Genomic DNA, 62942 nt, shown 5'->3' with positions numbered 1-62942 from the left:
CTCTTTATATATATATATATATATATATATATATATATATATTGATTTCTTTTTTATTATTAACCTTTATGAAATTATAAACATAAATTGTAAATACTACACTTTATCTACTAAAAAAACATTTATTTGAAGAAAAATGTAAATATAAAAAAAAATTATAAGAGGAAAAGGTAAATATAGATATATAAAAAATTAAATATTAATCTAAAATCTTTAAACGATTTAATTATTTTGAATTATGAAAAAAAGTAGAGTAGAGATATCAACATTTTAGTTAATTTTTTTATAGAGAAAAGACATAAAGTTACCACTGAAGTTGTCTCGAATTTTCAAAAAGACACCTTAACTTTGTGGGTGTTCTATTTCTCCATTGAACAATTTAAGAGTGTTATAAATATCCTATTTTTCACCCAACCCCAATTGCAAGAAAAAAGGTGCAATCACGCACCAATAGTTGTTTGACACGTATTAAGTTCTTTTAATTTTTAATTTCATTTTCATTTTCATTTTTTCCCTCTTTCTTCTTAAATCTTCATTACTCAAATCCTTTGTTCTTTGTTGTAAATCCTCCAAAAGTAGTAGCCATAGTCACCTCCAATGTAGCTTCTATGATGCTTCCATGTTACAACACTATTTTCGTTATCAAAACATCACTAAATAAAATCATTTCCAAACTCTCAAGTTACTAAAGCAAGGTAATGAGATCAAAGAAAAAGATGGAGTTTCATAGTATTCTTTAATCAATGGACTTCTAAAAATAAATAAATAATAGAAGAAAAAAAAAAAGAAAAACAAGAGACAAGAAAAAAAGTATTAAAAATGCATGATCTTCTAAGTTGAAAAAAATGAAGAAAAATGTAATTGAATTTTTAAATTTGTGTGAAGAAGATAATAAGGAACATGATGTAAATTAATTAAATAATTAATATTAAAAAAATATAGTTACACCTGACACTTTATAACTGGTTATGATAGTAAAAAGATTGGGTAACGCGCCCTACATACGTGATAACAACCGAGTAAATGGAAATGACCATTTACAAAAATATTAAATAATTTGATGGGTGATGTCTTTATGTAAAGAAGTAACGTTATAATTTATACATCGCCTTCATCAGATCTGGTCGTCTCTTTTTATGTATGTATCTCCTTCAGCTTTTTATCTGTTCAGTGCTTTTAGTTCTTCGTTTAGAGCCTGTTTGGCTCAGCTTAAAAGCTGGTCAAACTGACTTAAAAGCTGATTTTTGACTTATTTAGCTGTTTGGCAATACTCAAAATAGCTTATTTTAAGTTAAAAAAAACTTATTTTAAGCCAAAAGTTAAAAGCTGGGATAGGGGTGCTTTTTTTTTTTTAGCTTATAAGCTGTTTTAAGTTGACCACATTTTTATCTTTTTGCCCTTAATATTTTTATACAATCTCCAAATTACAACATATTCCTAACATCTCTTTCTTCCATTTTTCCCTTTTCACGTTTGACATAGCAACTTCAGCACTTTTATCCAAACACATAACTGCTTATTTTAAAAATAAGTTTCAGCACTTTCAAAAGTACTTTTTTAAAGCTGCTTTTATTAAGCCCATCCAAACGGGCCCTTAATCTTTCCTTGCCTGTTGGTCGAATTTATTTCTTTTTTGTGCATTTTGGGTATGTTTTCGTATTTGAGCTACCTTTTTCGAACTGAATGTGGGTTTTTTTTGTTCTTTGGAAGATTTGTAATAGTGAGCGCTTATTTTTTGGGCCTAAAGCCACTAGCCACCCTTGTTTCTTTGCTTGCCATGTTATAATGATGCTGAAATTTTTGATGGTGTAGTAAGCTGCCTTTGAGTGTTAGTAAGCAATGCTTTGAGAACTATTAGAAGTACAGATAAAAGAAGTATAATGCCATGAAAGAGGGAAATATTTATGATGCTTTTTGAGCTATGGAAGTGATAAATTTTAATAACCTGATAGTAATAAATAATCTTTAGGTTTGTCTTTGTTAAAAATTTTAATCCTTATTTTTGTTGATAATCGTGGTGTCTGGGACAACTCGTATGCATCGAAATCACCTAGTAGTTTTGGCCTTCGCTCGAAGTTGAACCCCCGTACCTCATGTTCTCAACCCACTTTATCGACCATTAAGCCACTTCATTAACATCTGATCCTTATATCCCAAACCTTCCTATTATCAGTAACCATTTTTGGTTTCTAACTATGAACTATCAGCATTTGATATCAATTGCTCGCGTTAATCCAACGGATGCTATATGGAATGTCTTGAATTAAGTTTAGTACGTTAGAAAGCTTTCATAGTTAGGTTCTCTCTTAATAATGAATCAATTTTTTTGTCTACCGCGATTGTTAAGTATTACAGAGTGAAATGCATTTGATTTATCAATTATTGTAGCTAAAGGTTGTAAATGATGAAGATCGATTTTAGCGGACTTGAACCAAGTGCCCCACTTCGACGGGAGTCTTCTGAGCTGTTTGATGGAATTTCAAATTCTCCATCATTCCATCTTCCTAATGCTGCTAATGTGAGTCTGACAATTTTTTTCTGTTGTTTCCAATTATATTAAATTAATAGGGGATCTATGAAGTCCTAATTCTCTAACTATGTTTACTATTTATCCTGTATGTTCTTTTAGTTTGATGGTTTTCAAAAAGAAGCAATCCAAATGGTGAAGCCCGCAAAGGGAACCACTACCATTGCTTTCATTTTTAAAGGAGGTGTCATGGTTGCTGCTGATTCTCGGGCTAGCATGGGAGGATATATATGTAAACCCTTTTGCTCATTATTGTCTTTATGTTAAACAATGTGAAGAAGTTCTTGAATTACTTATCAACTCTTCTTCTGTTATGACCATCCATTTGTCAATGGCTCTTGTGACCTTGCTGCCTACCCTGTAACCCTGTCAAATGACTTGATAAGGGACATGCAAGACCTCATTATTTTCATGATTGAGTTTTTTTCTTTGGGTGCAAGTGAAGCTATATTTACCCGGTTTAAGCATAAAATGTTTATTGGTTTTAAATTTCCACGTTCTACAAAATTTCTTCTGTGGCTTATTCAAGTTTATCTTTATGTCATATGCTATACCTTTTTAAGAGTATGGTTCTTTCGTCAATGTCACTATTGTTATTGGTACAATGACTAGAACTTGGAATTAGTGTCTTAAGCAGCAAGGTGTTTGGATAAAATAGAGACATAATCTGATTTCTGATTGATCAGAAAAAGAAAGTTTGATTTATTGCGTACCTGAAACGAAACTTAAATTAACTTCAACTTTTATAGGTTGTGTTATGGAGCTATGCTATACGAGACTTGGATATGTTTTAGTTTTGGGTGTGTCATATTTGACTGTCAAGTTCTTCATTAGAGGAATGTGAATTCTAAATTTAGGTAAAATACGCTTCTACTTTGTTTGGACGATACAAATTCTGTTTCAAGTGTTATTTCTTGATCTGTTGCAGTTCTTTTGATTTGACCTGACCTTTTAAGAAATATCTTCCTTTCCTTGTAATATTTTGCAGCATCTCAATCTGTGAAGAAAATCATTGAAATTAATCCTTATATGCTTGGCACAATGGCTGGTGGGGCTGCTGACTGCCAATTCTGGCATAGAAACCTGGGAATTAAGGTATTTGATTATAAAATACTTATGTTTCCTTTTCCGAGTTGCTGTATTGCCCATTTTTGCCAGGGGAGTACTTGATATAGATCAATTCTGGACCCCTCTAAATTACAGAGACCCTGAATTCTAGAGAATTTTAATGCTTCTGACTGCACATATTTATCTAGGATGGATGTGTCCTCCCTTCACTGAATAGTAAAAAAAGAGAAAGGAAAAAGGTACAGTATAAGCTAATAGTAAGAATGAAAATTTGACTACATTGAAGAGGTAAAAAAAAAAGAAATGACTAAATTTAACTGGTGTTAGGTTTGGTCAGGAAATGATGATTGGAAATTTTCTTCTCCGCGCCTGTTAGCAAACGGTTCTTTGGAAGTCTCTTTCTGGTTAGTTTCTTCAAGACTAAGCCCCCTTCTGTTGGCCATTTTTCACTATGCAGATTAAGGTCTCCTGACTTCTAACTCTAATTGTGCTTATTCCAAAAATAAAAAAAGGGTAGGGGATTGGCAATTGGATGGGTTGGGTTAAAATTAGATGGGTTAAAATGGGTCAAGACCCAACCCAACCCAAATTTACTTGAGTCCCGAAGGGGTTGGGTCAAAACAGGTCAAGTAACCAATCCGCCCAACTTGACCCAACTTACTATTTTAATTTTCTACATATTCACTTCCAGAGAAAGCAACAATCTTTCCCAACAGATTTACCCAACTTCCTCCTTTAATTTCGAGGAAAATAATGACTAAAATTTAAATACAAAGATGGAGATCTCAAAGATAAATTATGAAAAAAGAGCCAGCCAGAATACAAAACAAAGTCATTACAAACAATATAAACATATTGTATGAGAAAAATAGACTACACACAGACCAAAAAAAAAACAAAAAAAACTAAGCAATACTGCTTAAGCTCTGAAACTAGTTTATGATAATAAAAGTTTCAATCCCACAAAAAAAGAAGCTCTCCCAACACAAAATCAAATGAAGTATTCTAGCCTAAATATATCAGCTTTCGGGTACAACTTGATCATAATCTTCTTTCAATTTCTCTTGATTTTCCCGCCCAAGTCCCCCCTTAATAGGCTTTGTCAATACCAAAACACAAAAGTTGACCTCTTGGTGGCTCCAACATGTGCAAGATCCTGCAAACACAAAGTTTATCATATTGCGAATTATGTCTTAAAGCGATTGATATTCGATTTAACTCAAAAAATGACCTAATTACGAGACATCAAGAATAGATGCACTGTAGGTGGTATCAAGTTGTTGTCGAGCGTACTGAGCTCAAGTTAGTTGGAGAAAACTTTGAGTTGAAAGAGCTACTCTGCTCACCTGCATTAGGTACTAAACTAGAGCTATTGTATGCTGCTGTATTTGTGGAAGAATTGCATGAACTGAAGTTGCACACTAGCTGTGCCAACATGTTATGAGCAGTGAGGCAGTGACTACATAAATTCTTTTGATGCTTTGACCTTTGTATAATCAAGCACCAGTGGTAGAAACCCTGCCACGGTACCGACCTGAGGTCTTTTCTTGGCTGGCACATAACTCATCTCCATAAGGTAAAGGGTAAGGTCTACGTACATTCTACCCTCCCCAAATCTCACCTTGTGAGATTAAATTGGATTTGTTATTGTTGTTTTGACCTTTTTATCTTATAGTACAATCAAAATAAAAATGAATTTGTCATAATACACCTTTTAAAGCTAGAAAGAACTTGTCTTAATTCAATATCTTTGTAGAGTTAAGTGACTAATTTCTCTAGACTGTGTTAGATTCTTCAAGGAATGATCTCCTAGTTACACCAGATTGTACTCAAAAAGTTTTAAGCAAACAACCCAAAATCAATCTGTCCTTATCATGAATAGAGAGGCAGACCCCCATACAACTGGAAACCTGGAACTCTAGTAGTCAAAATTTCAGTTACAACCCCTCTGAACAGCACCCTCCCAATAAAATAGAGAAACACAAGGAATGCGACATGACAATTGATAGCTTCTGTGTTGTTCGTTATATGAAAATATGTCAATGTTTTAGTTAAGTGCAAAGGTGCATTTTCTAGAATCTACATTTTTCATAGCCTACTCTAGACAGTAAATCAAATCTAGGAGGATATACTAACGATTGCAATAACGATGATTAGCATTCAAAACCTAGCAGCTAGCTCTCCACATCAATTGCAACATCATCTTAATTGGAATCATCAGCCGTTACAAATAGACAAAACATAATTTATAACTACATCGAAAAAGTAACGAAAAGAAATGTCATAATACATACCAACATGAGTAAATTATACCTCCATGTCCATAGAGCCAATCTTGAGCACACAACTTGGCTTCTGCATGTTCCGCTAAGATTGAACTTTGATATCTTCCAATTACTCGTCCTCCTATGTTGAACGTTGATTCAGACACAAAGTACTAACAGGTATACTTTAAAATATTTTTTGCCATAAGTGATAGCTCAGGATATCTATTCATGTTATCTTTCCAAAATTTGAGTAGATCTAGATTAGTATTCCCCTTGCAGTCAAGTACAGTCTCTTGCTCTTCCAAATATAGTTGTAATTGTGTTTTTTCCGAATTAGATTCTGTCTGACTTGCAAACAAATGAAATTCATCCATTTTATCTCTCATCTCAGTATCACATTCATCAACAGTACTTCCCACCAATGCACTACCAGATGCTGGATATTTCATGTACTCAAACAATTGGTGCAAATTATCTTCGATAGCCTTCTCTTTTTCATTACAAGTCAAAAAGTCAAGTTTTGAGAAGCAAAATTTCATGAATTTTCACTTGTATCAAGGGTCAAGAACGACTGCCAAAGACAAAACTGGAGTATACTCTTGCCAATACTTTGTAAATTTCTTTTCCATTTCCTCCACCATTTCTTTAATATCATAATGTTGACTATTTTTCTCTCCATTATCAACAAGTGATTTTCCACACTTAATGGGAAAACAAGCTGGCCATTGGATATTGATTTCCTGAAAATAGAGTAGTGATTTCATCAAAAAGGCTTTAGGGTGACCCAGTGGTTTGAACTTGGGACTTCCATGTTGGAGGTCTCAAGTTCAAAACGTTTTGCCAGCGAAAGCAAGGGGTTTGCCTTCTGGGTCGAGCTGGTTTCACCAGGCTTGCTTAGTGCGGGTTACCTCTCCTATGTGGTTTGCGAGCTATTGTATAGGAGCGGAGTTTTACCCTGTGCTCACCCAAAGGGTAGCTGCTGCGGGTTTCCCTTGCCATAAAAAAAGCTTTAGGAATTGGCTATTGTTTCTGCCTTATTCCAATCCATTTCTGAAGGACAACGTTCAAAATCTGCATCAAGTAACTTGAAGTAAAAGAAGGCCAACGATATGGAATAGCACTCTCAAGCATAAGAAAAGTGTAGTTCCATCTCGTAGGCACGTCTTGACGCACTTTCCCAGTCAACTTCAATCCAAGATTCTTGATACAATCAATAAAGTTAAAATGGCGTTATGACGACCCTCTTGGGTGAAGTCGGGTCGTCACACTAGATCATAGAGGAGAATGACATTATCTGTAAAGAGTTGGAGGGGGTGTAAGGATGCAAATAATGAGAGAAGGAAATCATCACCTCCTTGGAGTGTTGGCTCGTGGATGCATTAAGCACAATTGAAACCATGAAGGCCGAGATGGAACTTGGAAGCGCTCGAGAAATTGAAGCTTCAGGATCTGTGATGTACAAGGGAGACAGGTTCACAGGGAGGCCAAGATTGAGGATCCCAAGCCATCGATGTTCAAAGGCGCTTGTGACACGCAATAGGGAGAATTTCCTTTGGCACTTGGAGAATTACTCAAGTGTAACAAAGTGAAGAGTGACAAGAACAAGAACAACACTGTCGTATTATACCTTTCAGAAATGACCATGCTATGATGGAAGCAAAAGGAGTCAGATATAGGGAAGGGCTTTGCATTATCAACACATGGGAGCAATTTCGAGTCAAATTCAGAAGGTCTTCTTTCCCAACGACGTCATCTATGCGGAAAATCGCTGATTTAGAGAGTTGAAGCATACAAGCATAAGTGAAGCAACTCACCACCCTCATGCTCCAAATTCCCAACCTCACGAATAAAGATATGTTGTTCCACTTCATGGATGGGCCAAGACGCAATTGGAACTGTACATGTTAGGACTATTGATGAAACCATCACGCAGGCCAAAGCTTTGACAAACTTTAGGCATGACAAGCATGAAAAAGGTAGAGGAGAGGAGATGGGAGATAGTTAGAACCAAAATGGGGGATATAGTGGGAAAAAAAGGAGCAGTAGCCACATCCCAAGAATCATGACACCTCTTAAGTCTGATGGCAAGAAGTTTGGATGTCAAAGTGATGTTGAGAGAAGGAAACAGTTGCTACATATGTGGTGGGCTGCATGGCTATGCAAGATGCCCTAAAATGAAGAACCTTGGTGCCATATTACGAGAAGAATGAGGGCAAGGTTCGGGCACGACGCAGTTTGGCATGATTGGACTATGTTGAGCTATCGCAAAGCAATCAAAGAAGTTGAAAGAATACAATATACAATATGTAGATGTTAAGATCAATGGACGACCAACTCGTGCTATGGTCGACACAGGTGCAAAGGCCAACGTCATGACCAAGACGGCAACAACAACATTGGGGTTAAGTTACATCCAAGTAACACCCACATCAAGATGGTCAACACACCACTGACTCTCATATGCGGAGTTGCTCATGGAGTAAGCATTATGTTAGGCAAGTGGCAAGGTCAAAACCAACTTTACTGTCGTTCCTTTAGACAACTTTGATATAATTCTTATTCAAGAGTTCTTCCAGAAATGTCACACAATGATCGATCCCTCTCCCCAATGACTCTTGGTCACATAGCGAGAAGGATCACGTATAGTGCCCTTAGTTAAGGTACCAAAGACACAAGGGCAAGCACAACTTTTGGCTATACAACTTGTAAAGGGGCTTGAGTAGGAAGGGTCGATGTTCTTGAAAACCACTACAAATTTTAAGGGAGATAGAGACAAGAAGTCATTGTCGTGTTCCATGTCCATTGGAAAGGTAAACATTGGAAGAAGCTACATGGGAATGAAATGAGGACTTGTGGCTATTCAAATATAAGATCTGAGAGTTTATGCAACAATAATGCGTCGTGGTTATAGCAATATCAGGTGGGGGAGAGTGTGACGATCCGCCACGTCATCACGCTACATAAGCACCACGTAAGTGCCACATGGCATAAAGTTGTCTATGTGGAAGCTTACATTGAAAAGAAAACTAGTCCTTGCTTGAAGATTCTAGAGAAATGTAGGGATTTCCCATGGTAGGTCATAGAATTCCATGGATTTGCATGGCGTCCTTCAAATCTTCTACCTATATAGATAATTCTAGAAGGAGGACTTATTTGTTAATATCTAGGGACTTGCTTAACAATTATTATTTACATATTAACCCCTAAGTTAGTAGTATAAATAGAGAGGCAACCATTTGTAAATTCATCAAGCAAAAACCAAGCAAATGTTCCAAGTCTTGAGCAATACAAAAACCTTCTTAAGTAATTCTCGTGTCTTTCTTCACTCCCTTAGCGGTCTAGTTTGAAAAAGGCTTACTTAAACTTGCAAGATCATGAGCAAGTTGTCAAATAGAGGGGTGTACATAGTTGAAGTCTAAGTCCGTGACATTAGACTCAGAACCTTTCACATATTTAATGCTCTCTCTTATGTTAAAGATTGATGCCTCTATTGACTTTAGACCTGCTTTCACAATCAGATTTAGAATGTGATTTGTACAACAAATATGGACAAAGTCCCCATCACATACCAAAGAATCCATCAAGTTCTAGTGCTCTTTCAAGTTATCCACAATTTTCTCATTGTAACTTGCATTATCTAATGTTATCGAGAATATTTTCTTCTCGATTCCCCATTCGTTGAAAAAGTTTATCAGTATCGGTTCCAAAACTTGACCGGTGTGTGGAGGAGGCACATGGCGGAATATCAAAACCCTCTTCTGCAAAATCCAATTCAAATCAACAATAAGCCATCAGACAGAAATAACCATTTAAGGTAATTGATGTCCACAAATCAGTAGTTAGGCATACTCTACTAGGAATTTCTGCAATTTCTTAATGAACTGTCTTTTTGCTTTTGATATAATTTCAAAATATCAACCTTTGAAGTATTTCTTGAAATAGTTTTGAGGGTAGGATTCAAGAAACTTAGTATCTCCCTTATACCTTCCTATTAATGCAAAAGTTAAGTTATGCCTTACTATAGCTTTCACAATCAATTCACGACACAGTTCATTATTCACAGCTGGATAAAGACCTGATTCTGACACATTAATATGACGCTTAGCTAGGTGACACTTTAAATTTGAAGTATCAGCTATAGAATCAGCCAAATAACCCGGATAAGGTCAAGTGATAACTTCCAAAATTGATCCCATACCTGAAGCTATTCTTGCTTGTAGAATTGGCTTCAATCGACTCTTTGACTTGATCTGTGTTTTCCATCAATTTCTGAAAAAAGTTTAAAAAGAATTGTTTATCTTCGATTAATTCTCAATCCAGAAAAGGGGTTTTGAGTTGTGAGACCAGTTACTAGAGTTCTCTTGAAATTTTTAATATTAGTAAAACTTACATAAAAGGTTTTCAAAAGTGTGGGTAGTGGGTACTGCTAAATTTTTTGGGAAAGTTTTTCGTTATTCAGCAGACCAAAAGAAAATCACCTTCTTATTACTCATATACAAATGGATGTCCAATAGTACTAGCTTTCATTACTGCCTTATACAGGCATGTTATTCCCCAATCACTTACACCATTCTATTCACAAATTTTTCAAAATACTTTGAGGAGAAGCCCTAAATAACAGAGAAAAACCATTGGAAGTCTGAAGAAGAAAGGAAAGGATAAGAAACTTAGTGGAAAAAAGTAGAGAATAGAGATCATTGGAGCAGGGAATTGATTCCGAGTTCTGAGAATGGGTTCTGCCATTCTGCAATTGTATGGGTTCCGATTGCCTCATCTCCTTATTTCTAGAGTTTTAACCTGCTGGATTACACCAACTTAACCCATTTTTACCCAATATTTAGTTGGTTTATTTGGGGTCAACCCAGTATGACCCATATCTATTTTGCTTATAACCCAACCCATTCATACCTATCTGGGTTGGGTCTGGTTGGGCATATTTTTGCCACCCTTAGGGAACATATATATCCTCTACCCCTGACCCATTTGCAGAAGAAAGTTCTGAAGTTCTTTTTTATTTTCATAAGAGGTAGTGAGGATTTTGGCTTCATGTACTTTGGAAGAGTTAGTCACCGGTTTCTTTTTGTGATTCAGTGCCGTCTTCATGAACTGGCAAACAAAAGGAGAATTTCAGTTACTGGAGCTTCAAAGCTGCTGGCAAACATTTTATATTCTTACCGTGGAATGGGTTTGTCTGTTGGAACAATGATTGCTGGTTGGGATGCGAAGGTAGTAAAAAATGAATGCTGTTACAGTTTCAGAATGTCAAATTCCTGTATTCTTACTAATATAAAAGCTTGATTGTGCAGGGCCCAGGACTATATTATGTCGATAGTGAGGGAGGACGGCTTAAAGGAAACAGATTCTCTGTTGGATCTGGTTCTCCTTATGCTTATGGTGTTTTGGATAATGGGTGTGTGTTCTCTTCCACATTTCCTTATCAGTTTTTCCATGGTTCCCCTAGTGTCTACTTGAGAATGATTTTAGCTAGAATCGTGATATATGTATGACAAAGGTGATTTCAGATATCATAATACTCATGTCTTTCGTATATGGCGTGTGCATATTGAAGACGAGATCAGATGCATTTACCTGTTGGCCATACTTGACTTCAGTGTCTTGTCAAAGAGAGAGTTCTCTTGTGCCCCTAAGGTTACTCAATACGCTGAAGGGTGAGAGGACCCCGTGGGGGGGGGGGGGGTTACAGATGTTTCAAAATGACTGCATAATTTATTGTGCTGCTCACTTTGACGGCTTTGTTACACATTTTTAACTTCAGCAAACCACTGAACTCTTGCGTCCTCTCTGTAACTCCAATTTTCCTCCCTATGATGTTTCACTAGGTACCGATATGATCTATCTGTGGAAGAAGCAGCTGAGTTCGCTAGACAAGCTATTTATCATGCTACATTTCGTGATGGAGCTAGTGGAGGTGTTGCTAGTGGTATGTTTCTTGCAATCTCATCCACAAAAGAACGGGAAATACAAATATTAGTTGGCTTTCCCCCATTGTTCTGTTATATATTCGTTCTGTGGTCTGTGTATTTGTCATTAACTCGTGGATCGTTTCAGTTTATCATGTCGGACCAAATGGATGGAAGAAGCTATCAGGAGACGATGTTGGAGAACTCCACTACCACTACTATCCCGTTGAGGTGGCAGCCGTGGAGCAGGAAATGGCTGAAGTGCCAGTGGCCTGAGGGAAGACAACCATCAAATACCTTCTCATCTTCGCTAGTTAAAGAGACAGTTTAGCTTTCTTCTCAGACTGTATTGTGGTCTTTCAATCTGTAAACTACCTACACCTGATGTATAAACCAAGCCAATAGATGCAGGGTCTGTGTGTTCCGTTCGCACATTCATCACTTAATTATGTTTTAGTTGTATGTACACTTCAATTTTTAACTGCTAAGTTTAAATTATCTAATTTGCAGGGTTTACGGAGACAGATTCCCGTCCCTACAAAGGTAGGGGTAAGGTCATCTTATCCTTTTTCAGATCTTGCTTGTGGGATTATACCGAGTATGTTGATGCAAGGTTAAATCATCTAGTTTAGTGTAAACACTAGATGCCGCTTATAAGTGAGATGAAAAAGTGCAGATAAGTTAAGTTTGACGATAGTTATTTCTAGTCATGTCTTATCCTTTTACAATGAACTCTAAGCTAGTAATGCTTTTTAAGACTGAAGTAATCTAATCCCTTTAATCTACACTGTTGCCAAACACCAATTAAGTTGATTTAAAGACAAGTTTTATTTACCAAAACATTCATTATTCCACAAGACAATATTAGCTACAGGCATTTCCGTAGCTTATTTAATTGAACAAAAGACATTTACTAGAGCAAATTCTGAGTTTGGTAAGGATATGTTTTATGTGTGAGCTATAAAAAATCAAATATTTGATTTGAGTTTCATGTTTCTTGATTTTCGAATAATAAAAAGAAATGAATAAGATATATTTTTCTAGCTCATATATACAAGGAGTAATTCGGATAATATATTCAGGTAAGTAGTTTCAAATCAATATTATATTACCACCAATTTAACTTGTTTCTATTAAATAAATGTTATAAATCTACCAATGAGGTTAAAATATTTCACTAAATATGTAGTATCAACTTTAAAATCATCTCCAATCCAATACCAAAATTTACACCATTTTGATTTGTGAATGGTGTTACATCAAATTTGATGTAACGCTATTCATCACACCAATTCACTTTATTGAATATTTTAATATTATTTTATTATACAAAACTTTTAACGAAACATTATATAAATTGTGTTTTAATTAAATCTTTGTATATATAATTATTTTTTATGTAATATTTTTATATATCAATTTTAGATATAAAAGTTAGCTTTTTTTATAAATTAATTTTTCTATATATGACTTTTATTATTTATTATGTATAACATTTGCTAGCAATTTATATTATTTAAAAATTATGATATAAAATAGTTTTATATTAAAGGACCATAAAAGAAACTAATATGAATTATATATGGTGAATTTTTTAGAAAGAATTTGTTTTATGAAATAAGAATATATATAAATGAAATAAAAAATGATAATATAATAATGAAGAGAGAGCAAAATATTTCTTTTGGTGTAAAATTTGGTGTGCTGGATTGGAGTTCAACTTCGTGAACGAACTAGCCAAGATGGTCAATGCCCAACTTAACCCTTCACTAACACAACCAAGCCACGCCACCACCCTTAAGGCACTGTATTTTTCTACGCCAGTTGATGCATCAACTGATTCAACAAGTTAGGAAATTCTCCGATATGTGCTCAAAATTCTTTTGGAACCCTGTGCACGCAAATGAACTATGCTACTCCACAAATTTAATATTTTGGACTCAACGGAGATGTTGAAACTTCCAGTGGAGATCATCTCAATAAAAAGTTGTTCACGCTCAAGTTCTATTTTGAGACAAAATCCACAATGTAGCTCGAAATGAGCCCAAAAATATCTAGCTCCACACCCAAAGGTCCTTTAAAATAAAATTCGATATTCCAGAGCTAATATAATTGTTGAAATTTTTTTTTGAAGCTGTCAACCTAAAGTTTTAATTGGAGTAAATTATTCATACTTTAGAAACTTCGGATAGGAAAAATTTGTACAAAATCAATGGAACGATCAAGCACTGAACTTGCAAACTAAGCAAGTCATCAATGACTTAGGATCGCTAAAGAATAACTCTAAACTACAAAAAGATTGAAAAATAGAGGAAATGACTTGGAGGGTTATTACATACACTTACATGTTTTAGTCTTTTAATTATTTAAAAACTTATCAGGTTCAGTGTATGTCCATTTTTAACAAATAAGTTTGGTTTATATTAACATAAGTCATGCCTAAGTGAAATTAAATCCTTAATTCATTTTTCTAGTCATTTATCCCCCTCCCTCCGCTGCTTTTTCTTTAAATTACTCTTATGGAAAGATTGTTAACCTTAATGATTCAAAATAAAATCACGAGAAAAAAATATAAATCCTAACTTTGTTCGATGGGAGATAAAATAATGCATATTACTGCTACTCATGTTTGTATATGCTCATTTCTTTTAAAAAGTGAAAAAAATTATCACCAATTATGTCGAGAGAGATTTATTTATATTTAATGGAAGTAAATTTCTTGCAATAGAAATAACATTAAAAGTTCTTTCTCACAGGTTTTGGTTCCAAAATTGTACTCAAACAATTTTATTGAAGAAAAATTGTTTAATTGTTTGGATGTTGGAATTTATGAAATGATATAGATTTGTAACTTTTTTCATAAATAAATTGATTTTATTATTTTATTCATTTTATTTTACTTAGACAATTTTGAGTAATAAGACCAAATCTCTTATTTATCTTCTGTATGAAAATAAAATAAAATTATTTATGAATCGTTAACCGCTAAAAAGGAGAACACAACATATTCAAGTCATTCGCAATAATAATATGCTTCATTTTTATCATAGGTTGAATAAAATTAGGTGTTATATCTTCGTTCCTCATTGATTTTATTTTGATTCGATAAGGTTATGATAGAAGTAGCGGGGATAGTGAAATGACTAAACAATTGGATTATAGATTTAATTTGTAGACATGAGATTTGTTAATATAAATATAAGTTATTCGTATAAAATAAATGGAGAGAGATCAAACCTTATAAGCTTTTGAATACTTAAATGATTAAACCCCCAAGTATATAATTAAGAGAATAAAGTCGATAAATGTATAGTTAAAAATCCAAGATTAATAAGTATTTGAATAGCTAAAAAAATATAAATATGTAGTTAAAAGATTATTTTAGACGCACAAAATTTGGACTAGGTAGAATAAACCTTTACCATTGGAATGTCCTTAAGGATGAAAATGTGACGGGCCGGGGGTGGGATGCTGCGGGTTGAGCTTGACCCACAATTTTTAATCCACCCTACCTCATCCCGCATAACGATTTTTCATTTTCAATCCGCACCACTCATAATTTTTTGAATATTTTCTTTTTCTAGTTAATTTTGATATTAAAAATAAAATTCATAAAAATAAATTCATTTTTTATTAAGTTGTATTTAATTAATAGATAATGACTTAAAAATTTATTTTTAGAAGTCAATTGGAAAACATGTAAGAAATTGTATTATTTTTTATTAAACTAGTTTTATTTATTTTGTTAGAATATTTTAATAATAATGTTATAGAACTCTTTATAACATGTAAAAAAATTTAATCTAAGTTTAAACCAGGTAAAAATCACATATACAGTAAAACCTCTATAAATTAATATAGGTGGGATCATGAAATTTTATTTTTTTATAGATATATTATTTAATCGATAAATTAATATTTACTAATTTAAAGAATGATTTGAGATTTGATGAATGTTAATTTTGATTATATCCAAATTATTTTATCTCACTAATTTATGTATCATATTTATTGATTTTCACATAAACAAATATTATACATAAGGTACAACGAATATATCAAAGTCATTATATCTTACTAATTTCAACCTTGTGATGCTATGTTATCAAGATGTACTATTGAACAGATTTTATCGTAAGATATTAGAAGACTATGAAGTGGACAAACTGATCCAACAAAGATCAATATTTTGGGTTCTATCAATTTTGCAATCCCTGTTTGGATAACAAATGTTCAGCAAGAGATAATAACAAATTATTCTCGACACTGTAAAATTCGTTCGAAAATACAATCTTAGAGTATTTGAATGAACCTACTTATGAAAACGTCATTCATGAATTTGAGGTCATGATTAATGATCTCGGTTATCCAAATAAAATGGATATTAATAGCCCGTTGAATTCTACGGGAGAAAGTAATATATGGTCAGAGGTCCAGAGCTTAGAAGAAATTATGGATACCATCGAAAAAAGAAATGTTGATGATGAAGTTGAAGATGATGCTATACCTTTGGAACCAGTTACGCGTAAGGAAACACTTATCACATCTAGAACCCTTTATAATTTTATGGTGCTGTTCGAAAGGACAACACCAGTGCTCGTGGATGTAATAAGAAAAGTTGTAGATAAGCTTCAATTAGATTATAATTTTAAGAAAAACTAGAACACAATAGAATCATATCTCACTAAATTTATCTTATACATATTTGTACTTTTAAAAAATTATTAATTTATGATATTAATGAGACCATATATTTATACAGAGGTCTTCTGAAAATATATTATTTTATTATCTTATCAAAATCGATGATTTTTTCCATGACCCAATCAAGATAGAAGAAAAATATTATTTTAAAGAAATAATTAATTTATCTAGTATTAATTTTTAGAGACTCTGCACCATCTTAAACCCACCCCCACCCCCACCCCCATTGCCATCGCTAGCTGCAAAACAAGGAATTTTTTTTAAAAAGTGATATTAAGGTTTCAAAATAAATGGGTGGTGACATAAGTCTTAAGTATTGTGTGTAGGTGACAATTATGTGATTAGTGATTAAGGATTGTGGAGTTGCTCTCAAGTTTATAAGTTGACAGTTTGGTACACTGAATTAAATGAAGGGTAAAAGAGTAATTTTACGATACCTATTTTAATCAACTTTTGGTGGAAATTAAATGAGGGGTAAAATGGTAAATTGACTATACAAAACCTAATTTAATCAATTTTGGTGGGAAAATATCGAGCCAAATGAGGAAATAAAAGCCTTTTTCCCCCGCTTCCAGCCGTCGTATTCATCCTCCTCCTCTTCTTCTGCTCTCGTCTTTGCTTGCTTGCTTTCCTTTCTTATGGCTCTCTTCATCTTCTTCTTCTTCTTCTTCTTCTTCTTCTTCTTCTTATTTTCGTACATTTGCGGGTCTTCGCTGATAGTGCTTGTGCTTTCTTCTTCTTGAATCAGTTTTTTACCTAATTTGTAACTGGTGGACCAAATTTTATTTTGTTCAATTGGAATTACTGCATAAGCGTTATACACCATTGTTTCTGGTAAATACAATTAATAGTTATCTAAAATCAATTCATTATCATCTGATCTGGGTACCTGCAATTTTTTTCAATAATTTGCATTAACGTTTCCAACATATTGTTATATATGTTGCAATAGTTGACTATTATAACATATATAGTCATATGTAGCAACATGTGATTTATTTTCACAACAGAACAGTCATATGTAGCAACATATGACTTACATCTCGCAACAGAATAGTCATATGTAGCAACATGTGATTTATTTTCACAACAGAATAGTCATATATAGCAACATATGACTTAATCTCGCAACAGAATAGTCATATGTTGCTACATACGATATAACTAAAAAAATGTATCAACATGTTGATTTATTTTTCACAACAGAACAGTCATATGTAGCAACATATGACTTACATCTCGCAACAGAAAAGTCATATGTTGCTACATATGATATAACTAAAAATGTAGCAACATGTGATTTATTTTTCACAATAGAACAGTCATATGTAGCAACATATAACTTACATCTCGCAACAGAATAGTCATATATTGCTACATATGATATAACTAAAAAGTGTATCAACATGTTGATTTATTTTTCACAACAGAACAGTCATATGTAGCAACATATGACTTACATCTCGCAACAGAATAGTCATATGTTGCTACATATGATATAACCAAAAAATGTAGCAACATGTGATATATTTTTCACAACAGAACAATCATATGTAGCAAGATATGACTCAAATATCGCCACAGAATAGTCATATGTTGCTACATATGCTTATTCTTCATAATTAGTAATTGTTTTTCTTAATTATTTTCTTCAGGTACAATGTCATTATTTGTAGGGATTGATTGTCGTGGTGAATGGATCGAGAAGAAAAATCAATTCATATGGTGTTGGGAGGATAGTAAAAATCGAGGAGCCGGTTCAGTAGGGATGTATGTCGAAAGAAACATTTTGTATGATGAGTTCTTCAATTTAGTCATGCAAAAGTATGGATACAATTGTAAACCGCAAGATCTTGTCATGAGTTACATTCCCCATTTTTTTCATAATGAGAAGGTTTTACCTTTTAGAATAACTGATCAATCTAGTTTGAGTGTTTATTTGGGAGGAACAGAGAAACCGCCAAAATTAAGAGTCTACGTGGAAGAAACTCCTATCGAGTAGGATCATAATGTAGACCAAGGCCAACAAGATATGTTTAATGATGAATTTCATCATGCGGACATGAATAATCCTGATGATGAAACTGGAATAGGTGAAGGTGAAGGTGAAGGTGAAGCTCAAGCTGAAGGGTCGGACCTTGCGAGCAAGTTTCCTCTCACTCCAATAGTTGGCAGCAACAATCCATGTACTTCTCAAACTTCACGTGTGAATAATGTTAGAGATGATGAAATAGGATTTTATAAGGGAATGACATTCAAAAACAAGCAAGAACTGGCAAATTCATTGAAAATTGCTTGCTTGAAAAAATATTTTAGACTGAAAAAGGTGATCAATTCTCGTAATGTGTTTTCCTTTAAATGTTCATGTCCGGATTGCAATTGGTGGCTGAGGGCTGTGAAATTTACAAGTAGTGACAGGTTTTCCATTAGAATCTATGAAAAGTACAATATGTGTGGTTCAGAGCATCTTACATGTCATAATCCCCACGCCACGACAAAAGTCATAGGTAAGTACTTTGAAAATAGGTTTCCTAATGGTAAAGGCCCATCCACAAGAGACATGTCAAATCAACTCCGCACAGAATTGTGTCATAAGGTAAGCTACTGGAAGATTTATAAGGGTATGGAGCATGCTAAGTCTAATCTTAGGGGAACACATGAGCACGGGTACGCAGTGCTTAATGTGTACAGGTATATGCTTGAAGTTGCGACCTAAGGAAGCAAGACGGCATTGTCGCTCGATGAAAATGGGAGGTTCCAGTACTTCTTTGTATCATATGCTGCTTGGATAATTGTTTTTCAAGAAATGAGAAAAGTAATAGCCGTTGATAGCACATTTCTAAGGAGCAAGTATAGAGGAGTTCTGCTATCGGCGGTGGCACAAGATGCCGAGAATCATATATTTCCAGTGGTTTTCTGTGTCATGAACAAGGAATGCGATGCCTCATATGAATATTTTTTTCAAAATATGAGAAGCTTTGTAGATGATACTTATGAGTTGTGCATTATCTATGATAGGCATCCAAGTATTCGAAAGATGGTTTCGAGAATCTACCCTGCATCTCATTATAGTTGTTGCATGAGACACCTTGGGGAAAATATTCGAAATAACTTTCACAATTCAAAGGTAGTGTCACATTTTTATAAAGCAGCAAAGGCGTACGATATATGTGAGTTCAATGACCATTTCAATCAAATAAGAGATTTGGTACCAAAGGCCGCTAAAGCTCTTGAACGTATTGGATTTCACACATGGAGTAGGGCATTTTGCCCGGGAAATAGGTACCATATCAATTGAGTTTATTTTTACTTTATGTGTTTTGTTTGATTTTTATCTGTTGTTGTGTAGATATAACATTATGACGTCAAACATCGTGGAATCGGTGAATGCTATGTTTGATGTTGAAAGAGAATTTCCCATTGTCGCTCTATTTGATGAATAAACAGGAGATTTGCATTGTTATCTCACCAGAGGCGTATGGAACTGGTGCACTCCACAAATAGATTTTTCCTTCAATTGAAAAAGACATATCAGAGTATGTCAATGCGGGCAACAAGTTGTTGGCCCATCAAATCGCTAACTACAAGTTCAGTGTCACTGGTCATGGAGATTTTTGCTACTGTGGATCTACAAAGAAGAACTTGTACTTAAAGAATTTCTGATTTGGACAAAATACCTTGTCCACATGCCATGGCAGCGATTCGATCCCAACATGGTGATGATTTTGGAAATCAGATTTACCTATACTCCTTTCTATATTATTCAGTGGAAAAATACATAATGGCATATTGTCAGGAAATTCACCCTGTGCCAACTGAAGATTCTTGGATTGTCCCTTTGGATATCATACAGAGAGAAATACCTCATCCATATGTTGATCCAAGTAAACCCGGAAGAAGGACATAGAAGAGAAGGCGTGGAGTTGGTGAATCATTTCCAATAAGAAAATATAAGTGTTCAGTATGTAGGGGCTTTGGCCACAAAAAAACTACATGCGCAAATCGAAATGCCCCATAAGAAGTGTTAAGCGTTGTGTTGTTGAATTTTAATGAATGTTTTTCTTATTTGAGGATGATCTTTATTATATAATCTTATTTAGAAATGCCCCAATGCGTGATTTGTTCTTCTTCTTTGTTTCTGTGTCAACACATGTCAAATGTTTCTACAGGATATACTAGATGTGGAAACATATGCAACAAATGTTGCTACAGGCAAATCATCTGTAGCAACATATGTCACATGTTGTGATTCGCCTGTAGCAGCATTTGTTGCATATGTTGCCACATATAATATATCTAAAAGCACACTCCAACGTAATCATTATTTAAAAGTATATGTTGCCACAAATGATTATATGTAGCAACATATGACTCAAATGTTGCTACATATAATCATCTGTAGCAACATATGACTCAAATATTATGACGGACGAATGTTGCAATATACGCATCAGCTGTAACAACATTTGGCTCAAATGTTGCTACATATAATCATTTGTAGCAACATATACTTTTAAATAATGATTACGTGGGACTATGCTTTTAGATATATTAGATGTGGCAACATATGCAATAAATGTTGCTATAGACGAATCAGCTGTAGCAACACATGCCACATGCCGTGACGGACGAATATTGCTACATATAATCATATGTAGCAACATATGGCTCAAATGTTGTGACGGACGAAGCTGTAACAACATCTGACTCAAATGTTGCTACATATAATCATCTGTAGCAACATATACTATTAGATAATGATTACGTGGGACTGTGCTTTTAGATATATTAGATGTGGCAACATATGCAATAAATGTTGCTACAGACGAATCAGCTGTAGCAACATATGCCACATGTTGTGACGGATGAATGTTGCTACATATAATCATCTGTAGCAACATATGACTCAAATGTTTCTACATATAATCATCTGTAGCAACATATACTTTTAAATAATGATTACGTGGGAGAGTGCTTTTAGATATATTAGATGTGGCAACATATGCAACAAATGTTGCTACAGGCGAATCAGCTGTAGCAACATATGACTCAAATATTGCTACAGATAATCATCTGTCCCAATATACTTTTAACTTATGATTACGTGGAAGTGTGCTATTAGATAATACCTTTTGTTTAATAATTATGACTCTTCCGTTCACTCTGTTGAAACGTCATGTCTTGCAACATTTCAAAATTGTTGGCCTTTATAAGAACACAAGAAGGGAGAGATAAGTCAAAAGTTGTCTTCTCTTCTTCTCTTCTTCATTCTCAAAAATGGCTTCAACTAGTTTAAACCTCTTTGAATCCCTCCCGACTGAACTAGTAATTATTATCGTTGAAAGGGTTGCTTCCTACTCTCTAGAAGATTTAGTTAGTGTTAAATTATGTTCTAGGTTCCTCAATGAAGTTGGTAATGAACGTTCTTATATCAGAAGGTTACATTGGCCAGCTTTCCCACTGAACCTACATGAACAACGAATCAACATGCCGTTTCTTTCATGAATATTTGCATAGCATCGGAGAACTTAGAAGCCTTATACAGAAAAGGCGTGGTAATTTTACTATTTTTAGTTCTTCTTCACCTTGCATCAATTTATTTTGGAATCTTAATGTGTTGTTTCTTTTATAGTTTGATTTTTTCAATCGTAATGATCCAACTGCACTGAGAATGGTTAAAAAAGCAGCAGAAGGTGGCCACCGTGGTGCAGAGTATGTGCTTGCCGTAATTTCAATCTTTGAAGACGGTATTTCCATGAGAGAAGGCTTGATGTACATTGCCAACATGAAAAAAACATGCCAATAATAGTGAGAAGATGTCGACACCGTTTGCGGTGCATTTTAAATCGAATGTGGGTGCAAGAACCTAATATTTTGGGTGCAAGACCCATTTGTTGCACTGTGCATCAACCCCAACAAAATGCCCGCAGGATCGATTGGCCCAGAGGAAGTGACGATGAAGATGATATTCATTATGAATTGTGTATTTGTGATTTAAAACTAGATTATCTAATTAAATTTCTTCTGCATACTACTGTGTGGAATAATTTAATTTTATCTGTGTTGAAGACGATGTTGATTTTATTGTTTTTTGTATTTATTTTGAAATTATATATGTGGCAATATATTATATTACATATGGTGAAAATGTTACCTTCACTTGTTTTGTACTTATTTCTGAATTATGATATAACAAATTATGGTCGTATACAACACTTTTCATTGTTATACCTTATTATTATTGATTATTTATGTTCTAAATCACTAAATTTTGGTTCAAATTCTATTTTTCCGTTCCTAAATCGATCGAATTGTCTATTAGTGTCTCCTTGATTTTTCATCTGTAGCAACATATGCAGTTTCTATTGTTAAACTCGCAACATATAACGAAATTGTTGCAACATATAATTATAAAAAATGATTCTTTTGGGGTCTAATTCAATTAAATTATCACGTAATTCGATATGTAACACCAATTTATAGTCCTACAACATGTATAAGTAACAAATTATGATCGTTAACAACACTCTCCATTGAATTATAGCAATTATATTTATAAAGACAATCATCTCACTAGTTCATCATACATTGTCCTAGTAAATCCATATTATAGTTATACCCTCTAAATCGTTGTTTCAAATGTTATACCTTATAATTATTGATTATTTATGTTCTAAATCACTAAACTTTGGTTCAAATTTCTATTTTTCCTTTCCTAAATCGATCGAATCATCTATTAGTGTCTTCTTGATTTTTCATATGTAGCAACATATGCAGTGTCTGTTGTTAAATTCGCAACATATAACGAAACTGTTGCAACATATAATTATAAAAAATGACTCTTTTGGTGCTTAATTTAATTAAATTATCACGTAATTCGATATGTAACACCAATATATAGTCCTACAACATGTCTAAGTAACAAATTATGGTCGTTAACAACACTCTCCATTGTATTATAGCAATTATATTAATAAAGACAATCATCTCACTAGTTCATCATACATTGTCCTAGTAAATCCATATGATAGTTATATAACACCCTTCTAAATCGCTGTTCCAAATGTTATACCTTATTATTATTCATTATTTATGTTTTAAATCACAAAATAATTGGTTCAAATTTCCATTTTTCCTTTCCTAAATCGATCGAATCGTCTATTAGTGTCTTCTTGATTATTCATCTGTAGCAACATATGCAGTTTCTGTTGTTAAATTCGCAACATATAACAAAACTGTTGCAACATATAATTATAACAAATGACTCTTTTTTAAAAGTGTCCTAATGATAGGCAAAGCCATTATGTTTAACAAAAAGTAAAATAGACCCAACCCATTCTAGAATACGTGTTCATTTTCATTTCAAGAATAGGGTTTTCAAAATTTTTCATCTTTGCCGCTTCAGTTTTGGCGCCTTTTTTCAAATCTAATTTGATTTTCTGTCAGTCACACTGTTCTATATTTGATTCGCCTTTGGTTAAACCAAATTTCGGTACTCCAATGGTATGATGTCAAATGCTATACTAAGTCGAATTTGTGATGATGAAAATGATACTATGTTGAATGTTAAAATGTATTGCAAACATGGAGATCTACTTTCAATGCAAACTTCATGGTCAAAAGACAATCCAGGTCACAGATTTTGGTCTTGTCCACGATATCGTGTATGTATGTTTATTTCTAAAATATTTGGAGATTTCAGATCTCTTTATTTTTTTTAATTAAAATTTATTTCTTTGTGGTATTTTAGGAGAATTCATGCAACTTCTTTAGATGGAGGGATCGTGAAGATGTTGATATACGATCCAAGTTCGTTATTCTCCGATTGGCGAACAAAATTAAGGAGTTGGACACTGTTGATGAAAGTCATATCAAAAGAAGTACCGAACGGGAGATGAAGGAGAAGAAAAAGACCAAATGTTGTAGCATCTGGAAGCTAATGTTGGTGTTCTTTGTTTTTTTTTCTTGTATTTTTAAGCATTACCAAGAAGAATTTTGTAGATGATACAAAAGTATTATGTAGTTGTGTACAATCAATACAATTATCATAGTTGTGAAATTAAATAGACGTAGTTTTGCACTCCTGATCAAGCAACAAATTATTATGTAGTCGTGACGGACGAATGTTGCGATATACGCTTCAGCTGTAGCAACATATGACTCAAATGTTGCTACATATAATCATTCGTAGCAACATATGATTCACATGATGCTACATATAATCATCAGTAGCAACATATGCAACAAATGTGTCACATGTCGCAACACACGAATCGTCTGTAGCAACATTTGTGGCACATGTAGCAACAAATGAATCATCTGTAGCAACATGTGACACAAATGTAGCAACATATGCTTGTAATATACTAATAATAACTTACTGCATCAAAAGGAGGGTTAAAAAGATCTGGAATATGCCCTTCTTTGGTAGTTTTTGTTCTTTCCATCAACCATCCCATCATCCTTGAGGATGATCTCTCTTCTGCTGCAATTACTTGGTGGGTTAAATAAGGAATGACTTCAAATGCCCAGGACCGTAAAAAAGGAAAACCTGTCAATACTTAATATAATATAAAAAGATTAAAAACATTCAACTTTACCATGAAATCCCATGGAAACCCAAACAAGTTGCTGGTCTTTTCTCCTAAAGGCCTCAACATGTAGTCGACAGTTAGATGAAAGCTCTCATGACCCCACGGGTAGTTCTTGAAAGCTTCAATATCCTGACAGAAATCGACATACTTTAAAAGTATGTTGTTGCCCGGATCCTTCGGCAAAAGAATATTATGTGTAAATCAAAGTAAGCACAATGACTCCTTGTGCTTCCTTGCTGTATCCTCCCGTTCCAACAAACTTAATAAGTCAGAATTTTTAAAGCTTTTGCCAACAAGGACATCAAGTTTTGCTCCTCAGTTGGCAGTGACTGTTGTCCTGCTTCTGCTACGTTAACTATTTTCTTTCGTCGTGGTTCTGTTTTAACAATGTATTCAGAGATGGGCTCAACAGGAGGATTACATTTTAGCCTTATAACTATGGCAAACTCTCTTATGCCAAAGAAAACTGGCATGCCACAATAATTAATTAGAATCTCATCCTTTCTTATTGAGATTTTTATAAAATGAACCTTCTTTTCAGAAGTTCATACACGATGGTCATTTTAAAACGTGAAAGTGGATCAATGGGTAAATCAAGAAAATGACCAAAACAGCTATTTCTGAAAAAATCTTTCAATTGATTTCTCTTGAGGATATCCCTGAATTTGACGAAAGGTCTTCCCAGGACTGACCTAATGATGCTGTCACCATTAGCATCAGGCTGCAGATGCACATGGAAAGTGTCTGCATTGATGATTTTAATCCCATCATCACCACTAGCATTGAACTCTTCATGAAGTTCTTGTTCTTCTTCATGAACTTCGTTTATTTTTTCTTGTTGTGCCACAACTACTACTTCTGTATTTTCCCCTCCTTCTTCCTGAACTTCATTTATTTTCCCTTGTTCCTCAACTTTTTGTTTTCCATCTTCTTCCTCCACTACTTGTCTTTGTTCATATTCTTTTTGACAGAATTCTATTTCTGCTTGAGAAGAAGAAACTGCTTCAGTTGCAAGATTTTCTAAAAGAGTAGTATTGTCGTTCCTCTTCCTATGAAATTTAGACCTAGCCTTCTTCTGGATCTTTGTTTGGTCAGATGTATTAATATCAAGTTTTCTTTTGACAGGAGACATTATATTTGTATCTGCAACCACAAAAATAAAATATTTGAAAGCCACACACACATGAACTACAACCACAAGTCAAAACAGGGCAATAAGTAGATAAGCACATGCATTTCAAACCCTAATTAAATGTTACCTTACCTGGGAAGATATATATCAACGACGATAAAGTAGAAATTATGAGGACAACACCGCCTTGCTGTTGAGGATGATCTGTGAAGGAAGGACTAAGAGAAGAAGAGAAGAGAGAAGGAGAAGTAGTTGGCAGTAGACAAGAAATAAATAAATTTTGTGAAATACGAAACGACATTTATAGAAGAGAGAGGAGAGAGGAGAGAGGGAAAATGAAAATAAAAGCCGTTTAAACTTTTTTTTTAATTTTGACAATTCAAACTGAGACATATGTTGCTACATATATAATATCTGTTGCTACATATATACGAACTGTTGCAACATATAATTTTTTCGTGTTTATTACTATAGAAATTACATATATAAAAGAGAAATTAGTATAAATAAATAAATCTTGTGGAATACCAAATGACATTTATAGAAGAGAGGAGAGAGGAGAGAGGAAAATGAAAATAAAGTCGTTTAATTTTTTATTTAATTTTGACAATTCAAACTCTGACATATGTTGCTACATATATACTATCTGTTGCTACATATATACGAACTATTGCAACATATAATTTTTTTCGTGTTTATTACTACAAAAATCACATATATAGAAGAGAAATTAGCATAAATAAATTAATCTTGTGGAATACGTAACGACATTTATAAAAAAGAGGAGAGAGGAAAAATGAAAATAAAGCCGTTTAATTTTTTTTTTAATTTTGACAATTCAAACTGTGACATATGTTGCTACATATATACTATCCGTTGCTACATATATACGAACTGTTGCAACATATAATTTTGTCGTGTTTATTACTACAGAAATTACATTTTAATTAACACTTCACCAATTGTTTTATACAACTTATCAACAAAAAGGTTATTCACAATGATATAATATATATAACCACATATCTAATCAGGGGTTGTAAACTCAACATTTTCATCGATCTTAGATTTTTTAGTTCTACGCATCTCTGGGTCTTCATTGTTACTAACGTAACCATTTCGAGCCTTTACAATCCCATAATTCCATAGGAGTGAAACATATCTCAAGCGAAGGGTGTCAGCACTAATTCCACAGATGGTACTTGTAATCCATCACTCAAATACTCAGCGTATGCAGCAACAAAAATTCCTCAATCTCTGCATGGTATATCATCTATCAGAAAATATAATAACATCACATTTCGATAGTCGTAAGACAAAATAATATTGTGATACTTACAGACTACTGCTTTCTTGTTGGGCAATACCAGTAACCTGACTGACTTCGAATGGGTGAGATTTGTTCTTTCCTTGGTAACATTTAAGAACTGATCAGTTGGTTCGCTCATTTTGCTAAAAAAATCCACTCAACTCAAGGTACTTTGGCAACATTGTAGCCATCTTTTGAATCTCAGAGGATAGTTTTCTATTAGACCTATTTGAGCACTTGAAATTGTACACTATTATGCAACGTTCCTTTAATGCAACGACTGTCAAGACCCAATGGAATTCCCCATTATTATTTACAGGGACATAAATATCATCCGTCAAGTGCCAAGGCATTCCAGAAGGTATAACAGACAGTTTCATTATGTCAATGATTTTATCCTCATATTCACTAGAATTGTCAATGTATGTTTTGAAAAAACAACTAGTGGTGGTATATTGACATTCAGACTGAATCTTTTGCTTCAACTTCTTAAGCAAATAGTAAAATATGACATCCACATACTGCACACATGCATCAAACAAGTGTATCAATTTAATTGTATACATTCATGTACTAAACAGTACATATAAAAGTGAGCATGGATTTACCTCATCATTCCAACACCTATTGGGTTGAGACATTACGTAGAACCAGTCCTTATTCATTGAAAATACAACTACTAAATCAAGTTTGTCAACTTTAAGTTATGAGCAATTGACTAAGTAGTGATCCTCCTTGTTTCCTCTGCAATTGTGTAATCATTATAAATCATCATATATTGGACAACAAGAAGAAATTCTAATAATAGTTGAACGACTTTATTTGCTTTACTTTACTTACTTTGCGAGAAGGATGACATTAGTTCAGTTGGACCCTCGCCGTCAATGTTAAAACCTTCAAATGGATATTGTCGCTTCACATCACAACCGACAACTTCGACTTTCTTCCCTTTCTTTTTCGCTTTCGCTTTTTGTTTCTGCTTCTCCTTCTCCTTCTCCGTCTCCTTCTCCATCTCCATCTCCTTTGCCTTCTTCTTCTTCTCCTTCTCCTTCTCCTGTTTTGCCTTCTTCTCCTTCTCCTTCTCTTCATTTGCCTTCTTCTCCCTTTCCTTCTCCTCCTTTGCCTTCGTCTCCTTCTCCTCCTTTGCATTCTTCTCCTTTTCCTTCTCCTCCTTTACCTTCTTCTCATAGAAAGTGTTTGAGAAATAGATTTTTTCAACCTCCTACATTTCAAAGGCTGTGAAGTCTTCTTGGATTTTTGCACATCAATATTATGAGACATTTTCTTAAAAATATCAGTGAGTTTTTCAACACGACTAATAAAATAATCATGTTGCTGCTCACATTCTTCGCATAGACAAAAAAAGCATTTCATGTTAGAAGATTGAGTTGTTGTCATGGATGAAGCTTCTTGTATCATTTCATCTACAAGGTTAATAATAAAATACTGAGATTTTACAATTCATTACAAAATAATAATAGCAGTATGTTGCAACCGATGGATAGTCTGTTGCGATAAATTAACATTATGTTGCCACATATGTACCTGCTGTTTTGCAACATATCCATCTTATGTAGCAACAGATGCATCATATGTTGATACATCTGTACAGATTATTGCAACATTTGAATCTTATGTGGCAACAGATGACCAACATATCAATTTTACAATTCATTATAAAATAATATTAGCAGTATGTTGCAACCGATGGTATAGTCTGTTGCGATAAATTAATATTATGTTGCTACATATGTACCTGCTGTTGCGCAACATATACGTCTTATGTAGCGACAGATGCATCATATGTTGACACATCTGTACAGATTATTGCAACATTTGAATCATATGTGGCAACTGATGACCAACATATCACTAAAATGTGGCAACATACGCTAAAATCATATTAACAAAATGGCCAAAAAAAGAACAACAACAACAACAAAAAACAACTTTTCACTGAATGATAACATTACAGATACATTTCCTCAAAATAAGGATTTTTTGAGTTGACTGATTTTCTTTCAAAAATGATAAATAATACACACCATTAAGTTGATTATTCAGTTTTTACACCTACAGAACATTTTATTGTTCATTAATCCAAGAAAAAAACTTTGAAAATTGTTAAGTATTTCAAAAAATAGCTTACCTATTTCTAGTAAAAAACGATTACAGATCAGAACGATGAGAGAGTAATGGAGGACTGAAGAGGAAGAATAACGACTGCAGAGGAAGAGTAACGACGAATTTATGAATTTCTAAGGAAGAAGATGAAGAAAAGAAGAGAGAGAAGAGAGGAGGGAAGATGAAAATATTTTTCTTTTTAAATGATTTGGTTTGAATTAAAAAAGTGTGATTTTTTGTATTTTATAAAAAATTAAAAAATTTTAAAAATATTAATTTAATCCCATAATTAGTTAATTACATTTTAAAGAGAATTTGACAGTCTCTTGGTCAATCTGTAAAAAAAAAAAAAAAAAAAAAAAGAACGAGACTTATTTGACACCTTTCGCTGAATTTTCTCGCAAAACCCTTGTGTGGCCCTTTCCCGCAGAATCGAAAGTGAAGTGATTTGTTGAAATCTTAGAGAGATTTCTCCTTGTCGTTCCATTGATGAAGCATTTGCAGAAACTGACAACTCCATTAATTCTCAAATGGGGTTATGCTTTTAACAATTCTAGACCCACTTTTGGTTCCTTCCAAAAGGTCAGGTTTTATGCAACTGCTAAAAAATCTAAATTGAAACAAGAAAAAGAAGAAGAATGTCATATACCTCGTGCAGTGAAGAAGGAAGCACAAGCTGCTTTGCTAGACTACTTGCATTCCACTAGAAGTTTGCAGTTTATGGATGCTGAACATATGAGTAAAAACTCACCTTTTTTTCTTTCCAACTTATTACGAAGAATTGATAATGAAAATGATATTAGACGTTCTTTAACTCGATTCTTGCGATATCATCCAATCAATGAATTTGAACCATTCTTTGAGAGTATTGGTCTGAAACCTTGTCAGTACTTGCCATTTCTTCCTAGAGATCTCATCTTTTTGAATGATGATTATAGGTTGCTTGATAACTATCACATCTTGTGTAATTATGGTATTTCAAGAAATAAGATAGGATGGATTTTTGCTGAAGCTCCAGAAGTTTTTAGATATGATTCTGGAGTTCTGGACTTGAAACTTGCTTCTTTTCACGGGGTTGGGATAGATCAGTGTACTGTTGTCAAGCTTGTTTGTGCAAGTCCTCATCTTTTGATTGGGAATGTACACAAGGAATTTTTTCAAGTTTTTGAGGAATTAAAGAAAACAGGAGTTGAATATAGTTGGATTGAGGAGCAATTGAATGGAAATTTTGTAGATTGGAGCCACTTACTCGAGCTCATATGCTTCTTGAACGGGTTGGGCTTGACTGATCAACAATTGGGAAAGTTAATTTGTCAAGTTCCTGGTCTTCTGTTTGATTGTTCCGGACGTACTACATTTTCGCTAATTGGATTCTGGTTGAAATTTGGTATTCAGATACCCGAATTACTTGGTGTATTTCTACACTTCCCACAAATTCCAATATCCACATTTGTTTTCAATATGAGGCAAGGATACCAGTTCTTGATTCAAATTGAGATGCCTTTCTTAGAGATTGGAAATATTATTCATTCATACCCTACATTGCTAGGCTCATGTGTTTTGAAGAAAGCTACAAGCTTGCTAACTACCCTGAATACAGGGAAGAAGCGGCTTTGTAGTGTGATCAAGGAGAATCCCGAATTTTTGAGGAATTTGGTTCGTGGAGCCAAAGTTGAACGGTTACCTATAGCTGAGGAGGAGCTGAGATCCAAAATGATGAAAACTAAGTTCCTTTTGGATTTGGGTTTTGCTGAGAACTCGAGTGAAATGGAGAAAGCTCTCAAATTATTTCGAGGGAAAGGGGTGGAGCTCCAAGAGAGGTTTGATTGTCTGGTAAATGCTGGTTTGAATCGAAAGCATGTTGCTTCAGTGCTGAAAATATATCCGCAAATACTCAATCAAAGGAAAGAGGTACTTGAGGCAAAAATTGATTTTCTATTGAATAAATTGGGTCTTCCACTGTCTACTTTAATTTCGTTTCCATCCTACCTAAACTACACAATTCCAAGAACCACACTTAGGGTTTCAATGTATAATTGGCTCAAAGATCAAGGAAAAGTGGACCCAACATTGTCTTTGAGCACTATCATAGCTTGCTCAGAGAAACTATTCATGAAGACTTATGTAAATCCTCATCCTAAAGGCCTTGAAGTCTGGCAAGATCTGAAAAGAGAGATATATCCTGATTGAGTGAGATATCGTGAGTCGTTCCATCTGGTAGCATTGACAAAGGGAAGTCTAAAGCTTGAAGTCTCTTTAAAGCAGTCTCCTGCTTAAGTTAAGATGATTACCAGTTCTAAATGTGTTTACTTTGAGTGAAACAAAAAGGAGCAGGCATCCAGGTAATGACCTTTCTAATTGTATCGTACTTGGATGTCCCTGTTACTGACCCATTCAATGATTAAGGATTATAATGTCCGTGTTTGCTCTTGAAGTCCACTATTCTTGATTCACCTGTCTTTTCCGCTGGCAATATGTCTAACTGTTTTACTTGCTATTGTTGTACTGTTAAAATTAAAAAATTCTTTGTCTTTGTTTGGAATTGTCTTCTTTATGAACTGTTCTACTCCTTAGCATTGACCTCTCACTAGCTTATATTATTGGTGAATTGAACAAAGGACCATCTTACTCGTATTAGGGGAAAATACAGATTGTAGGAAAATAATGTTTATCTTGTGCCAAGTAAAAAACTAAATTCCAGTATGTGGGCTTATTTTGGTGCTTAGCATTCAGTACCATTCATGGCATATACGCCCTATTTGTGATGAATAGTGCATGTTCAATGTCCTCTATTTTGCATTGTTGGAGTTTAACTTTTCAGAAACCATTAAATAATATCATTTTATGTTAAAGAATGTAATTTACCACTTTTATGAATGTAAATTTGCAGGTCTTTCTTTCTTTCTGCACAGTAGATGAATCTGTTAATTATGAAGAAGAATTGACCAGAATCAGAGAGAATCATTATCACTTTGAGTAAAATCTAACACTGAACTGGATAAACATTTCTGCCAAAATATACAATTCATTAATATTTAAGAAGATAGTATATTACGAAACATCAGAACAAACAGCAAAATAGTCAAAGTGAAAAGAAAAGTTAAGTAAACCATAAAAGAGATATACTAGTATTTATCAAAAACAAAAGAGAGATTTTGTGGATAACATACTAGAATTCAGATCAAGGTAACTGGAGTGTGTTGCGGACATGAATGTTCCTCTTCTTCTCCCTGTTTTGCCTCTTATTCTTCATTTAGCTGCTATGGTGAAGCTCTAACACCAATATGCTCTTTACTCTCACTCTTTTTTTCTTTGTTTAATTCTATTTTTCATTTCATTCTCTTTCCACTGTTTTATTACCTTTCCTGCCTATAAATGGTTTCCTTATTTGTTATTTTTGTATATCCGCCCCATTGGTACTATTAACAGTAATAATCATGCAGGTGCATTATGGATCAAGGTATTAAGCTACATGACATGGAGTGCCAAACCCCACAGCCCACTTTAAGAACAAAAATGCTGCATGTATGCATGCTGTAAACATTGGTCAATGCAGGAGGAGGTGAGGATAAATACAAGTAAAGAAACTGCTTCAAAAAAAAAAAAACCATGTAAAGGAACTGATCCCCAGCCAAAACTACTTTTATCAATAAAAGACTTCCATTTTCATTTATAAATAGCTATTTTTTCAAAGTTGAAACCAAAATTTTCATCCACAAGTCATAACACGCCAATCCTATCTATAGGTACAGTGTTATCCCAAACAAAGGCAATTACTTTCCATATTATCAAGTGAAAATAGAATTAGATACTTTTCTGTCTGATTGTTTCTTTCAATTGCAAGTTAGAAATGCAGTCAGGAATATCAAAGGTGCATTATATTGTTGCTAGCTTCTTTTTACGATCATTTAGATGGTGTTTTGTGCTTCTACATGATCCATATATGAGCTCATATTAAAAGTGAAGAGAAACACATTGTTTCATCGCCCATATCTGCTGGAGGAAGTGCGGTTCATTTAGTCAGTTTATCTTATAGCTATCAAATTGGGAGAGCCCAAGGATATATAAGCCCCACATCAGTTTAATGGAACTGATGTGGAACTCAAGTCCCATTCCTTGCAATAATATCATAACAAACCACCACGCTCCGCATCGTCGTCCTCAACAGCTGTGCACTAGACATTGCTAGCCCTGGACAAACACTGCCATACCGGCGTCACCATCCAAGGCACAGTGGGCATGGAGAGTGATGGGTGTCTGATACCGTTGATACAACCTTAGGAGAACTACACCCTAAAAGCTGGCTATTAAGGTGGGAGAACCCAGGGCTATATAAGCCCCACATCAGTTTCACATGTAACCGATGTGGGACACACAACATACGGTTTGACTCTTTAAGTCCCATTCCTTGCAATAATATCATAACATTAACTCTATCATTAGAGTCAACCCCAACAACTAGTGAGGTTCTGAAACACATAGGAAAGGAACTTCAAGGTTGCATTGATTTATCACTTATTTTTCATAAAGAAGAAAGTTCCCTGTTTTAATTTCTTTTGGGGCCTCCAGTTAGTTGTGTGGAATTTGCATTGATCCGCTTTTTTCCTTTGTATTAGTTGATCTTATTTATACGTGGATATTTTTCAAGGTATTTTCAACATTATATATTTATACTAACCAAAGAGTGAAATATACACCATTGACATCCATTCATGTCCGGACACAAGTCTTCCATCAATTTCCTGATATAAATTCTTACCTTAATTTCTTATTTTTTGGCTGTTTAGTTTTAATCATCAATTAGATTAATGTCACTGATTTATTATGTGCAGCTGTTAAAACATCAAGAACGAAGGATGAAAAAAAGAAATCAAAGCCAAGAGGTGAACAACATCAAAGGTAATTTGGTAGATGATCAAGTAATGGTATAATTTAATTTCTTCGTGAATGGAGAGATTCAACATCCGTGCTAGCATTACTGATTAGCCTTGTACATTCCAAAAGTAGAGAAGAGTCACTCTAATCGCAGGGCATGAAATCTTTTGAGGTTTTATATGAATTTATTAGGGGCAAAAACTTAGTTTTGTTCTGCTATAAGTAAACTTCATTTCTTTGTGTAACTTATATGATGAAATGTTTTTTTTCTTTATTTAGAGGAATGATTCCAACCACCATTCACGTCCTATTCCTCGTCAATCGTCCCGAGGAAGAGAAATTTAGAATTCTCATTCCAGAAATACACTGACAAGAACTTAGAGTTTGTTACTTCAAAATTCAGATTTCAGCTTCCCCTGTATCAATGAGTTCCAGTTTTAACTTTGTTATCTAGGTGTGTTTGATATGATGGAAAGTGTACCTGTTTAGTTGGAGAGAGAACTTGTAACCATTTTACTAAGGATTTTAAATAATATTAGCAACTTGATTCAAAAAAAAAAACAGCAAACCAAATATTGTTTGATGGAATTTTTTAATTTAAAGTTGATATATTGTACAAGTTTTCGTCAAAGTTGTGATATTTCTCTTATATAGAAGAGACAGTTTAAGTAGCTTTTCGACATGTCTGCTATTGGTCATCCAATTGGCAAACAGGGATATTTTTGTCATTCTGATTTCTCAAAGTAATAAAGGTCAATAGGGGTATTATTATCGTTTCAGCTTCTCAAAGGCTGCATTTTGTGTATACGTGTCCTGCTCTCTGTAAATTCATCAAACACGTAGTCTTCTTCAATTCAGCTATAATTTTGAAGGCTTTGTGGTGACCTCCAATTTCTGCTCTTTGTTTCTGCTTTTGCTTTAGTTTTTTAACTTTCTTGTTGCTTCCTTTATATACAAAAGGGAAAAGTATTGTTTGTTGTATATAGAAGAAAAGGTTGCCGTTCTGTCGAAGCTGCTCTGTTTATACTTTCTGTTATCAGGTCTGCAATTTCGAGTTGTTGTTTTCTCCTTTTTCAATTAGATTTCCATATTTCTTTCTGCTAAATTAGGCTGGATTATAAATTCTTTTGTGGTTAACTTCTATGCTATACCGAATATGTTTTTCGGATTTCAAGTTTGTTTGATTTTATTTGGGGTCTACTAATTTTGGAGCTGTAAAGCTCTTGAAATTACAGCTGAATCGGACTTTAAGGTTTTGGCTTTGTGCGTTGCGGCGAGAAATCGCTCTGTCGTGGATGAAGCTTATGTGTTAGTGTATATGTTTGTGTCTGAATTGTTGATGGGCTTTGGATGAATTGATGTTATTCATTGGACCAATTGATCAATAATAATGAATATATAAGTTGCTTAGCAGAAAAGATGTGGAACTTTTGTGAGATTAAGATGGAACACAGTGATGTTGCATGATTCATTGAATGAAGTGGCCATATGTGGGAACTTTTGTGGGAAATTCACTTTTGTCCATGTAGATGAGTTGTGGAGATAAAAGATGGTGCTAGGAGGGTCTTTGAAGCAATGCAGGTACGAACTGTTGTGACCTGGAATACTATGATCAGTGGGTATTGCCGAAATGATAGTCTTAAAGAGGCCCTAATGATTTACAGGAGAATGGAAGATGCTGGTGTTCACGCTGATTGTGCCACTGTGCTTTCTGTGTTGCCTGCGTGTGGGTGTCTGAAGAACTTTGAGATGGGCAGAGAGGTTCACTCACTGGTCGAACAAGTAGGTTTTTGGGACAATTTGTCTGTTTGGAAAGCTGTCGTTGATATGTACATCAAGTATGGAAGAATGGATAAAGCAAGGTCGGTTTTTGAGAAGATGATCGATAGAGATGTGGTTACTTGGACTACTATGATCCACGGTTTCATTTCAATTGGTACTTAAAAGATGCACTATGGTTTTCTCAAAGGATGCAGCTTGAAGGTGTAAAGCCGAATGCAGTAACTCTGGCATCCCTTCTTGCTGCATGTGCCAGTTTGCCTCATTTGAGGCTTGGCAAATGCCGCATGGCTGGGCTATCAGGCTGGACCTTCAGGTTTCAGGTTGATGTTAATGTAGAAACTCGCCTTATTGACATGTATGCTAAATGCAATTGTTTTAGACTAGGCTATCAGGTATTTACAAAGACTAGCAAGAAGAGGACTGAGCTTGCAAGAGAAGCGGTAGAGCTTTTCAAGTTCATGTTGTTAGATGCTGTTAAACCTAATGATGCAACCCTGAAAAGTGTACTTCCTCATTTGTCATTGAAGCTGATCCAAGGCAAGCGTTGAGCATGCACAATTATCTTGTAAGATCTGGATTTGTTACAAGAACTGAGGTAGCTACTGGTTTAGTTGATGTATACTCTAAATGTGGAAATTTAGATAATGGTCACAAGATTTCAATGGGATACCCAAGAAAGAAAGGGACATAATCTTGTGAAGTACGTTAATTGCTGGTTATGGGATGCATGGGCATGGCGAGACTTCTTTTTCACTGTTTAATGAGATGGTGCAATCTGGGGTCAAACCTAACGAAGTCACTTTCACCTCGATTTTGCATGCTTGTGGTCATGCTGGTTTGGTGGATGACGGTCTTTGTTTGTTTAGTTTTATGCTTAAAAATCACTCTGGTAGTCTTAGAACAGATCATTACACCTGTATGGTTGATCTTCTTGATCAAGCTGGCCGACTTGAGGAGGCATATGAACTTATTAAAACTGTGACTTTTGAACCAAGTCATGCCATCTGGGGTGCATTACTTGGTGCCTGTGTGATACATGAAAATGTGGAACTGGGAGAATTGTCTGCAAGGTGGCTGTTTAAGCTAGAGCCAGAGAACACAGAAAATTATATACTATGGGGAAAGATCTATTCTGCAGTTGGAAGATGGAAAGATGCAGAGAATGTGACTTTTTGATGAATGAAGTCGGACTGATAAAGGCGCCAGCTCAAAGTGTCATTGGGTGACAGGTAGATGATTTCTTTTAGTTTCCTTGCAAATAGAGTTAAACGGAGACTGCAGGGTGAGGGTAACATCTGAGAAATATGCAACAATAGGACCACAGCTAACCCTCTCAAGTCTCCGGTGGTGTTTATAATCTCCTCAATTATTTGCTATTGTAATTATGGTTTCAACTCACAGGATTTAGCTGGACACTTTAATTTTTTTCGTTGTTTCCTTCTGCTCTTAATTCTCTTTTCTGTCATTTTGGTTTATTGTTGTAGGTTCTCAGCAAAGTTCGTCTAATCTTGTCATTTGCTAAACAATGGATGGAACTCCTGGAAAATTAATTATCTTGTCATATGCGGAAAAAGAAAACATCATCAGTGCACCATCATCACCTGCTCCAATGGACACAGCAGGAAGCAGCAAAAGGAACATCGAAAATCCTGTCACAAAAAATAAAAAGACAAGCAAGAGGCCACTTCCAATCACAATCATTTTCTAGAGGTGAAGACTCCCCTTCCAAAACACTATAACAAGGTATATAGACTTCTTCCAGAACTACTACTTCCTACATTCAGAACTTCAACTAAGTGCTGTGCTTCATTTTGTTTCAGTGAAAAGCCATGTCGGCGACACCTTTGCAGTGTGATTGAAGCCATTTTTATCAGTGAAAAGCCATGTTGGCTACAGTTTGCAATATGATTGAAGCCATTTTTTGTCACTGCAGCAAGCATTATCATAACGGATCACTTTCCTTTTGCCTATGTAAATAGAATGTACATACCTATGTCATAAAACTTGGCTCCACCACTAATATATAATTTTAGTTGTGTCACACTTGTGCAATTAATATGAGTTCTTCCCAGAGATCAAATTGAACGACGAAGTACTTCCCGTCATTTTTGAAGATCAAATACATTTCAAGGACGTCTACATCTTCCTACATTTGAGAAATACACTATTGAAGACCCTCAAATTATAGAGAAGTTTAGGAGAGAGGAATCAAGAGAACACCAGAATTATACTAACAAGATTCATTAATAATAATTATATTTTTGTTTTATTTATTTTGCTTGCAGTAACCTGTAGGATCGATTCTGCTCTTCATTTCTTTCTCTTGCAAACAAGAAACTACAAAGTCAACTACTGCAATGACCTTCATAAAGAGTAGTCATTTTTCATACAAGTATTTGCTGATCTCAGTCATGTTAGCCTGATTACTCGGCATAAGTTCAACAACAGTGGGTTAGATAGATATGTACACTTCACTTCTTTGGAGATGATGAAAAACAATAACTACCATATGATGGTCATAACTGCAATACCTAGTGACAATCTTGCAGCAGTGTTCTTTGGAGAATTTTCTCAAATTGGCTCCAACTTTGGTGAATATGAAGATTCAATGAATTCTCCAACTTCAATGAATGTCAATGCATTGATGGCTGACTTACCCGACATGGACGAAATTTTTTTAATGATGGAGCAAACCATTGAAGCCTTGAAAAAATTCGTTGATGAAAAAAAATCTTAATATTGCTAAACTTATGAATAAGTTGGACACATTCACACTCGGAGAGTCAAGTCATGTCCCCACTTGTCCACCTGATTTTGATGCACGAAACAAGGATGTTTAGGAATCTTCAGCGAAGTTAAAATTTCATAAGGAGAAATAATTTGCTTCAGTTAGAGCATTATCTGTCCAACAATTGCAAGACATGATAACAAACATTATCATGGCTCAATATGGTGGAACACCACAAAGTTCCTTGTACATCTCCAAGTCATATACCAGATGGATTGATTGTCTATCAATGTCAACAAACTATTAACCATTAGAGCTTCAACAATTTGGTGGCAAGGGGAACCCAAGGCAGCATATCACACTTTGTTGATACTTGTAGCAATGCTGGAACACATGGTGACCTTTTGGTAAAACATTTTGTTCGTTCACTGAAAGGGAATGCATTTGAATGGTATATCGACCTGGAACACGAGTCCATTGATAGTTGGGAGCAACCTCGAGAAGGAATTCCTCAATCGTTTTTACAATACTCGTCGAACCATAAGCATGATAAAGTTGACCGACACTAAGCAAAGAAAGGAAGATCTTGTGGTGGATTACATCAATCATTGTAGATCATTGAGTTTGAACTACAAAGATCGTCTTTCTTAAATATCTGTTGTGGAAATGTGCATTCAGGGTATGCATTGGGGATTTCTGTACATATTACAAGGAATCAAACCGCAAACTTTTGAGGAAACACGAGCGCATGACATGGAGCTGAGCATCGCAAGTCATGCGAAGGCATCTCCTTTTGCTGATCTGACAAAGCAAAAGAAGGAATTCAAGAAACGTATGACCTCAAAAATCCATACAAAGGAATCTATGACGGTGAAAGAAACTTCTGTAAAGGTTACCACCAAGAATAACTAAAAACGGGGGAAGCCCAAAGTCAATATCTAAAGGAAGAGAGGCAATGTCCCACTTTGAAAGAATTAGAAGTGAAGGTCTACCAGTTTCTAAATTTAGACGTACCTATGATTCTTGATGAATTGCTTGCTAAGAAAGTCATTGATCTTCCAGAATTAAAGAGGCTCGAAGAAATCAATAAGGTTAGTGATCCTAAATACTTCAAGTTCCATTGCGTCCTTGACCACCCGACAAGTAAATTCTTTATCTTGAAGGAGAAAATCATGATGTTAGTTAGTGTTGGAAAAATCATTGTTGACATGGATGAAACATCAGAGGCGAATCATGCTAGTGTAGCACCCAATTAAAAGAAGTGCTCAAGGTCCCAAATTATGCCAAATACCATTTCCTTTCAATTCAAAAGTTTCACACCTATTGAAGTTGATTTTCCAAAGAAAACCGTTGAAGGTTCACTAGAGATAGACAACAATGAAGCTGATGGTTGGACTCTAGTTACTCATAAGAAGCACATACACCACAAATTTCATAAGATACGAATTCCTAAAACAAGAGAAATAAGGAGTGATGTGAATCAACTACAACCATTAGAAAGCGTCAAGCCTTGGACTAGCCAAAAGATCAATGATTTTTTATTGCAAAGGTCTGAAAGCCCATAATGTTAGCTGAATTCTTTCTTGAAATAATTCCTATGCGGTAGTCAATTTGGTGCAACACATGTTGTTTCCCACATTAAACAAAGGAAATCAAACGTGAACATAATCCAGCAATAATAAAAGAACATCAAACTGATGAAAAAGTTGCCCCATGTTGTGCTACAATTGCCTTCAGAGATGATGAATTGTTGTTAGGGTCTAAGCTACATAAAAAAACCTTTGTACGTTTTAGGATCTATTCGGGAACATCTTAATCGCATACTAATTGATGGTGGTTCGACGATCAATATCATGCCAAAAGCTTTTTTGAAAAGACTTGGGATCTCTATTGATGAATTTTCCGAAGTAACCTATTGATCCAAGGTTTCAATCAAGGAGGACAATGGTTCATAGGGAAGATTCACGTAGGATTGTACATTGGTGACGTGAAATCAAACACTTTGATTCATGTTATAGATGGAGAAACATCATACAACTTGTTTCTTGGACGTCCTTGGGTTCATGAAAATTGAGTGGTGCCGTCCACTTTGCGTCAATGCATAAAGTATATGAAAGATTGAGAGGTAGTAAAAATCTATGCAAACATGAATATTTTCATTGAGACGGAGTCTATTTTGCATATGCAAAATATTATTTAGATTCTAGAAGATCAAATATGGAGGAATCTACACAAGCTGAGCCAATCCATCTCATAGATAGTAAAGTTTAATGGGCCACTATCAAGATGTCTAAGAAGAGATAGAAGAGGTTTCGATTAAGGTTTCACCATCAAAGAAGACATACATACCAATATTGATAATGAGACACCAATTTTTCACTACGTTCCATGTGAACATTGAAAAAAGGGACAACCACTACTTGAGGAATGTACTCAACAAGTTCACCCACTGAGAAAAGAATTTAGTCACACAACATTCCATGATTTTAAGGAGAAAATGATTATCCCACTTGCACAAGTCCTGTCTATACCTTGGGATCCATCCAAAGGCAATACCTAAGTTGGTAAGATAAAAGAAAACTTTCATCAAAAGGTCTTCATATTATTTAAAAAATCAGGTACAACTTCTCAAATCCAACAATGTTAGGAAAACTCAAGGATGAAGTCATTGGTGAAAAGATATATGGGCTTACAAAGTCTCAAATGCGGTTGACAAAGAAAGGATATTATGTTGCCACTCCTAGGTTTGGGTTAGGATTCAACTTGCTGGAGCCTTTTAGGAGTTCATCTAAGAAGGAAAAGGAAATAACTACATACTACCACACCTAAGTAGAAAAACAAAAGGAGTCTAAGGAGGGTAAAACACCATGATGTACCTCGTTGTTTGAACTCGTTGGGAGATTGACACCCCGTGTCTATGCATTTGAAAGATTGGACCCAAAGATAAAGAGGAATCTTCTGAAAAAAGTGGAGGGAGATGCACCACCTTAAAGACCTATGTATTTAATTGCTTGAGAGAAAAAAAGGAAGTCATTATTAGGAAAGTCGTTGCTGGAGCATGAAAATCAAGATTTTTGTGATGTGACCAATAACAATGTTGTTTACACCAACCAGTTTCATGAAATTAAACAAAAGGAGAAAGGAGAAGCCATCACAGTGTTCGTAGAAAATCAGAGGAAAGATTCAAACTTGACACAATCATCCTATACATAACAATGGAAGAAGGTCCACATATTGATGATACAAACGCTGATGCACAAGAGGCTCCCCCTCAACTAGAGGATGGCGTATAATCAACCATAGACGACCTCAAGAAACTAAATCTTGGGACTCTGGAAGATCCACACCCGACCTGCATTAGTTCACTTCTTACACCACAAGAAGAGAGGAAATACTTCAAGTCATTGGTTGAGGTTATAAAGACATTTTTGCTGGTCATACAGAGAAATGTTGGGCCTTAGAACCAGTATAACTATTCATAATTGGGGATAAAAAATGGAACACGACCTATAAAATTAATCAGAACGAGTGTTTCTCCCTGAGTTGGTAACACAACTTGAAGCGGAGGTGAATAAGTTCATCGAAGCTGGATTTATCCGATAAGTGAAGTACCCATTGTAGAGCTCAAATATCCCATAAACTCTTGGGTATTCTTACAAATATTGAATATCCCTAATATTCCAATAAATTCATGAAATATTTATATAGAGGTCAAATCTAAATCATCCTAGCTTGTTTCTGAATATGCCACGAACGGCTCTCGAATCATGGATAAATCTTAGCAGAGAAGAATCAAGGGAGGAACAAAATTATACCCACAATCTTGATCAATAAAAAACCGTTTCTTCATATTTTATTTGTGATTGTAATTTATTTTCTGTCACTTTAAAGTTATCTCAAATTCTATCTCGTTCAACTCTCTAGCTTTGAGAAACTTCGGGAGAAAAATCAATAACTCGATGTCAGAGCCTTGACATCATGCGATTCTTGTTCCTTTAGAAGTATAACTCATAGAAGTACAACATCTGTTAAAATCACAGCCAAAATCTTTCTGGATTATTACAAATGTATGTTAAAGTTAGCTCAAATTCTATCTCGATCAACTCATCAGCTTTGAACAATTTTGGAAGAAAATCAATAACTCGACATAGGAGCCTTGAAATGATGTGTTATTGTACCATTGGAAGAATAACTCATAGATGTACAACATATGTAAAAATCACAGTCAAAATCTTTCCATATTAATACAAATACATTGCAAAGTTAGCTCGAATTATGAAACTATGAGATTTTATTGTTTTAATTGGAGGAAAACGTCTTTTGTGTGAAGTATAAAAATCGATCTAAGTGTGATGAAACCAAGAAATTCTTATCTCATTGTGACGAGCGCATAAAAAACCACACTATTTATAGAAGTTACAACAAATTCACTCTAATTTGATGAGGATAAAATTCTCAAGTAGGCTATTCGCCCAGAATGTCAATTCCTCAACTTTGTGCGCTCTTGACAACAACAAAAAAACGTGTCTCTTGAACATGGAGTGTTAACAATATGATCTTTGTGGGTACACCGTTTCAATATAGAACTTTTATCAGAAGGCTATTCCGATGTGATGTTTTAGGTAAAGAGGCCCCTACTTTTGAGTAACTTACTGAAGCATAAATGAATTACACAAAATTATCTCCACCATAAGCAAACACTCAAGTTGAATCGCAAGTCGCCTGATCCAATACCAATAAATTCATCATCTCTAAGTTTACTTCCAAACCTAAGATGTTTGATATGCAACTTTGAATGATCATAGTTGAAGATCCATGACTCGACGTAAGAGATTTTGTATTACGAGCTTCTTCTTTTGTTGCGGAGAGGGCTTCAAGAACTTCAATCTGTGTAAAATGATGATTAAAATATTTATGAAATTTCACAAATATGCCTTTGAAGTCTGCTCAAATTGATTCTAAAATCTATTGGTCTATTTCACAACTTTGAGCGGTCATGGTAGAACATTCACAACTTGACGTAGGAGCCTGGAAATCATGAGCCGCTTTTTTCATTGAAAAGTGGATTCCAAGAGATAAATATATGTAATAATCATGATCAAATTATTTATGAATTTTCACAAATAGGCCTTTGAAGTCTGCTCAGATAAACTCCAAAATATGATGATTTTTTTTCCAGCTTTTGGCGGTCGTGGTAGAAAAATCATAACTCAACATAGAAGCCTCTGAATTACGAGCCAATTTTTCCGCTGTGAAATAAACTCTAAGAACTATGATATATGTAAAAATCATAGTCAAAACCTTTACAAATTTTTATAAATACGCCTTTGAAGTTAGCTAGGATGCCTTGCTTAACTCTTCTCCTCTGCTCATCTGTGACACATTTGAACTCACGTGCTAGTTATATCATTTTAAAGAGCTAGTGTGATGATAACATGATTCCACCAACCCGTCTTTTTTTACTCATGCGATTGAACTGAGAGTGATTACTCCAAGCGCCTACTTACCTCGGTGAAGATGATCAAGTCATATTGTAATTCAAGATGACGAGTGTTTTTTGGGACGTACATAGTTTATACTCTTGCAGGCCAGGAGTAACATGCAATTTATTCTCATACCTTAAGGAGCATAGGAAACCTTCTTGGGAAGTATTTCTTTAGAAAATTAGCGTTGATTGGACCAACTCTTAGCTCTCTTGGTCAACAAATTTATAGGCGCCACTTGAATATGCTTCCTTCACAACATACGACCCATCCCATTTTGATGTAAACTTGTCACTGATACGTCTATTGAACATTATGGGTCTCCTGACTACTAAGACCAAGTCTCCCACTTGAAATGATTAGAGGCTGCACCTTCTTGTTGAATGCTCTCGCAATTTGAGCTTGATAACACTCCAACCTTTGCTGTGCTTCCTATCTCTTCTCCTCCAATGTTTCCAACTATGCTAGACAAAATTAAGTGTTACTTTCAGTTGTAAGTCCCTCTTAAATTACAATTTACAATGATGGAATTTTCTTATCAAGTGGAAGGTTTTGCTTCTACGACACACACCAATGAAAATCGAGTCGCTTGCATAGCCGTTCTAAAGGTTGTACGATATGCCTCAAAAGCATCACCAATTCTCTCATGGCAGTCTCTTTTATTCTTCGCAAATAATTTCTTCAATAGGTTACCAAGTTTCTTGTTAATATCTTCAGTAAGACCATTGACAAGTGCATTGTACATTGAAGACTTATGTTGCTTAAAACTGAACTTATCGCATAAACTGCTCATGAATTCATTGTTAAAGGGTGATACACTATCGTAACTATACATCTTGGTATGACATATCTAAAAAGAATGTTTGATTTGATAAAATCAACAACATTTTTCCTGCTTCACCTCTTTTAATGGTACAACTTTAGCCCATCTAGAGAAATAGTCAGTTGCGGCCAAGATATGCATTTGTCCTTTTGACGACTTTGGAAGAGGTACAACAACATAAAATCCCCATGCATCGAAATGCCATGAGACTATAGTTGGATGCAAAGCCTATGGTGATTGATGGATGTAAATAGCATGTAATTGACATGCTTGTCACAGTTTGGCATGCTCTAAGAAATCTATCACCATTGTTGGCCAATAGTAGCCCATCCTCTTGATGCGAAAATGAAGTTTAGGCCCTGATTGGTTTGATACACATGTGACATGATGCTCATCCTCCATTGTTTGTTGACATTATTCTTTGTCAAGACACCACAAAAATGGACCCTCATAAGAATGACAAAAAAATATTCTCTCGTGAAAGATGAATCGTGGTGCCCTTCTCCTAATGTCTACTCTTATTCATGGATCCCCAAGCATCCTTCCATGTTCAAGATGCTGAATCAGTCGTTCTCTCCAATCTTCTTCTTCAACCACTCGATCACATATATGGTAGATTCCATTGATTAGAAGATCAAGACAACCAAGACTAAACCATCGATGACATACAGTACCTTTGTTGTCTCATTTTCTCCGAGTGCCATTATTGTGTCCAAGTAATAAGCCAAAGCATCCACATGCGATTTTATTTTCTTGGGACGTGATTTAAGAACAGTTGATTAAACCTTTCAAATAAGAAAGTAGAATATTGGTGGTATGACAAAAAAATATTCCTTCTTTACCTCGTAACTCCCCAAGAGTTGATTAATAATCAATTGAGAGTCACCGTAGATATCTAATTGAGAAATCTTCATAACTGATGCCATTTCAAGGCCCACAATCAAAGCTTGGTACTCTACGGTTTTGTTGGTGCATGTTTCACCTAGAATGAATGAAAATGGTAAGATGTCTTTCCGGAGATGTCAACACGATTCCTGCCCCTACACTATCTCAACGGGAAGATCCATCAAAGAACATCACCCATACCGACAATTCTTCAACAAAAAATGCATCTTCATTAAGATACTCATATGAAGTTCCCTATATCCCAGAAAAGGGTGATCAACAAGGAAATTATCAAGTGCTTGCCCCTTCACATTTTTTGAGGTATGTATATGATCTCATATTGATTAAACAATATAGACTATCTTGCTAGATGAAGCACGTCTTCTCAATGGGAATATAATTCAACTTAACTCTTATCAAGGTTCGATTTAGATAGTATAGTGATTCTTCCTTTTTAGCTTCATTCTCTTGAGCAAAAGGTGCCCGAAGTGACCGCTCTTGTGATGCAATGTATAGTATCAATGAATTTCCAGGAGTTGGTGCCCCTAATACATGTGAATTCAATGGTTGAAGGGTTGGCATCGTTTATTCAAGTTAGAGATGAGTATCCAAATGAATTCCAAATTTCCTTGTAGAGTGCAGAGGTTTCTCAAGTTCTTTGGCTCAGGCATTTTTGGATGACATAAATATATGCGGGGATCAAAGTCAATTCCACAGTGACCCATAGTGAAGCCAAGAAACTTTCTTGAGGTAATCCTTAATGCACAGATTTGTCTTCAAGTCAAATTTCTTTAACCTCTCAAAAACAATTCGTCTGTCTTCAAGATGGTATTCCCTTTGTTTCATTTTACCACCAAGTCATTAACGTAACATTCCACCCTCTTATGAAGCATGTTGTCAAATATTTTTTTCGTTGAACGTTGGTAGGTGGCACCAACATTCTTTAGACCAAAGGGCATTATTTTGTAACAATAAATCCCTATTGTATTTCAGAAAATAATGTATTCTTCATATTTTTGAGACGTTCTGACTTGATTATATCCAGAAGAACCATCCATAAAAGAAATAGCTTCATGCTAGTTATAACATCAAACATGAGCTCAATGATTGGCAGAGGGAAATCATCTCTTGGACATGCCTTGTTCAAATCTCGAAAATCAATGCAGACACATATTTAAGCATTCTTTTTCTTAACAGGTAGAATATTTATTATCCAGAATGGATACTTCACTTTTTGGATAAATCCAGCCTCGATGATCTTGTTGACCTACGCTTCTATTTGTGTTACCAACTTAGGGCCAAACACTCATTATGAATGCTTTATAGGACGTGTTCCATTGAATCCCCAAATGATGAATATTTATCCTAGGATTAAGGCCCGACATTTCTCTATACGAACAAGTAAAAACGTCTTTGTACTCAATGAATAACATGAAGTATTTCCTCTTTTGTTGTGGTGTAAGAAGTGCACTAATGAAGGTTGGGCGTGGATCTCCCAGAGTTCGAATATTTAGTTCCTTGAGGTCGTCGATGGTTGATTGTACTCCATCCTTTAGTTGAGGGGATCCTCTTGGACATCATCATTTGTATCATCAATATGTGTACCTTCTTCCACTGTTATGTAATAGGATGATTATATCAAATTTGAATCTTCTCTCTGATTTCCTACGAAGACTTATTCTTTTTTATTATTTCTTGAAACTATTTGGTGAAAAAAATGTTATTTTACCTTCAATGAATGATATGTAGTAATTGATAATGCAGTCTTCCTCTTCATACTAGATGGGAAGACACTATGAATCTCTTTGTTATAAGTTACATCACAAAAATCTTGATTTTCATGCTCCCACAACGTCTTTCCTGATAATGACTTCCTTTTTTCTCCCAAGCGATTAAATACAGAGGTCCTTGAGGTAATAGCATCTCCCTCCACTTGTTCAGAAGATTCCTCTTCATCTTTGTGGCCTAGTGTTTCAAATGCAGAGACAAGGGGTGTCAATCTCTTAATGTGTTAAAATACTGAAGTCCGTTGTGGTATTTAAACCTCATTATACTGCTTTGTTTTCTTCTATAGAGGTGTGATGGGATGGATTTATTTCCCTTTGTTTCTTCGATAAAATCCGAAAAGGTTTGGGGAAGCTGAATCCTAACCCAAACCTAGAGTGGCGATATAATACCTTTTCTTTTTCAATCAAAATTGTTACTTTGTAGGCCCATGTATCTTTCACTAGTGAATTCATCCATGAGTTATCCTAACTTTGCTGGATTTGGAAAGTTTTAACCTGATTTTTCATAAAATCTGAAGACCTATTGAAGAAAGTTCCCTTTTATCTTGCCAACTTGGGTATTGTCTTTGGATGGATCCAAAGGGATACACGATACTTGTGCAACTGGAAAAATCATTTTATCCTTCATATATTTGAATGTTGCATGACTCAATTCTTTACTCGGTGGGTGAACTTGTTGAGTACATTCCAATAGGAGTGGTTGTCCCTTTTCACGTTCACATGAAATGTAGCGAAAAATTAGTTTCTCATTGTAAATATTGATATGTATGTATCATTTAGATGTGAAATCTTAATGGAAACCTCTTTTATTCTTTTCTTAGACATCTTGATAGGGTCCCATTGAACTTAAAAATCTTCGAGATCAATTGAGTCAGCTTGTGCAGGTTCCTCCATATTTGATCTTGCAGAATCTAAATAGAATTTTGCATCTGCAAAATATGACTCTGTCTCAGTGAAAGTATTGATGTTTACATCCATTTTTTACCTCTCCATCTTTCATATAATTCATGCATTGATGGACAGTAGATGGTACCACTCCATTTTTATGAACCAAGGACGTCCGAGCAACAAGTTGTATATATTTTAGGCATCTATAACATGAACCAAAGTGTTTGATTTCATGTGACCAATGGAAAAAGATACACAAATCTTTGGTATGGGTCATTTTCTTCCTTGATTGAAACCTTGGATAATTAGGTTAAAAACCTTGGATTATTAGGTTACTTTTGGACAATTCATCAATAGAGATCTCGTGTTTTTTCAAAATAACTTTTTGCGTCATATTGACTACCAAACTACCATCGATTAGTATGCAATTGAGATGTTGTTCCCTAAGAGATCCTACAACACCCAAAGGTCTGTTATGTATCTTAGACGCTAACAATAAGTCATCAAGGAAATTGTAGCACAACATGGGGCAACTTTTTCATCAGTTTGATGTTCTTGTAATATTGATGGATTATGCTCGCCTTTGCTTTCCTTTGTTTCATATGTGTTGGAGACAACATGTGTTTCACCAAATCGACTACCACGAAGGAATTTTTAGGAAAGAATTCATCTAACATAATGGGCAAGCAGAACCTTTTTGCCATAAATAATTATTGATCTTTTGGCTAGTACAAGGCTTGACGCTTTTTGATAGTTGTAGTTGATTCACATAATTCCTTATTGCTCTTTTTTAGGAAGTCGTATCTTAAGAACTTCTTGATGTCACCGCTTCTTATGTGCAATTAAAGTCCAACCATCAACTCTATTATCGTTTGTCTCTAGTGAACCTTTAGGGGTTTTCTTTGGAAAATCAACTTCAATAGGTGTAAAACTTCTTAATTGCAAGGAAATGGTGTTTGGCATAATTTGGGACCTTGATAACTTATTTTGATTGAGTTATACACTGGCATGATTCCCCTCCTCTTTCCCAATATTGATTTTTCCTTCACTCACTAATATAATGATTTTCTCCTTCAAGATAAAACATTTACTTGTCGGGTGACTAACGATGCGATGGAACTTGTGGTATTTAGGATCACCAATCTTATTGATTTCTACGAGCCTCATTAATTCTGTAATATCAATGACTTCTTAGTTAGCAATTCATCAAAAATCATAGGTACGTCCGAATCTGGAAAAGGATAAACCTTGGCCTCTAAATATTTCAAGGTTGGACATGGATTCTCCTCCTTTAGATATTGAGTTGAGCTTCCTCCTCTTTTAGTTTCTTCTTGGTGGTGACCCTTACAGAAGTTGCGTTCACCACCATGGATTCCTTTATCTGAATTTTTGAGGTCATACCTTTCTTGAATTCCTTCTTTTCCTTTGTCAGATCAGCAAAAAGAGATGCCTTCGCATGACTTGCGATGCTTAACTCCATGTCATGCGCTCGTGTTGCAATCCTCAAAAGTTTGCGGTTTGATTCCTTATTGTATGTTTAGAAGTCCTCATTGCATATCCTGAATGCACATATCCATAACAAATATTTCAGAAATGAGATCTTTGTAGGCCAAACTCAATGATCGCCAATGATTGATGTAATGCACCATAGGCTCATCCTTTCTTTTCTTAGTGCCGGTCAACTCTATCATTCTTATGGTTCGACTATTACTATAAAAATGATTGAGAAAAGCCTTCTCAAGTTTATCCCAACTATCAATGGACTTGTGTTTTGAGTCGATATACTAGTCGAATGCATTCCCTTTAAGCAAACGCACCAAACTGTTTTACCAAAAGGTCACTTTGTGTTCCAGCATCGCTACAAGTTTCAACTAAGTGGGCGATATGCTGCCTTGGGTTCCCATTACCATCAAATTGTTAATAGTTTGTTGACATTAACAGACAATCAATCCATATGGTATATGGCTTAGAGTAATACAAGGAACTTTGTGGTGTTCCATCATATTGAGTCCGAATAGTGTTTGTTATCATTTCTTGAAACTTTTGGACAGATAATGCTACTATCAAAGAAGATTGTTTCTCCTTTTGAAATTTTGATTTCCCTAGAGATTCCTCAACATCCTTGTTTTGTACATCAAAACCAGGTGGACAAGTGGGGACATGACTTGACTCTCAAGGTGTGAATATCTCCAACTTTTTCATAAGTTGAGGAACATGAAGTTTTTTGTCGTCAACATACTTTTTTCAAGGCTTCAATGGTTTTCTCCATCATTGCAAACTTCTCGTCCATGTCGATTGATTAATCCATCAAATCATTGACATTCATTGAAGTTGGAGAATCTATTGAATCTTCAGATCCACCAAAGTTGGAGCCAATTTGAGAAAATTCTCCAAACAACACGAAAGCAAGATTGCCCCTAGGCGTTGCAGTTATGACCATCATATGGGAGTTGTTGTTTTTCATCGTCTCCAAAGAAGTGAAGTACACTTATCCATCTAGCACACTGTTCTTGAACTTACGCTAAGTAATCGGTCCAAAGTAACTAAGATCAGCAAATACGACATCAACAAAGTCTTTGTATGAACAATCACTACTCTTTCTGAAGGCCATTACACTGGTTGACTTTGTAGTTTCTGGTTTTCAAAAGACAGAGATGAAGAGAAGAATCGGTCCCACAAGGCATGCCAAATTTATTCACAACAAATTTCCGTAGACACTGAAAACTAATTGCAAACAAAATAAATCAAAGAAATATGTTTTTTTTATTAATGAATCCTTGTAAGTACAATTTTGGTGATCTCTTGATTCTTCTCTCCTTAACTTTTCCATGATTCAAGGGTCTTCAATAAAATATTTCTAAAAATGCAGAAATATTTAAACCTCATTGAGATGTATTTGATCTTCAAAAACGTTAGGAAGTACTTCGTCGTTTCAAGTCGATCTCTGGGAAGAACTCCATCGACCACTCTTTTGAAGAACTATGTAGCTGGTGTTGTAGCATTCTCTAATACTTGCAGAATGCTTTTTGATGAGTTTTGTTAACTAGAATGTCATGTACACCCCTATTTATAGTTGCAGGGTGTGGATAAGGTTGCATATGATTGGCCAAAGGATGTCATTTTGACACTTGGTGGTTTGTGATTGGTTCTTGCACTTGATTGGGACTACCACCTCATTTGGAGACGCGAAGCCACTTTATTGGTATTGAGTGCCTAGTCTGTGTGACACATGGCATGAGTTTGTGCTTCAAGGTGAAATGGACCTTACATATGAATTTAATAAAATTGACTTGTTTATTTGTAAAGCCCATATTGATCATTCAACCCAACTGAACATGGATTTAATTCAAATTTTATATGAATTTAATCCAATAATATTTGTGTCTACAAATGTCCCTTACTCCGGGACTTGTCGACGTGTAGGCTTGCTGAATATGACGACGAAAGTTGAAGTGTTCATGAATGTGTATTCATTTTCCCAAGACTTGTCGATGTATAGGCTTGCCGAATTTGACGATGAGAGTTGAAATCTTTATGAATGAATTGTTGAGACTTCAAAAGTATTTGTTTCTTGTCGTCGTATTCTAACTAGGCCACTCCAAATGATTTGTTTGTAGTGATCTCAATTTTATTTTTTTAAAACATGCTTGCTCGACAACCACGTGGTTCCTCTATATTTATTTCAAATAGATGGGTCTAGTGATTGGTGACATTTTTTCTTCATGTGATTTTCATTGCAGGGTGTCAGAAAATAAGAAGATTGATTGAAATTTTGAATCAAACAAAAAATGTTAACTTTACTTTGGTATCCAAGTTAATAAAATATTCTTCTTTTCTTAACTCTTTGGTTCATCCTTCCATATTAGTGTGACTTCAAAATGGATAGTGAATATCTCAACCAAAATCAAATTTTCTCTCTTCCAAATTCAGATTATTATGTCTTGTGGAAGGATTAGAAATATTTCACAAGAATCTCTATATAATCATTTCCAATGCACTAAAAATTTCATCACACAAAATTTTAGATGCTGCAACAAATAAGTTATCCGAGTGTATTTGACGATTCATCTGCGACATCACTTAATTTTTTAATCAAATCGAGAGACGTAACCTCTATCATATCTCAAAAACTTCAAGCCAAAATATCTTGCTACTTTCTCAAGGAACTTTGAATCTTGTTTAGCAGTAACCTGTTTAGATGGTTCATCTTTGCGCGTCTGAAGTGTAAAATTCATATCTAATTATACAAAATCAAAATTATAAGCTGTTTTGATTTTTCTGAAACTAGAAACACAAGGATATAACATAGAAAAAAATTGCAGCCAAACTTCTATTCCATTACTAAAGTTTTAATTTTCAATATTGAACATGTTTCTAATTGTCAGATTTGCGCGTCCAATTCATATCTCATTGTATAAAAATCGAAATAACAAGCCGTTTGATTGTTCCAAAACTAGAAACATGGTAATACGACAAATTAATATTTGCAGTCAAATTTCTCTTCAATTTCTACAATTTTATCTTCAATGTTGAACCCGTTTCTAATTGATAGATTTGCGCATCCGTAATGTAAAATTCATATCTCCTTTTAGAAAAATTGAAATTACGAAACATTTGAATTTTATGAAACTAGAAACATGGGACTACAATATATAAAATTTTTTTTGCCAAATTCCACTTCAATTTCTACATTTTTTATTTTCAATATTGAACTCGTGTCTTGATGGTCGGATCTTTTTGTCTTTTGATTTCTTCAATTGTGTTTTAGCCGATGTAACACTCTTTTTTCTTTCAGAGTGACATTTTGTAATATTGATTTCCATCAAAGAAAATGGACTTTAGTAACCGAGATTTGACATACCCTTGCCTTGAATCGTTGAGAAAAAGCAACATCCACACGCCAAAGTTCTCACCTTGAAAATTCATTCTCCGGTGATTGGCGCCTTCCCACTTGTTAGAAAATTGTTGGATATTCCCATCATCTCTCGAAGTGGTCATCAACACAAACGAAAGACGTCATGGACAATCTTAGCAGCTGAATTTCCTCCCCTTGGGACAAACATCAAGACTTTAAAAAGCTTATGTCAATATTGCATCATAAGTATTTATATCATTCAAAGTCTCTTTGCAATGGGCAAGCACATTCTCTACCCATTCTCAATAGCCAATCGTATAGAGAACCTCACTAAATCCAAGAGGAGGAACATGCCAGTTGCCAAGATTCTCATCAGGACAAAGAACGATGGCGACAACAACATTCACTAGTTGAAGACTTTAAGAGAAGAAATTTTTCAGTTGTAACTTTTCTAGAAAAATTTTCCATGACGTCTTTCGTCTGTGTGTTGACCACTCCGGGAGATTATGAGAATCGTCTAAAAGCTTTCTAACATGTGGGAAGGCACCAATCACCTGAGGATGAACTTTCAAGGTGAGAACTTTGGTGGGCGAATATTGCTTGTTCTATATAATCGCCAGGCAAGGGTATGGAGCCTCTTCGTCACTAAAGTGCTGTAAGAAAAAAAATGTTACTTCGGCGAAAACACAACTAGAGAAATCAAAAGACAAAAAAATCTGATCATCAAAACACGAGTTCAATATTGAAAATCAAAACTGTAGCAATTGAAGAGGAATTTTGCTATAATTAGTTTATATGTCGTAGATCCATGTTTCTCCTTTCGGAAAATTCAAACACTTGTGATTTCAATTTTTCTACAATGAGATATGAATTTTACACTACGGACGCGCAAATCTGTCAATCAGAAACGGGTTTAACATTGAAGATCAAAACTTTAGCAATCGAAGATGAATTTTGCTACCAATAATTTATTTCATATTTCCATGTTTCTTGTTTCAGAAAAATATAACGTCTTGTAGTTTCGATTTTTTTACAATGAGATAGAATTTTACAAAACAGACACACAAATCTGACAATCAGAAACATGTTCATTATTGAAGATTAAACTGTAGCAATGGATTGTCTGCAATTTTTTCCATGTTATATCCTCGTGTTTCTAGTTTCGGAAAAGTCAAACGGTGTGCAATTTTGATTTTTCTACAATCAGATATGAATTTTACACTACAGACGCGCAAAGCTGAACCATCAAGATGGGATACTGCTTAACAAGATTCAATGTTAAGTTACCTGAGATAGTAGCAAGAGTACTTTGACTTGAAGTTTTTGAGATATGATGGAGGATACATCTTTCGATTGATTAAAAAAAAAGTGATGTCGCAGCTGAATCGGTAAATACACTCGAATAACTTATTTTTTGCAGCCTCTAAATTTTGTGTGATGAAATTCTTGTTGTATTGGAAAGGATTTTATAGAGATTCTTGTGAAAGATTTCTAATCCTACCACAAGGCATAATATGTTTAATTTTGAAGAAAGAAAATCTGATTTTTGTTGAGATATTCCCTATCCATTTTGAAGTCATCCCAATATAGAAGGATGAACCAAGATTTAAGGAAAGAAGAATATATTAATTGACTTGGATACCAAAGGAAATTAATATTTTTTTTTTGATTCAAAATTTCATTCAATCTTCTTGTTTTTCTGACACCTTGCAATGCAGAGCACATGAAAAAGAAATATTATTGATCACTAGACCCATCTATTTAAAATCAATATAGAGGGCCATGTGGTTGTCGAGCAAGAATTTGTTTTGAAAAAATAAAATTTAAATCACTACGAACAAATCATTTGTCGTGGACTAGTTAGAATGTGACAACAAGAAACAAATACTCTCAAAGTCTCAATTATGCATTCATGAAGACTTCAACTCTGAGTCGTCAAATTATGCAACCGTACACGTAGAGAAGTCTCAAAAAATGAAAATTTATACATGAGTACTTCAAGTCTTGTTGCCAAACTTTGGCAAGCCTGCACGTCGACAAGTTCTGAAGTAAGGTTAAAGACACATAAATTTTATTGGATTAAATTTATACAAAATTTGAATTGAATACATGTTTATTTGGGATGGATGATTAACTTGGACTTTACAAATAAATAAGTAAATTTTGTTAAATTAAAATCTAAGGTCTATTTCACCTTGAAGCTCAAACTCATGTCATGTGTCACAGTGACTTGGTATTCAAGATCAATAAAGTGGCACCACGTGTCCAAATGGGATGGTAGTCCCAATCAAGTGCAAGAACCAATCACAATCCGTCAATTGTCAAAATGACATTCGTAGACCAATCATATGCAACCTTTTACAACCCTTACAACTATAAATAGGGGATGTACATGATAATTAAGAGAACTCTTTAATAAGAATTTTGCAAGGATCGGAGAACGCTACATCTCAAGGAGGTCTACATCTTCCTACATTCCGAAAATATGCTAATGAAGGCCCTCGAATCAAGAAGAAGTTTAGGAGAGAAGAATCAAGAAAACACCAGAACTGTACTCACAATATTTATTGATTAAAACCACATTTTTCATTTATTTATTTTGCTTGTATTTAATTTTCAGCACCTACGGAAATTTGGTTCAAACAATTATTATTCTAAGTCAATCCAAATAGGCTCTAATGTACAATAAATAAAAGAAAATTCATATTCTTAACTTTGTATTTAAGAATAATCGACATAAACCAAAAGAAGCACAATTTATTATAGGTTTGAAATAATTGAAACTCCCATATACTGAAGTGAAGAATCACTCACCAAATGAGATTATCATATGTTCAATAAAATTTCATAAGCCCCCATTTTTGCTTACTGTAAGAGACTTTGTTCCAAATCTCTAACTTTGATTTCCATTATTATCATGCTTCGTGATAAAAGATTACAAATTACCCTTCAACAATAAAGTTGATTATCAATATTCCAAACTAATTATAATCCGAAAAAAACAAGGATTGAAATACTTGGAATTACCTAATATTTCATTGGAGAAACTTATTTTTAGAGATGGAGGATGAGGATAGGAGAGAATATCAACCTTAGGCTTCGGAGGATATCAAAATAATGAAATTTTTGGAGGAAAATGGACTTAAATAAAGATTGTTGTTGATACATATGCAGAACAAGGTAACCTTCACACTTGGTATTGTACAACACACACAAAACAAAATGTGAATTGTACATGCTTTCAGTAAGTCAGTCAGCTCGCTACCTTTTGGTAAAATGGTCATAACCTTGTACATCGGAATCAGATTAACGAGCGAGCAACGACATTGTAAATACGATTGTAAGACCTTTGATTTGATAGGTTATGAGACACGTAACTCTTCATATTCTAAAAGATATGACTGATTGAAGTTTACCCAAGTAAAAACTTATATTGTAACTCAATTAGTAATGAGACTTTTAACTCAACTTTGTGCTAGAGAATTCCTCTAACCTTAATATATCTCCAAAACTTTTTCTACATTAAAAAACAATGACCTTAACACCTATGTACTATATAAGTCACTGAGTTCAAGTCTACAGAAATACAAGGAATGGTCTGGACCTATAAGCATACGAAGAATGATCGAATTTTAGCATGAATCTTTTTGGGGTGCTACAGTGGATAGGGTTTATATTGATTGTCTTATATTTGTTCAGGAAAATGACAACATAGTTTCTCCACTAGTGTTATCAATGCCCGACTATGATTTGAGCATGGTATTGATTGGTTGGCATCATGTTATACTTTGGTTGATTGCTATGCTGAACTTGTACACTTTGATTTTCCTGGAGAACCACCTTTAGTGTGGAAAATCATGATTTCTTTGACTCAAGAAAAGATGATATTTTATGTGAAGGCATGTCAAATTATTAATAGTGGGTTTTTGGGTTTTATTGTTACAGTTCATGATACTCAAGCAAAAAATCTTATAACTGATAGTGTTCATATTGTTCAAGAATTGTTGAAGTGTTTCCAGAAAATTACCCTGGCTACCTCTGATGAGGAGAATTGATGTAACAGCCAAAAATTTCTAGGCTAAGACCCTAATCATTCTATAGGACCTCACAACTTTACTCTTAAAATTTGAATTGTTCGTGTAACACCTCAAACTTTCAAAAAGGCTAAAGAGGGCTAACAAGCAAGTCCACAAACCCAAAATAAATCATGGAACCTTCACAAAACCCTATACGAACCGTTTATGGGTCCACAACCTATTTATGACATGGTGGATGACCGTTCAAGGCTTCCAAGGTGGAAGTCACCTAGAGGGACCCTATACGACCAATGGTGACTTGAACGGGCTGTTTAGGGGTCCATAAAAGTCACCCATCAACTTTTAAGTTGTGTGTCAAATTTAAACAGTAATATCTCTCAACACATAACGTTATTCTTCAATCCTTTAAGAAAAATCATTACTATACGAACACAACTGAAGGAATTTACAATATAAAAATCAATCAAAATTAGCCAATAGAGTTTAAAAGGAACAAAATATTGGTGGTTCATTGCTTCAATAGGAAAATGGCGTAGTTGAGGTACTTGAGGGGAAAATCCCTACAAGTTTAGGGATCTATTTATGAGTTTAGCCATAAAACCATGTTGAAGATAAATCATAAGATATACTTAAAAGGATGGGGAATACCCATATACTAAAACTGAATATATGAAATATCAGAGTTCAAATACAAAAGAAACATCAAACTCAAATTATATGTTGAATCTAACTATGTTTGGAAATACCCTCTAACTAACTAGAAGGGTTGGGACATGCCCCAACTATGTCTAGCAAAACTGAAACTGAAAGACCGAAATTAAGAAAAGTTAACATGACTATTATTCTCGAAGAATGAGTACTTACCACTGATGTTGCTGATCTAGAGATCGAGAATCGATCTAAGCATGGTCTAGATACTTAGAACCTGAACCTACATCAAAAGAAGATGTAGCGTAGAGTATGTCTTAGTACTTGAAAGGTACTGGGAGTGCAGGATAGAGTAAGCTGAAATAAACGTGTAACTGAACAAGCAATAAAGCAAGAGTATAACCTGAACATGATATAGATACTGAATACTGATCTAAGTGAATGCAATGACCAAATGATAACATAATAAGACTAAATACAGACGGTTACTGACATGTGGTAAATGCAATAGAGTTGGATTGAACTGTGGGAGGTACTAATAAGCGATATTAAAACCACATTAGGTAGATGTGGATTCCAATGTATATGCCTCATCGAGAGGACCTAATATACGCGAACAAAGGTGTAGAGGAATGCTAGCGTGATGCACACAAAGGGTACTTACAACTTACGTGGCTCGTAGTTCTGGGACTATATGAGTGTTTGACCCTATACCAACTCAGTATGATGCTACTCCCAATAGTTTAGATGATTAACACATCATGACTAAATGTTTATAACATATTAGATAGCTCAAAATTGACATGCAAATTGGAATGCACATTAAATGCTAATAATGACACATTGAAGACTAGGCATATATATCTGACATACTGAAATATTTAACCTAGCATGCGTAGTTGAAGAAATAAAGAAATACATTGCTTGGGTTCTGAAACTAATGCAATAATCAAAGTAATAACATGATAATCAAATTTGGAACATATAAATAACCATTTCATGATAATTTGCTGAAGTTCCAAAAATCCTAGGTCTAGTTGATAGTAGGGAATCAAGAATCTGACTGAAATCTAGGAACCTAATGGGCAAAAGGAACCCACTAGTGAAATTCCACATACTTGTTATCAAACTCCATAGAGAAATCTTGTGATTTCAGGGCTGGAGCTGATGGAAATCTTGTCGCGTTCTTGGAACTAAGGTTGATCAACCTCTATCTCCTTATATGTTATAATTTTAAAATTTTTGATGAAAGATCTGAATAATATAAGTTCTACTTATATTTCTGCGCAAAAACTAACCAAACCCCCCTAGTTTAGGGTTAAAACGATGTAGTTTAGGGGTCAAAAAAATGGGAAAAAACCAAAGTACCCTTGACTTAGAGCTGCAAAGGTGCTGACCACAATCATCTTTACGGACCGTGAAGTCGGTCGTGATCTGCACTTAGTCCAGAAACAAGGGCCTCTGGCTCACGAGCCTTTACCACAGCCTGTATTGAGGATCACGGACCGTGAAGGTCCTGTGGTCAACACTTGGGATAAGGTATGGAGGCTCAGGTATGGAGGCCTACTAGTTAATCCTCACGGACGCTCTTATGACTCGTAATGAAGTCCACGAACCGTGAAGGCCATTGTGATCTTTAATTGTGTGTGGGCGTCTGAGGGGCTGACCAAGGGGCGGGCGATACTGCCTGAATTCGTCGAGACATTTGCAGTCTTTGTGAAGGACTATAGATCGTGAAAGTTTGTGTGGTCTTTATTTAGACGTGGAAGGTCTTGGATAGGTTAGGGCGTCAACTGGTTCAATCATCACAGATGCCTCCACAGTGCGTCGTCGATACCACGACCCGTGAAGGGTCCCTTGGTCTGACGGTCGGGCCTGGTGGAGTCTGATTTTGGAAAAAGGGCAGGTCTACAGAATGTGGACCCTATCATGGTCCTTGAAACCTACTGTAGTTCACTACTTCATGTGAGTTCTGCAAATTTTTTTGGGTCTTGTTTTTGAGGTGTCACAAACTATTTCCGAGAAAAAAGTAAGGAGGGAGGGGGTTTGATAATAAAATAAGATATTGTTGGTTTGAATTAATGAGTAACAGCTAAACAAGATTCAAAATATGAGATATCAATATAATATGGAAACTATGGTATGTCTGTTGCCCACAGTCTCTTAACGCATTATTCCTAAAAAATAGTAATTCTATCCTAGTGTTTGACATGCAAGGCTAATAAAGTTAGGTATCCATAAGTGATTGGTAATCGAAGAAGGAACTTCCACCTTACAACTTGGTAAGTTTACAGGTGTGTGCTTTACTAGCTCTTACCTTTACCCCAGATTAGTCCTCATTTCATTGGGTTGGGTATTCACCCTTACGTTGACTAATTAAAGTCAGAATATTATATAGCAACAAATCCTTAACTAAATCTCCGTTGTTTAATCCTTTTATCATTCATTACCCCCTGTTAAGTCAAGTAGGAACAAGGTGAGTTCTAACGTTTACCTACATTAAAACCTCTAAATAAAAGGTTCAACAAGATGTGCATAAAAACTATTAAAGAATTACGTAGTTATTATTCATAAAATGTTAATTGCTCAGGGTTCCCACATCTCTAACTGCGGATTTAGCTACGCATGCTTGAAAATTCACAACTTTTTAGGGTTACTAAAAGAAATCATGAAATTACATGTAAAATAGATGAAAATCGAAATCTTGAATTGAATATCAAAGTGCAAATTTCATAAAACCAACTTCTAGAATTAAATTGCTAAAATCTTGCAAATTTTTTTCAAAAGACAAAAACAAAAGTCTCCAATAGGGTCTAACTATCAAAAATGGAAATTACAACATTTATTTATAGAAACTAAATCCTAACAAAAGTAGGAAAACATATAAGGAAAACTGAGCCAGATGCGGTTTTGATCGACCACACGACTTATGGATTATGGATCAACTTATGGTCCATTGTTCACCTTGTGGTTCAGCACGTGTAAAATATTCTAGAACCTTCCAACTATGGTCCCACCCATGCTCTTGGATTAGACTATGGTCTATCTTGTCTTTCCGTGGTTCAAGTACTGAAAATCAACTTTGTGATAGAAAATGATGGTATGTCATTCACTATACGGGGCATCGTTTTCCTCTGTGGTTGTACACTTGGTAAGACATTTAAACATACATCTATGATTCTTCACCTGCATCTCGTTGATGGAACTATGGTCTGTGGTTTGGCTCCATTGAGTTCTATTGCTTCCAATTAAGTTATTTTTCTCTCTCAACCAATTCAAAACCAATTTCCTGCAATGATTACAAAAAACCATTTTATCTAATAAAAAACAACCCGACTGTAACACCTCATAAATCATATTTTGACTTTGCACAGTAAAATCCACAAAATTTGATGATCTACTGTAGGGTTGACAGATCATGAAAGGAACCATAGCCCATCAACATGCATGTTCTTCACATCCACATAGAAGTAATGGACCACAAGACCTTTCATGGGATGTGGAACACCACATGAGCGATGTAAGTTCTCATGAAGTCTAGGCAGAAAGAACCTAATCTCAGGCCTCAGACCATGGAGCCCACCACAGGCTGTGGTCTTGATGAGGGGCCATGGGAGGGTCTGTCCTCGTGTGCCACCAAACCCCCATCCCAAGTGAAGAACCACAGTGGCAGTCATGGTCTTTGGTCCTTCACACAAGATGTAGTTTGGATCGTGGATGAACTTCCTCGAAGAACCAGTAGCTCTTTCCAAGAACCACGACCCACTTGACGGGCCGTGGTCCTAATGACGAATCATCACTGGTGACGTTGTCGGCCCTTGTCAGCTTTTAAGTTAGGGTCGTTTTGGTCTTTTATCCTATGCATTGGAAATTTAAACTATGTTTTTTCAATTTAAGTCTAATAACCTAGTTAAAATATAACTTAAATCGTTATTCACCAAAATTCATCGAAATTAGAGACAAAAAGGAGAGAAAGGTTAACACCCATCTCAAGAACACAAAGTAGGTTTTATTTAAGTTCTAACCTTAAGATCGAAGAATTCCTCCGTAGATTTCGTCACCGGGTATGTGGGATTTCATTAGTAGGTTACTTTCATCCTTAGGTCCCTAGAGCTCAGTGTAATTCTTGATTCTCTGTATCTTGTTTAGGCCCAGGGTTTCTAAAACCTTGTAAAATTGTTGTGACTTTGTTGTGGTAGTATTTGTAATCTACTTATCATGTTTTCTTGGAAAGTTGACTAGTTCGTAGCATGAAATTCACAACCCTAGTTCTGTAGATTCTCTTAATTCACTATTTACACTTGCTAGGTCAATTAAACAGATAAACATGCTCTTATTTTTGAATGTTACATTGTTAGTTCTTACATGTTGCATTCTTAGATTTGCATGTCAGAACAATGAGCTATCCATTATTTTAGTTAAGTTGTGTCATATAAATTTCCACTTGGGAATAGGATTAGCACCGAGTAGAGTAAGGTTTGATGTACCCTCATAGTCTTAGAACT

At 34.9% G+C, this 62942-nt stretch overlaps 2 protein-coding genes and 2 pseudogenes across 3 annotated transcripts; 3 read left to right on the top strand and 1 right to left on the bottom strand.

The window, feature by feature from the left end:
• Positions 1 to 2401: 2401 nt before the first annotated feature.
• Positions 2402 to 12477, top strand: LOC107012733 (proteasome subunit beta type-5-like). Of its 2 annotated transcripts, XR_003577193.1 has the most exons (8): positions 2402 to 2518; positions 2630 to 2759; positions 3516 to 3622; positions 10954 to 11088; positions 11169 to 11272; positions 11703 to 11803; positions 11932 to 12195; positions 12294 to 12477. XR_003577193.1 is itself a non-coding variant. In XM_015212649.1 (7 exons), exons 1-7 carry the CDS (start codon positions 2402 to 2404, stop codon positions 12057 to 12059), a joined length of 822 nt encoding a protein of 273 aa, XP_015068135.1. In that variant the 3' UTR covers positions 12060 to 12286. The 2 variants fall into 2 exon arrangements, 1 of the variants encoding a protein (XP_015068135.1); XM_015212649.1 differs by lacking the exon at positions 12294 to 12477 and having other exon boundaries at positions 11932 to 12286.
• A 15611-nt stretch (positions 12478 to 28088) lies between these two features.
• LOC114076468 lies at positions 28089 to 28606 on the bottom strand (annotated as a pseudogene).
• A 1423-nt stretch (positions 28607 to 30029) lies between these two features.
• LOC107015484 (transcription termination factor MTEF18, mitochondrial-like) lies at positions 30030 to 38344 on the top strand. The gene is made up of 5 exons (XM_015215772.2): positions 30030 to 31988; positions 33090 to 33208; positions 34479 to 34545; positions 37788 to 38046; positions 38124 to 38344. Exon 1 carries the CDS (start codon positions 30136 to 30138, stop codon positions 31834 to 31836), a length of 1701 nt encoding a protein of 566 aa, XP_015071258.1. The 5' UTR covers positions 30030 to 30135; the 3' UTR covers positions 31837 to 31988; positions 33090 to 33208; positions 34479 to 34545; positions 37788 to 38046; positions 38124 to 38344.
• Positions 36097 to 37781, top strand: LOC114076486 (annotated as a pseudogene).
• Positions 38345 to 62942: the final 24598 nt, after the last annotated feature.

The sequence above is a fragment of the Solanum pennellii genome, chromosome 3 (genome assembly GCF_001406875.1).
Source record: "Solanum pennellii chromosome 3, SPENNV200".
NCBI classification, from domain to species: Eukaryota; Viridiplantae; Streptophyta; class Magnoliopsida; order Solanales; family Solanaceae; genus Solanum; species Solanum pennellii.
Note: the sequence above shows the minus strand (reverse complement) of the source record. Positions and strands in the feature narration are given on the sequence as shown.

Coding starts and splice junctions, on each gene's coding strand:
- LOC107015484 (XM_015215772.2), top strand. CDS start 30,136: ATGAAGCATTTGCAGAAACTGACAACTCCATTAATTCTCAAATGGGGT.
- LOC107012733 (XM_015212649.1), top strand. CDS start 2,402: ATGATGAAGATCGATTTTAGCGGACTTGAACCAAGTGCCCCACTTCGA. Junction 2,519..2,629: donor ATCTTCCTAATGCTGCTAAT/GTGAGTCTGACA, acceptor ATGTTCTTTTAG/TTTGATGGTTTTCAAAAAGA. Junction 11,273..11,702: donor TATGGTGTTTTGGATAATGG/GTGTGTGTTCTC, acceptor ATGTTTCACTAG/GTACCGATATGATCTATCTG.